General features: G+C 39.6%; 1 long non-coding RNA gene across 1 annotated transcript; it reads right to left on the reverse strand.

Annotated features, from left to right (window-relative positions):
- Positions 1-14,687: 14,687 nt before the first annotated feature.
- LOC140482831 (uncharacterized) lies at positions 14,688-59,135 on the reverse strand. The gene is made up of 3 exons (XR_011961798.1): positions 59,078-59,135; positions 19,208-19,239; positions 14,688-14,788 (listed from the first exon to the last, which is right to left on the reverse strand). It is a non-coding gene; the product is annotated as an uncharacterized lncRNA (long non-coding RNA).
- Between the last annotated feature and the right edge of the window lie 12,954 nt (positions 59,136-72,089).

Raw genomic sequence — 72,089 nt, forward strand, 5'->3', positions numbered from 1 at the left:
ATTTGCTAGCAAATGAAAACAAAGAACAGCAGATGCTGGAACTCTGAAACAAAAATGGAAATTGCAGGAGAATCTCAGCAGGTCTGGCAGCATCTGTGGAGAGATTTTATTCCTGATGAAGGGCTTTTGCCCGAAATGTTGATTTCGCTGCTCTTTGGATGCTGTCTGAATTGCTGTGCTCTTCCAGCACCACTAATCCAGACTCTGTGGAGAGAAAGCAGAGTCACCATTTCAGGTCCAGTGAACCTTCTATCAGTTTACTATCAGTTTTCAATGGGTATAAATTTCCCCATTCCACTGAGTCGTAATGTCCAAAGATAACTTCTTTTGTCTGCGTGTGTGTCTCTCCTAATTCTGTCCAAACAATTCTTAGACTGGAAGACTATCCAGAGTCAGTGCAGTTGCTTCTGCCTTTGATTTCACCTCACTCGCAGTAATCTTAACTTAGAATCCCAGTCTTCTAGGTAACCAACCAGCAAAGACCTGCTGTCAATCAGAACTATAACAGATTAAATGGCCATTTTCATTCTTCCATTTTGCTTTGAAATAGAGACAATCCAAAACATATTATTCTTATAAAGCCTTGCATTTTTAATAAATGTATATGTGTCTTGGGGATGGAATGCAACTTTTACAATGTATTTGTTTTATTTGCTCATGGTTGCTCATCCCTGAATTCTCAGTTGTACAGAAAAGAGGAGAAAACAAAAGTTTATTTTTGTCTACACTTGTAAGATGTGAGGTAATTATTTAAATGCAATATTGGGATAAAAGGTACACTCTGCTCTGTTGAAATAGTTTCTTTTTGGTTTGATATTCAAGCTCTTGTGATGGCTTAGAACATGGAGATACGTGCAGGGAACACTGCAATGTGGTGTTGGAATGTGCAATAATGAAGGTTAAAGGCCAGCGATAGGAGCCATTCATCATCCAATAATAAATAGGAGAGGAACAAAAGTTTCATTCTGCAAAAGCAAGTATATTCCAGCTGATTGGATTTGCTTCCTGCATCAACACAAACAGGGAACATAAATGCAGTTTGATATACAAACATCCAACTTCTGAATGATCGTACTTATGAATGCGATCCTACACAGGGGCTTAACCCAATATACGGATTTCCTGCACTTACAGGATTATATTGTCTGCATTATATTGTCCTGTATTATATTCCAATTTATGTACAAATCGACTTGCGAATAGATTGAGGAACAGAATCTATTCGCAATGTGGGACCCCCTGAACACAAACTGCATTGAAACAAGAAAAATTGTTTCAAGATGAGGTACTCTCTACAGGATTCCTACCTCTGACTTGCACTTGGAGCCACAGAATTTATAGATTTGTTTTTCACATCAACCTCTTCAGATATGTTAGGACACACCTCAGGAACAAGTGGGACTTGAACCCAAGTCTTTACCGCAGAGAATGAGATTCATATCTCAGACCAACATACCAATGGTATTGCAGCATTTATATAGCTAGTCCAATTCAGTTTCTGGTCAACGATTAACACTCGCTCTGCCAATAACACCCTGCCCCCTTCCCAAAAAGATATTAAGAGTGGTGTTTCAAGATTTAATGCAATCTTAGGAGTTGCATGCATACTGGGAGTTCCCAGTATTTTCAGACCAAAAGCGATCATAGCTAATTAAAAGATTACTTTCTTGTAAATAAGGAAATTGGGAACCCTCTGGTCACCTTAGTTTCAAGCTGGCCTGATAGCTAGTTATTTATTATTTGCAATTTCCTCAGTCAGTCATCTTTTACAGGTTGGATATGCAACTTGGTTCATTGACAAGTCCCAGAACAGTTAATTGTCATTTGAGTCAAGAATTTTTTTTTTGCCTTTTTGTTTGTATTCGCCTGATGAGTGTAGCTAACAATATCAACATTTATTGCTCATCCAAGGTTATTTCTGTGAAGCCAGTGCGCACTCCTGTGACTCAACGTGGCCTGAGTGAAGAAAATGCCACAGCTCTTTTGCAACAGTAATATGTCTGATTTTTCACTTCCGCTACATTTTTCTGCCTTTGCCCATGTCATTTAATTCCCTTCATGTCCAAAAAAGGACTGTGCATCCACTGCTACGGAGTCATAAAATCATACAGTATAAAACAGGCCTTTTGGCCTATCAATTTTGTGTTAAATCTACATTAGTCCCATATTCCAGCACTTGACCCATGACCTTGAATATTATAACATGTCAGGTGCTCATCCAAGTTCTTTGAGTTTTCCTGCTTCAAATATCCTCCCAAGTAATTCCAGACATTCCAGACCCTCACTATCCTTAGTAAGAGAAAGCTTTTCCTCACTCCCTACTAAATGACCTGCATTTCATCTTTAAGTTATGCTCTACTGTTAATGACCCTATAACTAAGGAGAATAGCTGTTTTCTATCCACCCTGTCCGTGCCTCTCATAGTCTTATACACCTTGATCAGGTGTACTTGCAACCTTCGTTACTCCAAACAAAACACTCAGCCCAAGATTATCTAGTCTCTCTCCATAGCTAAGCTGCTCCATCCGAAATAACATTCTAGTGAATCGCCAGTGCAGTCATATCTGTATCAAAATGCAGTGACCAGACTTGCACACAGTACTCCAGGTGTAGCCTAACCAAAGATTTGTACAGCTTGCTGCTCTTATAATTTATGCCATGACTGATGAAGGTGTATGCTGCCTTAACTGCTACTGCCCTGTTGCCTTCTAGGACTTGTGGGCAAGCACCCTGAAATCCCGTTGTTCCTCTGGGCTTTCTAGTATCCTGCCATTTATTGGATATTCTCTTGTCTTGTTCCTTCTTCCAAAGTGCCTCATCTCACCTTTTTCACAATTAAGTTCTATCTGCCATCGGTATGCCCATTTGACCAAGCTGCTTATAGCTTTCAGTAACCTAAGGGCTTCCTCCTCACTGTCAACCATTGGGTCAATCCTGTGTCTTATCATTCACAAACATTTCACTCTCTCTCTTTCCTTCTCTCTCTCTCTCCCCTTTCCGTGTCCCCCACAACCCTCACATTCTTTCCTGCATTGTTTATATTATATATGACAAACAAATAAGGGACCCAACACTGACCCCTGTGGTAAGCCACTGGACACTGGCCTCCAGTCACACATGCATTGCCCAGAAGGCATTGTTGTGGATCTGGAGTCATATGTAGACCAAACCAGGATGGCAGTTTCCTTCCCTAAAGGACATTAGTGAACCAGATAAGTTTGTCCTGACATGGGCTAATGGTAAGATTCTTGGCAGTGTAGATGAGCAGAGAGATCTCAGTGTCAATGTGCATCAATCCCTGAAAGTTGCCACCTAGGTTGATAGGGTTGTTAAGAAAGCATATGGTGTGTTAGCTTTTATTGGTAGAGGGATTGAGTTTCAGAGCCATGACATCATGTTACAGCTGAATAAAACTCTGGTGCAGCTGCACTTGGAGTAGTGTGTACACTTCTGGTCACCGCATTATAGGAAGGATGTGGAAAGGGTGCAAAGGAGATTTACCAGGATATTAACTGGTATGGAGGGATGGTCTTATGAGGAAAGGCTGAGGGACTTGAGGCTGTTGTCGTTAGAAGAAGGTTAAGAGGTGACTTAATAGAGGCATACAAGATGATCAGAGGATTAGATAGGATGAACAATAAGAACCTTTTTCCTTGGATGAAGGACCATAACTTTAAATAGAGGGGTAATAGATATAGAACAGATGTCAGAGGTAGGTTCTTTACTCACAGAGTTGTAAGGGTGTGGAATGCCCTGCCTGCAACTGATGTGAACTCGTCAACATTAAGGGCATTTAAATGGTCATTGGATAATAATAGAATGGTTAGATGGGCTTTAGATTGGTTTCACAGGTCGGCGCAACATCGAGAGCCAAAGGGCCTGTACTGTGCTGTAATGTTCTATGTTCTATGTTCTACGGTGCTCAGTGGTTAGCACTGCCGCATCATAGGACCAGGGACCCATTCTTAATTTCAGCCTCAGGCAGCTGCTTACCTGAAGTTTGCACGTGCTCTCCATGTCTGTGTGAGTATCCTTTGGGTGCTCCGGTTTCCTCCCTCTGTCCAAAGATGTGCAGGTTAGGTGGATTGGCCATACCAATTGCTCTGTGGTGTGCAGGGTTACAGGGATAGAGTAGGGAGTCTGGGCGGGCTGCTCTTCGGAAGGACGGTGTGGACCCAATATGCCAAATGCCCTGCTTCCACACTGTAGGAATTTTACTTATGACAGTGCTTGCTTTTATTGGTCAGTGCATAGAGTATAGGAGTTGGGATGTCTTTTTGCAGCTTTACAGCACATTGGTTAGACCACTTTTGCAATATTGCATGCAATTATGGTTTCCCTACTATAGGAAAGATGTTGTGAAACTTGAAAGGATTCAGAAAAGATTTACAAGGATGTTGCCAGGGTTGGAGAGTTTGAGTTATCAGGGGAGGCTGAATGGGCTGGGGCTGTCTCCCCTGGAATTTGGAGGCTGAGGGGTGATCTTATGGAAGTTTACAAATTAATGAGGAGCATGGATAGATTGAATACCAAGGTCTTTTCCCCAGGGTAATGGAGTCCAAAACTAGAGGGCATAGGTTTAAGGTGAGAGGGGAAAGATTTAAAAGGGACCTAAAGGGCAACCTTTTCATGCAGAGAGTGGTGCATTGTATGCAATGAGCTGTCAGAGGAAGTGGTGGAGGCTGGTATAATTACAACATTTAAAATGGATGGGTATATGAATAGGAAGGGTTCAAGGGAAATGGGCCAAATGCTGGCAAATTGGACTAGATTAATTTAGGATGCCTGGTCAGCATGGAGCAGTTGGTCTCAAGGGTCTGTTTCCATGTTATACATCTCTATGACTCTGTTAGGCTTCACAAAAGTTAAGGTAAGGGTGCAACATGTTGGCATAAACTTCCTTGACTGCAAATGTTGTATTAGGTATTTGGTAATGTAAGGGTTAATATTGAGGAATTTCACACAATCTGATGATGTCATATGGGCCTGGGGAGGGAGAGCACAGATGTGGATCTAGGTCTTCTCATGTCTTAGTAACAATTTCGATCATATTGTTTTGAAGATGTGGGTATACCTTGAAGACATTTGGCAGAAGTCTTAGAATATTTTAAAGATAAGAAAATGAGACTATTTCATTGGAGTCTTATGTTACAGACTTTTAATTTAAAAATCATACATGTTGCGGGTCGGAAGAATGTAATCGCAGATGCATTATCGCGGATTTAATTGATAGAATTTAGATGAGATTTGTCTTCATTTAATGTTTTATGTATATATACACAGGAAGAGATTAAGGTGAACTTATATTAAAGTTATCTGTATGTTAGGATAATGTGTTTAAAACGTAGAGAAAGAAAATGAAGCCACCTTTTCACATTATGGTTCATTTTTTCTTTGCGGGGGAGGTGTTATGAAGATGTGGATATACCTTGAAGAGAGTTAAAAGCAGCAGAACTACCAGACCCAGCACCAATTGTACTAAAAAATGGTAACAATGTAATACTGAGTCGAACCACTCGATTAGTTTGTTGTTTGGAGACACAAATAAATTCAAATTAACCTCTCAGTTTAAATTATACCTGAAACATATCAAACTCCAATCAAGATTGACTTGAGTATATTGACAATCTTAAAAGCCAATGACACAATCCGGTGCTCTGGGGTATAAGACTGGGGAAAATTGAACAGTTGAGAGGAGAACTGCCACAGCCCAACATGTAAACAGTCTGCTTGAAAACAGCTCTCCCTTAAAAGCACCTTTTCAATCAGTATCCTGTGATGCAGAAATTCCTAACAAGGAGAAAAGAAGACATAGGAAACAAAAACAAGAACCTAGAGCTGCCAGGTTTTGAGATAAGAAGAGTTGTTTTGTAAATCTTAATCGATAGTTTTATCAGACTAGTATTAGGGAAGGGAAGATAACAGATAGGTTGGAGAAAGAAATTGTAAATAGCGGTTAGTTGATTATTATCTATTTTAAGAAGTAAAGTTGTTAATTTTACTTTACATAGTTCTTGGCCTCTTGATTTTTTAGAGATTACTGCACAGGAGAAATCTTTTCTATGTTGCTGGTTTTAAATTAAGCAGGAGAGTTTACCCCATGTTATAACAAGATTAATGTAACTTGTATCTAATAGTTAATATGCAATAAGCTACTTATTGTTTCAGACAAAAACTCCTCTCATTCGATTGCTTAGTGGTTTTCCTCGATTTCTGATGACAATCCAGGCTGAGGTGATCTCAATCTAAAATGAGAATGGTAGCAGCAAATTTATCTTCTGATGATCAAGAGTCCAACTAACTCATACAACAGGATGAGCAGTGGTGAAAATCCATGCTACAATAGCTATTTTTAATCCCATGGGTTACTTTTACATTAAAATTGTGATAAAAGTAATTGCACAGAAACATTTTCAATGCTCAAGTGCTAATTCACATATGACATCGTTTCAATGGTGTTACTGAAACAAAGCATAATCTGAAACAAATTCTGAAACTGAGTGACTGAAGTGCAGAAACTAAATGTTATTAAGTACATAAACATTATGTGACTGATGGTGACTGCTGTAGATACATAGTTCATGTGCTGTTAATAACAAATTCTGTAATTACGTAGCCCATGCATTATTGATGTTATGTGCTGTAAATATATTAGCCTTGAATTATCAATACAAGATGCAATAAGTACATAATGTAAATGTTGCTAATACTGAGTTCTGTAAGTACACAACTCAGATGTTATTGTCAATGAGTTGAGTAAACATATATGAAAGACAAAACCAACCTGCTTTTAATCACATTTCTAGCATAGAACACATCTCTGTCTCGAGGGATCTAAGATGGCGGTGATCTGAGAGGTCTGCATCTCAGTTCAGGCAAAGTAGGACTCTCACCTCCACAATTAAATTAATTCTATAAAAATTCGGTATTTAAAGAGCTTTTGGACTCTTAAAATGTATACAAGTTCTGTGATAAAGTCTGCTTGATTAAAGAAACATGACAAAAGGTAAAGGCTCCGACAAGTTCCAACATACAGGACCCTCACCTGAGCAATTGGACACTTCTGCGACGATAACTGCCATTCCTAGATGTCACAGTAGAGCGAACAGCCAATAGGGAACTTCAAATCAGCGTCTACAGGAAAACAACACATATGGACTGAATATTGAACTACAGAAGCAATCACCCCAATATCCACAAATGAAGCTGCATCAGAACATTACTCCAATGAGCCACACACACTGCAGCACAGAGGAACTATGCAGAGCAGAGGAAAATCACCTATGCAGTATATTCAAAATGAACAAGTACCCAATGAACACGGTCCACAGATTTCTCAGCAACAAATCCAAACAAGCAAACAAAACATGTCCTGAAACCCTAGACACTCTCCCCTACATCAAAGACATTTCAGAAATGACTGCCAGACGACTCAGACCTCTTGGCATCATGGTAGCCCATAAACCCACCAACACACTAAAACAGCAGCTAATGAACTTGAAAGACCCTATACAGACAACAAGCAAAACTAATGTTATTTACAAAATACAACGCAAGGACTGTAACAAACATTACATTGGATAAACAGGCAGAAAACTAGTCACCAGGATACATGTCACCAACTAGCCACAAAAAGACATGACCCACTCTCACTAGTATCCTTACATACAGATGAGGAAGGACACCACTTCGACTGGGACAACACATCCATCCTCGGACATACCAAACAGAGACACACGCGAGAATTTCTAGAAGCACAGCATTCCAACTGGAACTCTATTAACAAACACATCGAGTTAGACCCCATCTGCCACCCCCTGAGAAAAGGAGCAGGAAATGACGTCACCACAAGAAATGATGTCACCACAGGAAATGACAGCGCCAACCCAAAGAAACCCAAACATATAAATAAGAAGCAGGAATTATCAACAAAGCTTCGCCTGGAGGTCCACTCAAGATGTTACCTAGTAGGGTGACGAAAAGTCTGGAAATGAACATTCCAGCTCAGCGAGCAAACCTACATCCAGAAAGGACAACTCCAGAAGAATGTGACTCCTGTAGGCCCATCTCATTTTTGAACTCTGGTTTTAAACTGTTGTCTAAGGGTTTTGCATTAAAATTGGAAACTGTACTGCCTTTTATTGTTAAGGATTAGATACCATACAGTGTGGAAACAGGCCTTTCGGCTCAACAAGTTCACACCGATCCTCCAAAGAGCAACCCACCTAGACCCATTCCCCTACATTTACCCCTAATTAATGCACCTAACACTATGGACAATTCACCTAACCTGCACATTTTTGGACTATGGGAGGAAACCGGAGCACCTGGAGGAAACCCACGCAGACACGGGGAGAATGTGCAAACTCCACACAGACAGTCACCCGAGGCGAGAATTGAACCCGGGTCCCTGGTGCTGTAAGGCAGCAGTGCTAACTACTGAGCCACCGTGCCAGACTAGACTGATTTCATAAAAGGCCGTAGATCCTCTAATAATGTCAGGAGGTTGCTGATTATGATTCAAGCTTGTCAAAGCAGTCGGTTCAGGGATTAGTGTCTCCTTAGATCCAGATTGGGTCGAGTGGCCATATCCTATTTATACCTTTGAGCGATTTGGGCTGGGAAGGTTTTTATTAGATGGGTGAGGGCACTTTATGCTGATCCTCTGGCGGCGGTTCTCACCAATGGTGTGAGGTCTAGTAATTTTAATACCTGTAGAGGGAGTAGGCAAGGTTGCCATTACTGTTTACATTGGTGATTAAGCCACTGGCAGAAGCGATCCATAGAGATCTTAAAATAGATAGCCTGAAAGTAGGATCTATATCACATAAAATCTCATTATATGCAGATGATGCTCTTGCTTTTCTATCAAATCCAGTGGTTTCTGTACACCATCTGATACAATGTATCAATTCATTTGGCTCCTTTTCAGGTTATAAGATTAATTTCTCAAAAATGGAAGCTCTGCCATTGGGCGGGGTGGGGTGGGGGTCTTGGGAGAGTATTTGAGTTGGACGGTGAATCACGGTTCCCCTTTAAATGGTCACAGGAGAGTTTTCTTTATTTAGGCATCTTTGTTACTCCTGTCTTTGATCGGTTGTTTAAGGCCAATTTTGCCCATTTGCTCGACAGGATTAAGCAAGGTCTTCAGCGATGGGAAGCTCTTCCAATATCCTGGCTAGGCCGGGTAGCTCTTATCAAAATTAATGTTCTCCCCCATTTGTTACATCCTATATGAATGCTCCCCTTAATTCTTCTGAGGCAAACATTCCAGAAACATAATGGATGGTTTAGTTCCTTTATTTGGCGCCGCAGGCGACCTCTTAACAACCTATGTAAATTACAGTTGCCTTATGGTGGAAGATTTCCTGGATATTAAAGATCTCAGTTAAGACCCAGCATCAATGTGGCTGGATATTGAGGCCTCCCAAGCAAAATGTCCCCTCATTAGCCTGCTGTTTTTAGATAAATTGAAGACGGTCACGGAATATTGCCATAATCCGATAATTATTAATATTGTTAAGGCATGGACGGAAATGCAACAGCAGGAGAGTAATACACCCAAAACGTCCTTTCTTACCCCTATAGCAGATATGCCGGGTTTTCAGCTGAGGATAATGGAATCTGGATTTAAGCTCTAGGCAGCTAGGGGGAATCTCTTGTTTGGGCGATTTATTTGAAGGTGAAATAATGATGTCCTTTGACCAAAAAAAAATCTGTAAATATGATTTAGCTAGCAGAGACCTTTTGCACTTTTTTCAGGTCAGGGATTTTTTTCAAAAAGGGACCATGCTTTTGACCGACTCCTGGAAATCTGTTATGGAGAAGAGGGTGCTTCATGCGAAAAGTACTCTCTCTATTTGTACTTTTTATCATATGTTGGGGGGTGATCTTTCAGAAGACATTGAGCTGCTCTGTGGGATCTGGGAGAGAGAATTAGGGGTTGAGATCTCTACGGAGACATGGAGGGACATTTGCAAGAATATGAGGAAGATTTCGATCTGTATTAGGACTCATGCCATGCAGCTAAAGATTTTGCATACATCCATCTGGCCCCAGACCATCTCTCAAAATTTAAGGTGGGAGTTTCTTCATTATGTCCTAAGTGTAAAACAAGCATTGGCATTCTCACTCATTAATTATGGTCTTCCCATGGGCCCCATACATACTGAAGTGCTGTGGCAGGAGTCATAGAGAGGGTCATGGGGGCCAATGTTAAAATGGACCCTATCATTCTTCTCCAGGGTCTACCCAATTGTCTTGTCTGGATGGTCGTGGGAAAAAAACTTTTAATATTCTTAGTTTCTGTGCAAGAAAAAACATACTAATGTGTTGGATCTCTGAATCCACTCCCCCCGCCCTGGGTGTGTTGGGTTGGCATATGCTTATCATCGAACATATTCCTCTGGACTTTTTTTATGAATATGGTACACCGGAAAACTGAACATTTTTTTAGGATATGATAGCCCTCTCTGGACTATTTGAATGTAGATTTATCTGCCATTTTAATGAGGGCTTTTGTGTTGCCATGACAGTCTGATCCAGTGTACTTGATGTTCTTGAAGGAAGAATTTCAAATAAATTTGTCTGTAATACTTTGGGCTCTTGGAGGTTGGGAGCTAACATTTTGTTGTGTTGAGCTGTTTTATTTATTTATTAATTAACTTTATTGATCTGTCTATTTTGTTTTGTTGTGTTGCTGTTTTATTTTTCTCCTTTGCTGCTATGTACATATGGAGTTTTTTTTCTCTTGTTGGTTTGTTGGTGTTGTAAATTTTCTTGTAATTTTATAAAAAATATTTCTTTCAATGAAATATCCATAAAAAAACTGTCTGCATGGCAGGGGAGTAATCAAGGAAATGGGTGCTGAGCTAAAGGTGATATTCATAAGAGATTGCTTCTGAAAGGGATAATTCTGAAGACTGTATTAAGCTCAGTCAATATGAAAGATGTCATAAAGATGGGGAAAGGCAGTCTATAGTAGGAACTCAAAGGGGGAAATCTGTTATGATAGGTCTCTCAATAATCTTACTACCAATGTCTATCTTACGAAGAAAGTTGTACCCAATTTTATCTGTAGAACCGTCAGAAAAGGATAGTAGCAGCTATTTACACAACTACATGCACACAACAGTCAGCACTACATGCTCATAGGACATGAGGCAGAGGTATGGATTGGAATTCAATTTAGCTGTGCAGAGTAAATTCCAGCAAACCAAGAAGAAATTTCCAGTTACAATTTTAAGAGTGACTTGGCAGATAGTCAACAACCCAAGCAGTTGGATACTCAAGCAGCCTGCAGCAACAAACTTGCGGCAAGCCTCTACAAGGCAAATGATACGATCAAACATAAGTATAGTTCAGACCTGTTCAGAAACACTGAAGCAAGTGTGAGCTTGAAGCTACATGGAATTGGCACACTAGTCACACTTGAAAGTTACAGATTGCATAAGGGTCCTGATGGACTAGAGGAGATGTCCTGAACAGAAGGGAGTAGAAGTAGTTTAAACCAATTTCAATGCCTCAATGACAAAATTACAGCAATAAAGGGTCCATCTTGAAGGCTAAACCAACAGAATCTAACTGGAAGAAAGTAAGGAGACAATTGAGACCACAATCGGAGTTGGAGATCCATAATTGAGGTTACAGTTAAGGCATGAAGAATTTATTAAGGTTGCAAAAATCAGAATTAATTTGGGGAAACTGTAAGGTTGAACTGGAATCTTTACTAAAATTGAAAGGCACTAAGTAATATTAGAATCATGATGGACACCATGAATTGACTGTTTCAAAACTGCCTAGAGAATGCGATTCATCATTAAGGCCAAAAGCAGCAGGATAAATTTGTTAAAGTCGGGGAAGAAGATCAAAATTATTTATTAGGCTAAGAAAGTTGGGAAATGATCTATTTTGGGCACACAAATGTAGGAACACTCTACTTTAGCTGCAGTACACAATAAATCTCCATTGTAGCCACAAGAGCCAGGAAACAACCTTTCTAGCTGCAGAAGGTATACTTTGACTTCAAAAGCATGAGAAAATTCTGCAGTAAGGAGTGCATGGAAGTAGCTTTGTTATATTGTTCAGCGAAAAGCAAGTAAGACAAGAAAAAAACATAAAACTCTTCTACCAAAAGAGAATAAATCTGATATACTGCCAAATTAAAAGCCTTTACAGTAACATGAGCAAAGCAGCATTAAGTCACTACATAATTGAAAAGCTTTAAAATAAGGAGAATAAATAATCATATTTGGAAACGTTGACAGGAGAAGTTAAATTGCCAGAAAGATTTAATTTCAAAATGGACTATCTTGGAGAAAACAGTTTTTAAGATACATAATTGACTCCAGACTAGGTACTAAATCAGACATACGTTTATATTTGACCCAGTGAAGAAACATTGCTGAGAACCTGCAAAGGTGATGATTTGGATTCCACACAACAATCACCCAGTTGGAGAACACTTCAGCAGTCCAGGACATTTGACCTTGGACCTTCAAGTGATCATCCTCCAAGGTGGACTTCGGGACAGGCAACAACACAAAGTGGCTGAGAGTCAAGTTCAGTATTCATGGGGACGGCCTCAACCGGAACATTGGGTTAATATCACACTACAGGTAAACCCACTGCACACCAAACACACACACACCCTCTCACAGACTTATACGCCTTTACACTCACACTCACACTCCTACACATACACACACTCTCTCACAGACACTCAAATCACTCCCCCCCCGCCACACACACACACACACACATATAAGTTTTTGGGATGAATTTGTACTTGTAGTAATGTATTTTATTTTGCTCAAAAACTGCATGAATCTGTAAGATTCTGGAAATCCCCTTTTTTAGATTAGAATCAGTCTGAACATTGGGACACATACAGCCTCACACAGGGCACCTCACACTTTCAATGCATTATCTGGCCCAACATGGCACCTATTGTTAAAGTTCACCTGAGAATGTAACTTTAAGAAAGTTCTGGGATATACAAATGAAAGAACTGAAACCAATGTGCCAATTGTAAAAGATGAGAGACTTAACAAACAATCCAGGTCTTTTTCAACGCATAATTTCAGTTACATCACACTGTAAACGTTTGCTATAAATTCTGTGTCCTACAATCGTATACTCCACAACCACCTGATGAAGGAGCAGCGCTCCGAAAGCTAGTGCTTCCAAATAAACCTGTTGGACTATAACATGGTGTTGCGTGATTTTTAACCTGCAACTCCATGATCCAGCAGACTTACCACTTAAGACATCAATTGGTGCTGGAAAAGAACCCATGCTATTGGAATCACCAGATTGCCATGAAGGTCTCTCTTTCTCGAGTTCATCCCCTTGCCTGAAGCATAGTGGCCCTTAGATTAAACTCACCACCAGATGTCTCTGTCTAATAAGACAGCAACATTATAGTCCTTAGGGACTATGGCAATTTTGCCTCTACCATTTAAGATTAGAGATTACTCTAAGCAACTCTGCAAAAGAAGTAGTATAAGAGACTAGACAATGTATATGTACTTCACAATCAATAATTCTCATTCCTGACTATGATCACAACTCAACTTAAATGACAGAAGGAATTCAACTAGTTATTACAGACATTGAATTTGAGGAAAGACATTCTGGCTATTGAGGGAGTGCAGCGTAGGTTCACGAGGTCAATTCCCGGAATGGCAAGACTATTATATGTTGAAAGATTGGAGCGACTGAGATTGCCTTGAGTTTAGAAGGATGAGTGGGGATCTGTTTGAGACGTATAAAATTATTAATGGATTGGACACTCTGGAGGCAAGAAGCATGTTTACGCTGATGGGTGAGTCCAGAAGCAGAGGACACAGTTTAAAATAAGGGTTACGTCATTTAGAACAGAGTTGAGAAGAAACTTCTTCACCCAGAGAGTGATGGATATATGGAATGTTCTGCACCAGAGGGCAGGGGAGGCCAAGTCTCTGGATACTTTCAAGAAAGAAATGGATAGAGCTCTTAGAGATAGTGGAATCAAGGGCTATGGGGATAAGGCAGGAACAGGATACTGATTATGGATGATCAGCCTTGATCATAATGAATAGTACTGCTGGCTCGAAGGGCTGAATGGCCTACTCCTGCACCTATTGTCTATTGTCTATTGAACAGAACAAAAGACAGCCAGTAATCTCAGACCAATTTAAAGTGATTTCAATTCGGCAACAACAGTCAAGAAATACCCAGTTATGGAAACACAGATCCAGGAAATGTTAGTTATTGAACAATGGTTACTGAAAAATCAATCAAAGGGCAAGCAGTAGAAGATTTGATTAGCCTTCCAAGACCCAGGAAGAAGACAGAATACATAGGATTACCTATATTTGCATAGAAGAACATTTTCACATAATCAACAGGATGAAAATCTGCAATTGCACGAGGTTCTCAGAAGTTATATCCACTCCTATCATCACTGTAGAAAATTAAAATGACATAAATGAGCAATGATTATGAGAAGATTTGATGATGAGATAGATAATGAGCAACAGGATGCATTTCAGTTTGTTGATTAATCTTTAACTGAGTTTATTCAAACAATAACACATTACAAGGTAGGATGTAAACATCCAACCTAATCAACAAGTTAAAGTACAGAGTCTACATGCTTCAGCGCTGTTGGCTGCCAAATTGAGAATAAAGATTTACTTACACATGTTGAAGATGGGCTGCAGAAGACTCTGTAGAAGCCACCACTGAAGTGGGATGGCCAATATCCACGGATTCAGGATAGTTCAAGAAATAAAACTACTGGACACTGAAATTCCAAGAAAAAATTGTTTGCTCAGAAATACACAATATTGCAAAAACAAAGCAGCCATCTTCCATGAAGAAAACTCATGAGATTAAAGGTTCCTCAGATGGTGTCATGGGGCAACTGACTGTTGCAAATGAAATTCAGATATTAAGGATCTTCCAATGATGGCATGGACCAATTGTCTGGTTCAGCAAAAGTAGCATCCACCATAAATGACATATGTGACAGAAAATGCCCTCTAGTAGAGGAACACTTTACAGACCTCCAGACTCCAGGACAGAATCAAGATTAACAGACCTCAACCCAAAGATCTATAAATCTTCTAAGTTCAAAAAAAGGTGTTCAGCAAGAATAGTCAAATTGTTATGATCCCAGCTTATGTTGGGAAGCCAGAACAAGCCAGAAAACAGACTTAAATCTGTTTTGATAGGTTGTTTTTGCTTTTAACAATGTTATTGATCACTGAAACACAACTATGCAGGGGGAAGCAATGGCCTGGTGGTACTATCACTAGACAATTAATACAGAAACTCAGCTAATGCTCCAGGGGATCTGAGTTCAAATCATGCCAAGGCAGACGATGGAGTTTGAATTCAATAAAGATTCTGGAATTAAAGGTCTAATGTTGACCATAAAACCATTGGCAATTGTCAGGGAAAAACCCATCTGATTCACTAATGTGCGTTAGGGAAGAAAATTTGTCATCCTTACCTGGTTTGGCCTACATGTGACTCCAGACCCACATGTGCGTTTATGCATTGTATTTTACTCTTAGCTACCCTCTGGGCAATTAGGGATCAGCAATAAATGCTGGCCTAGACAGTGATGCCCACATTCTGCAATGAATAAATAAAATGCTGCAGAATGGGTGTTAACAATTGACAGAGGTTATTGTGAAATAGAAGTGAGGATAAAATAGAATAAACCAAATCATTTAGAAATAATACATGTTTAACAACTTTGAAACATACAGTAAACTATAATCCCATTAACTCCAACTACAATTCTTTCCAGTACTCAAACACCAGAGAATTTCGGTCACTATCATATAGTGGGGTTTGATTTAGCCATGGATTCAATTCCCCAGTCTTGATAATTTGATTGTTTCTTCCTTGAGTCTCATTCAACAGAGTTTAGACATTTTCAGCTAGCTTTACAAGTTTCCCCAGTCAAAAAAAAAATCAATCTCAGACCTTCTAAACTATAAATATAATGCGCAACTGTTTATTTGCTCATAAAAAAATTTCCCAATGAAAACAAAATCTATTACAAACCAGGAACCCGATCACTTGTTTAAAAAATAAATCACAATGGCTAGAGAAATACCTACAAGTGAATCATTAAGCACTTCTGACACAGACCAAAATCTAATTGCCACTAGTTCAAATCCTAAAACTAAAATAAATCAGACTAAAATACTGCAGATGTTGAAAATCTGAAATAAAGTCAGAAAATACTGGAGAAACTCAGTAAATCTCACAGCATCTGCTAAGAGAGTAACCAGATTAACATTTTGAGTCCAATATGACTTCTTCGAACAAGAGTCATATCAAACTCAAAATGTTAACTCTTTCTCTCTCCACAGATGCATTCAGACCTACTGAGTTTGCCATCAATTTCCGTTTATATTTCTAAAATAAATGATATTCATATTTATATATAGGTCACACACCTTACATCATAAAACCTCCAGAGAACCTGAATTTGTGAAACTAGAGACTTGGGGGAAGGTTTGGTAGTGATGAATGTTGTTATATACACGAAACAGTAAAAACGCAAGGGGGCATATATTATAATGCTTCCAAAAAGGTTAAAAGACTGCACTAACTCCTGCTATCTGATTATGTCTTTAGGACTGGGATGAGTAAGCAGAGCATCTTAGGATTTTGAAGGAGACAAACCTGTTATCCTAGGTCTTTCAAAAGTCTTAGTAACAATGTCTATGCTTGTACTCAATTGCTACATTTTGTTTAACACAAGAGCTCTTCACTTAGATTACCATGTGGTTTCATTCTCTAACTTCAAACCAAGTATCTGTAGACCCAGAGACAAGGAGGATGGTGGCAGTTATTTACCAACCACATGCTGGCAGTGGTTGACAATGCATGCTCAAAAGATAATATCAAAAGCTTTGAATAAAAGCTTGAACAAAAATACACAAGGTACAAGGATTGATCTAAAAGAGGAGAGGGGAATAACAAGGAAGCAGGGCTTAATTAATTTACTTGCCCTGTGGTTGATGGAGGTGCCAACGGTAAATGAGAAGGAATGGTGCAAAAGAGACCACACTCAGAGGAATAGAGTTTCCAACAGGTTGTTGTAGAAATGGAGAATTGTAAAGAGATGGGGAGGGGCAATACAAAATAAAATGAAATATGAAATTATGGCAAATCCAAATTAGAAACAGAGTTTATCAGTCAGCTGGATGATGTGGAATGGAATCTAGGCATGAGATCTGCTTATTTGACAATGTCCATCCAGTGCTGCTGCAAAAGACAAAACTTCTAACCAGTAAAATCTGCTCCAGACTGTGGTGAGAAGCAATTTGACAGGAGATTCTTTCATTTATATGAATAAAACTAAAACTGAAGAAATCAAATCAATTCTGTCCACTTAACATTCCTCTAAAATGTTTTATCATCCTATAGTCTCGTACTGAGTCGAGCAATGAGGTATAAAGAAATGCAGAAATTATATCCTTGACCTGACCTTGAAAAGATTAGTCTACGCAATAGATTTGCAAAAATCTGTGTCTAGAATACATTTGCCTCACTGTAGTTATTCATCATGATTGGAATACAAAGTTGATTTTCAAAACAGTCACAAAATAGGCAGCATTGCACATATTTTTGGATCTACCTGTACATATAGTCTCAATGAATTACCTTCATATGAACAGTCTGTCTTCACAATATCTAAAGCACAGGGCAGAAATAGGAAACCACAACATCCCCCCAGGACATGTGGACAACTGTAAAGGTGTCAGAATAGGTGATGAGCTCCTGGTTATAACCATGCTGCACACTCCCAAGACTTGTATAATTCAAAGCACACTGAGCTGACTGCCTCTGGGAAGCAGTGAAGTTATAAGCCAATTGACTTTATTGTTTAATTTTATTTGATTTTGTCTGCCTTTCTCCACAATGAGATGATGGATAGCAGAGAGCTGGAAGATGTGCCCTCGACACTGATTCATTTGTCAATGAATTCTTAAATTTGGTTTTATATCAAAATTTGCCTTACTTTAGCAAAGAGAAAGAGAAATTGGATGGCAGATTAGATGGGCTAGTGGCGATAAATGTTGTCGAGAAAGAAATGTTGGAAATAAAAATAGAAAATGTTGAAAAGCAATAGAAGGCATTTCTATTTAAATGATCTTCACTGCCTATTTGCACAGTATAATTTTATTTTAAAATTAGGTTTGGTGAGAAATTTTGTTCCTGACTGAATTGCTATCAGTTGCACAGCCCATTCCTGGAGCAGTAGACATTTTTTTTGCAGTCACAAAATCTAAAGATACTCCAATTACTGGGCATGAATCCAGTCTATTTTAGGCTGAATACTACTGGCAGGAAGTAAAGGTGGAATCTCAGGGTATCTCATTTTCTAGTAGGATGAAGAAAGGAAAGCCAACCATTTTACAATGGGTCAATTCCACTGGGGCGATGATGGCCTGAAGATGTTAACACTAGACTATTAATCCAAGGACTCAGCTAATGTTGCAGGGATTGAGATTCAAATCCTGCCATGGAAAATAGTGGAATTTAATTTTTTTTTAATCTGGAATTAGGAATCTACTGCTAACCATGAAACCAATGCCAATTGGCTTGAGTGCTCCAGGGGAAGTGACCATACTCCTATCATACATTAGTATCATTTAAATACCTTAGATATTCAAAGAAAATGTTGCAGCACACAATAACCCACTATCAGAAACAATATTCTTTAGCCTGCATTGATCTAGACATTTTCAGACACCTCAATTGTTGTTCAGGATCTGCTCAATGAAATCTCATGGATTTGATTTCAACACAGTTTGCAGCCAAGGCTAAGCTGCTATGAGAAGTCATGAACCAGTTGGACACTTCAACAGGCCCTATTTGCAAGCTTGGAACTTGCTGTACTATGATAGTTGGAGCAGGGCAAGGATGAAAGGCAAAGGTATGTGGTCAATGCAAACAACATTATTCTACTTGCCTTTATGAACACAAGTAGGGAGGCAAAAAGATGAAACTCACTGACAACATTACTCCATCATAGTTTATGTTACTAGCAAAAATGAAAAATGCTGGAAGCATACAGCAGTTTGTTCACCTCAAAGGAGAAACAACAGATTAAGATTTTGAGGATGATCTTTTCTGAAAGAACTGGAAAATACCAGTTCCATGTCATGTTAACATTTTATGTGCAGAACATTACCTTGTCTGTTCTCTTTTTAGAAACTGAGAGATCTGAAAAACAGAAAAAATTAAAATAAATAGGATCTTCCATCATAACTTCCTGTTGCAACTTGTTCATGAGTTGGGTGATCGATATTGTTCCTAACCATAAGTTGGTCTGGGATAAAGAATCCTCCTCTCTTCGATTATAAGGCATTTCAGTTTATGTTTAAACTTTAGAAATCAAATTCTTTATTTAGAAAGCAATATATTTATTGCATACATAATGGCTTGTCTTTTCCCATGTGGTTTAATGCCACAATATTTGCCTGGGTTCTTTACAGGATGATTAAGGAAAAAGCAAAGTCTAGAACTGTCCTCAGGTTTAGACTTCAAAAGAGCCCTATTTATTATACATTAATACTAAATACTGCTGTATATGGTAATCACAGATCTATATGTGGTTATCACAGACATACAAGGTTCTGACTTACAGTTAGGCAGCATCCAAGGAGCAGGAGAATCGACGTTTCGGGTATGAGCCCTTCTTCAGGAAAGAAGGGCTCATGCCCGAAACGTCGATTCTCCTGCTCCTTGGATGCTGCCTGATCTGCTGCGCTTTTCCAGCAACACATTTTCAGCTCTGATCTCCAGCATCTGCAGTCTTCACTTTCTCCTCTGACTTATAGTTAATTAAGTTAAGGACTAATCTATATTCTTTGTATGTTCATATCCATGTATTCTCAAATCTCTATCATTCTAAAGTGTAGTGTTGCAATTTTGTATTCTTCTTCCTGAATGTTCTATCTCCATCCAGTCTCTTATTTATATTCAGTGATGAGTATATCCATTGCTTCATCGCAAAGTTGCTCGAGGGTCCTGATGCCCATACACTGCAGTTTGGGTTGTTGCCGATATTGTTTACAACATTCTAGCATAAACTTGACTTCAAAAGTCTAGATAAGGCATGATCTCATTTTCTTCAGTTGATAAACGACCCCTACATTATCTGGCAACTTTACCTGCAGAAGTTAAGAAATTGGGAGTAAGGCTTGCAGTCAAGTTTATGGTAACAGTTCAGGGAACTAGGATGAATAGATTTGAGATGTCTGAGTCCTCCATTTGCACTGTTCAATGTATGTGTAAAGGGAGTAGTTGATGCCTTTAAGCAGAGTGAATTGATCTACCTTTGTAGATTCGGCCTAATTTTCAAATCATTATCTTAATGATTACTGAGAAACCTACAACAGATATTCAGACTCTACTAAAGATCCTCTGAACATATTGACAAGCTTCAAAGGACCTCATTTAAATCACAATCCATTCCTGCTCATATCAGATATTGACATAATCCCAGATGCCTCAGAATAATTTGGCACATTCCCAGGGAATATAGCATATATAGTGACATATCCTAGGTACTTCTTGAGAACAGTGAGGTACTGTCAATAGTGCAAAATGTGACAGAGTCACAAGGATCTGTTATTGATTCCATGGATAGAAAATGTCAGAATTTTGTACTTCAAAGATTTTTCAGTGTTTCAGGTACATAAACACATAATTGGAGATTCTGTACATTCGACTCTTATTATCACGAATGCATAGGAGTCCTTAACTTGGGGTGATTGCAAATTCCTTACTAATTATATACAAGTCACCCTGGGATAAAGGAAATATTAGTTATAATTAGATGTTGTTATAAGCAGATGTTCATAATAATGAAAATCAAAACAGGACATCAGAGCAGCTGTTGATGAAAACATCCAGTCAGAAACATAGAGGTTTACAGCATAGCAACAGTTTTACGATCCATTGAGACCACACCAGTCAAAAATAAGCACCTAACTGGTCTGATTGCATTTTCTAGCACTTTGCGTCTTGTCTTATATGTCTTGGCATCACAAATACACATCTAAATGCTGCTTAAATGTTATGAGAGTTTCTATCTCAACCATAGTTACAGGCAGTGAGTTCCAGATTTCCACCACTCTAAGTGAATAAATGTTTTCTCACATACCCTCAAAACTATCTGCCCACCGTGGGCAGCACAGTGGCAGTGGGCGGCACGGTGGCACAGTGGTTAGCACTGCTGCCTCACAGCGCCAGAGACCCGGGTTCAATTCCCACCTCAGGCGACTGACTGTGTGGAGTTTGCACATTCTCCCCGTGTCTGCGTGGAATTTCTCCGGGTGCTCCGGTTTCCTCCCACAGTCCAAAAATGTGCAGGTCAGGTGGATTGGCCATGCTAAATTGCCCGTAGTGTTAGGTAAGTGTAGTGTAGGGGTATGGGTGGGTTGCGCTTCGGCGGGGCGGTGTGGACTTGTTGGGCCGAAGGGCCTGTTTCCACACTGTAAGTAATCTAATCTAATCTTATCTTCAATCTACGGTTATTTATTCCTCCAGCAAAGGGAAAAACTTCTTTCTGTCTAATGCATCTTTGTCTGTCATAATTTTATACATCTCAGTCATGGCTGCCTCAGTCTCCTCTGCTCCAAAGAAAACAATTCCAGTCTGTCCAATCTGTCATTGTAACAAAAACTCCCCAGCCTAGGCAACATGCTAGTAAATCTTTTCTGCTCCCTCTCCAATGTAATCACGTCCCTATTATAATGTGAGTTTTGGAACTGCACATAATACTCTAACAGTGGCTTAATCAACTTTTATACAGTTCCAGTATGACCTCCTGCTTTCAAACTCTATGCCTTGACCAATAAAGGCAAGAATCCCATATGCTTTCTTAACCAATTTATCTGCCTTTCCTGGTAGAATGTACACCAAGGTCCCTCTGATCCTCAGTGGTTCCCAGGGTCCTACTGTTCATCATGTATCCCCTTGCCTTGTTTGTCCTGCTAAATGCATCATCACATAGTTATCCTGGTTGAACTCCATTCACTACTGATTAGCCCATTGACCAATTCTTATATATCCTCTTGTCATCTAAGGCTATAAAATTTTACTTTGTAGAGGCATGCTATTTTGATAAAGCATCCTGTCAGGTTTGGCAGAGCTCACACAGTCAACTAGGTCACCACTTTAAGATCATGCCCAACATCAAATGTACTCTGTTTAGTGTTTGGGGCGGATATTAACTCAGGGCTACTCCCACTCTGCTGCAAAATTTTGCCATAGTTCCAGACAACTAGAGTACTGTTTTTGCATTAGAGAAAATCGATTGGTAGTAAGTTTAACTTAAGTGTCTCAGGCAAGCGGCAAGGTTGAGAAGGTGGGACATCCAATGGTAATCTCAGCCAGTGTGTGTATTGAACCTGCACTGCTGGAATCACTAACCAGATGTCCACCCAACTCAGTTAATCGACAACCTAAACTTTGCTTTAAATGCACTTTGGTGGAAAATTCAGTTTACAACTGATGGAAAATCTCCAGTGATGTTACTTGGTTTGGATACAGCTTCTGAAGGAAATTCAGATTTTTCAACATTTTTGTAATGACCAAGATAACAAAAGTGATGGTACCTCAATACCAATATGGTAGCTTGTCAGTGAGCTAATTGAAACGGCTAGGCTGTCCCAGGAGTGGAAACAACCTGAAAGTGTCTCCAGCAAACTTCTTTTCTTTAACCCTGCTTGTCTTTCCTCATCCTTAACAGGAAGGCATGAAGGAGCAGCATCTGTGGACTGCATCAATCTGCTGATTTACTCAGATCAAAGTCACTCACTGTATGAAATGCATTCTGTCATTTATGGAATTGCTGTGAATGACAAATTCCTTTTTTTCATATTTTTCCCCAGATTGAACACAACCCAAAGAGACAACAATTTGTCACCCCACCTGACAATAAAACATACTATGATAAATGTACTATATATCCAGAATGAGCAAATTGCATTTGCCATGGGGAACCTCCATCTGAATTTCCACTTTTACCTTTGATGGAAGGAAAATATCAGTTTACGTTTTTGTGTTTCAAGGAATTGATGTTTATACAACATTTTAGCTGTTTTCATCTTTGTTCAGCAGCTTCATTGGCCTGCATATACTATATTAGCTGCTTGGGCAGCATCTGAGGAGCAGGGAAATCGATGTTTTGGGCAAAAACCTTTCATCGGGCTTTTGCCTGAAACGTCAATTTTCCTGCTCCTCAGATGCTGCCTGACCTGTTGTGCTTTTCCAGCACCACTCTAATCTTGACTCTAATCTGCAGCATCTGCAGTACCCACTTCTGCCATATTAGCTGCTTGTTAGCAACGTACAGTGGGTGGACTGGCTGCCCAAGAAGTGCATTGACAATGTTATAACTTCTAAAGAAATCATGGAATCCCAGCACTTCAATAATAGACTTCCTTTTATAATCTAAGCTAAACAGAATTTGACCATATGTAGTTTTAGTAAAGCTTATTTTCTCTTCTGATATTCATCCAAAGTTTTCTCTTTAGTTTTTTTTGTTCTGAGGAATCCCCTAATTTTGAAATTTCTGTCTGTCTTTTCAATTCCATCCATGGCCATACCTCTTCAGACTTCTGTAATTTTTGCCAGATCTACAACCCTGCTCCAGCAAGTCACGCCTCTTGTAAGTGCCTGATTTCATTGCCACATTGACAGCCATGCCTCCAGATCCCCAAAATGGATTCCCTTTTTAAGCTCACCACCTTTCTTACTTCATTAAAGATATTTATTAAAACCTAACTCCAACATTCAGCTGTCCTGATATCTGTTCATTTGATTCAATGTCAGATCTTTTTTAAATAGCTTTAGTCTGACTGATAACATGCTTCTGAAACGTTTACAGTGCCATCTAAATGCAAGTTGTTATTGTTGAATGCATTAGTTCTTTCTCCAGTTCCTCTCCCAAATGGCTATGCTACAGCCTAGAAAATATGTGGCTCGCTGCGGCAAGAAACATTGTGGCCAGGCTCACTTATTCATGGAAGAGGGCCTTCAGTCTCCTGATTGTGAGAAACAAAGCTCACTCACTTCAATAATTTCAGTCCGAGACAAGATCTGAATCAGTAGTGTCATTTATTTCACTCTTGCAAGAGGGTGCGATGTCCACTGTCTACAAGGCAGGGACACACACACACACTGAATTCAACGAATACACGATATTTATGTAATTTGGTTCCATTTTTTTATCCCATTGCTCCTCCCCGTTTACATCTTTCACTTCTCTAAGACCGGCACCCATTACTCCTGTTTATCTCTTGCCTTATCCGGCCTTGTCTGTGACAAAATGCTTATTTCTGGCCTCACAAGGCCATTTGACCACATCCTGCTGTGGCCCATTGTTAGGTATATCCTTTCTTCATCATTATCTACTCCCTCCATCTGTGCTTGCCCTAACCATACTGATCCTTATGACCTTTTAATTGGGGTTTGTTCCTGTGTTTCTGTAAAAGTGGGAAACAGATGCTTATAACTACTGCTTGTGCAAGCATATGTGGCTTAACCCACATCCTCACAGCACTTTATCTATTTGTCTGTAACATCAACCATTGTTTTGCAATCACGTTTCATTCTTGCATATAATTTTAGCTAATACAAAAACAATTATGTATTTCCTCCACATAGTTTGCATTCTTGTTGACTCAGCTCTTAGTTGAAACAATTACACACTGGTGTGAGTTCATTTACCTTGCATAAGTAATTATAATTGCAGAAGTAACACTACTTTACCTATATCCCACATGATGAAAGGTGAAACACACACAAGTAAGTCCAAGGGCAGAAGAGGCTGACAAGACATTCATTAGTGAACCAATTGATATGCATTATCCTCAATCCCTTTAATTTATTGAAGGCTCTGGACTTAAATAGAGATTGCACAACTCTCACATGCCTCTGGAAGGTCATCCAATACAATTGGTCAAGTTTGTCAATAACTTCTGTGGATACCCTCACTATCAAGCATTCTGCAGCCGATATTGAGAGGGATGTGCATTCTTCTAAATTTTCATTCTGCCTTTACTCACCTGTGACCTGATAACCATCTTCAATCATGGGCAGGATGTGGAGCCACTGGTCTTTGATTGATTATGTTTGACGCCCGGTTCTCAGGACTTCAATTGCAGAGAAAGTCCAACTTCAGCCAATCACATGGAGTCATAGAGATGTACAGCACGGAAACAGACCCTTCAGTCCAACTCGTCCATGCCGACCAGATATCCTAACCCAATCTACTCCCATTTGCCAGCACTTGGCCCATATCCTTCTAAACCGTTCTTATACATATATCCATCCAGATGCCTTTTAAATGCTGCAATTGTACCAGCCTCCACCAATTCCTCTGGCAGCTCACTCCATACATACTCTGCATGAAAAGGTGGCCCCTTAGGTCCCTTTTATGTTTTTCCCTTCTCATCCTAAAACTATGTTCTTTAGTTCTGGACTCCCCCTCCCAGGGAAAAGATTTTATCTATTTATCCTATCCATGCCTCTCATGAATTTATAAACCTCTATAAGGTTACCCCTCAACCTCCGACGCTCCAGGGAAAACAGCCCGAGCCTATACAGCCTCTCGCTAAAGCTCAAGTCTACCAACCCTGGCAACAGCCTTGTAAATATTTTCTGAACCCTTTCAAGTTTCACGACAGCATTCCAATAGGAAGGATACCAGAATTGCACGCAATGTTCCAAAAGTGGCCGAACCAACATCCTGTACAGCCGCAACATTTACTGGGTGATGAAACATTACCTATTGTGTGTTATGTCTGTTATGGCTATGAACCAGTGTTTTTTGTGGCTATGTAATGTGTGATTGATAGTTTGAACTGGATACTTGAATCTGACCAAAAAGATGTGAATGTTGTTTTATCTCCAAGTTTGATCTATTTTCCATTACAGCACTTAGTCGCTGTTTCTCCCATGTCTTGTCAAAAAGGATCAAGTAATGATATTCCTGATGAAGAGCTTATGCTCAAAAGGTTGATTCTCCTGCTCCTTGAATGCTGCCTGACTGACTGTGCTTTTCCAGTACCACACTTTTTGACTGATCTCCAGCATCAGCAGTCCTCTCTTTTTCCCAGGGATCAAGTAATGTCAAGTATCTACTTTAAAGATAGCCTATCCATTTCTGTTGGGGAAATTGGCAGGTGCAGAGGCAAAGATAGATGGAAGTTCCATCTGCTCCCTCACTACTCAGGTATGTAGAAAGGACATTGGATCAGCAGGAAATACCATTGTATTTCCCATTAGATTAGATTAGATTAGATTACTTACAGTGTGGAAACAGGCCCTTCGGCCCAACAAGTCCACACCGCCCCGCCGAAGCGTAACCCACCCATACCCCTACATCTACATTTACCCCTTACCTAACACTATGGGCAATTTAGCATGGCCAATTCACCTGGCCTGCACATCTTTGGACTGTGGGAGGAAACCGGAGCACCCGGAGGAAACCCACGCAGACACGGGGAGAACGTGCAAACTCCACACAGTCACTCGCCTGAGGCGGGAATTGAACCCGGGTCTCAGGCGCTGTGAGGCAGCAGTGCTAACCATTGTTGCCACCTTTGAAGCATCTACTACAATGAACTTTGACAAATAAAGACACGCTTTATTGTGAATTGTGAAGTAGCAGATCCAGAAAGTTTTCCAGTCTGGATCTGGCCTGTTGCTTTGGGCCCTTTAATTTTGTCAGAAGGGTAAGGATTCCTTCAAACAATCCCTCCTATTTGTTCTCCATGCAGACAGAGTTTCCATAGCCCTTGTTCCTCCTACTGCTCTTCCCACAATAGAATGTCAAGGACTGCCAGCAAGTAATAAAAGTCAGAAGGTCTTTTACCAGCTCAGAAGTCTACAGTAGCAATTATAATAATTTGTAAGTTTAACATAATTTTAAAAAGTTACTTCAAGAAAAATTACTCCTTAAGTTCTATGTGGCTTTACCAGAAAGCAACTGAAATTCCCTTTCAACTCTAAAATTCATCTTTTATTTTTTCATGGGATGAGAGTATTGCCAACTAGTGTAACATTTGCTGCCCATCCCTAGGTACCCTTTGACGGTGGGGAACTGCCTTCTTGAACCATGGAGTCTATGTGGTTAAACAGCTTTAGGATTTGGGGCATTTGACCCAGCCACATCAAAGAAATGGCGATAAAGTTTCAAGTCAGGATGGTGTCCAGCTTGGAGCAGGATTTGCAGGTTACGGCATTCCCAAGCATCTGCTCTGCTTATCCATCTAAAGTGGTAGAAGTCGTGGATTTTGAAGGTACTACGGAAGGAAATTTGGTGAGTTGCTGAGGTGTACTGTGTGGACATACGTACCTCTGCTGCTGTGTATAAGGCCTAATGGGAATGAATGTTTAAAGTGATGGATAAGATGCAATCAAACAGGTTGTCCAATGGTGTTGAGCTTCTTGAGTGTTATTGGAGCTGTTTGTCATAGTCAAATGGAAAATACTTCATCACACATCTGATTTGAGCCTGGGGGGGCAATGGGGAATAAGGAGATAAGTTACTTACTGCAGAAATCTTAGCCTCTGACCTGCTCTTGTAGACGCACTATGAATGTGGTCCAAATATCTTCCAAATTACAGAGATCAGTGAAACCCTAGACCAATGGTAAAACCAGCTGCAAAAGTTGGTTTCCTGGGTCCTTGCTGATTTCTATCAAAGTTATGGTGGCAGACTGAGAGAAGCTCCCCTGAAAATTCCAGACAGGCAAGTTCTGCCGCAGAGATGTATGTATTCTTTCTTATAAATATTCCTGTATAATAAGTACACTGTCGTAGATATTGTCTTTTGGATAAGACATTAAACTAAGGCTCATGAAAGCTTCCATGCTCCATTACAAGGAAAAGCAGGGAATCTTGGTGTCCTGGCCAATATCTGCCACTTTTCAAATTATTGCAATATTAGCAACACTTAAACCATAACACATGAGTAGTAAACCCTTTGGGATGGCCTCAATTAATGAAGGCACAATATAAATACAAGTTCTTTCCGTTATGGACGAGACCAAACCTCCTCAAAATATATCAAGGAGATAGCCTAGACTCTAACTTTTATCTCACTTAAAGATGAGTGTAATGTGCTGTGTTCTACGTGTAATCGATTAGTCACACTACTCAACTTTAAGCAAACCACACTTTACTCTAACCTTACAGTTAAAATACAAACAAAAGAAAGAAGAATTCATATAAATTTAATTCTATTGGAAAATTTAATAGAATAATAGATTATTTAATTACTAAACTATTCAAATATAGTAACATCACATAAGCACACCCTTGGCAAAGACAAATTCAGTAAAATAGATTGTCCTACATGCAATTTGGGCAGAGAGAAAACAAATTCTGGTATAGAAGAGAGAGAGAAAGAGAGAGAGACAGCTTCCACAGCCAACCTCAAAATCCTAACAATTACTGAAAACTAAATTAAAACCCTAGTTCTGTGGGAGCCTGACCCCACCCATTTATGCTACTTCTATTGTTCTAACTTTTAAAGAAAACCCAAGGCCTCACAAACTGTTTATTTTATTGGCTTGAAGGATATAGCTCAGCACGTATGGCTTCTCTTCAGAAAGAAAACCAGGACAAACTACACAGCTTAAAAACCATAGTATCATCACATTCTTTCTTAAATGTTTCTTGGGCATAACTAAAGAAGCTCAGCACCGAAGCAAGTGTTCAATAAAAGTGAAGAATCACTCTTGATAAATTTTTTTCACTAATGCAAATATTATATATGAGGACAGTACATATATTCACTTAATAACGCAGAAAATGCAGCAAATGGAACTTATTTATATATTTCAATAAATGAATAAAACAATTATTTTTCTGTCTTGACAAGAAGCACATGCAAATTCTCTGAATCTCCAAAGTTTTCCCATCAGAACAACATAATCTCTAACTATGTGTGAATCCAATTGCAAGAATTTTACACTGTCTTTAAACTGAAAATTGTTGTCTAAGGTATTTAGTACCCGAAAGGGTTAGCAGGCTATCCATTTCAATAGCAAACTATACACTCAGTCTATACTCAGTCTTAAGTATAGACTGAGGACTTACAAAATACCTCCAATGTTATATAAGTAGCTATTAAGTACTATGTAATAAACAAATTCTGCTTATTAAAATTAAGATCTTCTCTTTCAAAGATGGCAGTGAACATCATTCCCATTGATAAACATTAAAAATAAGGACTGGTTGTAGTGAATCTACCCAAGGCATCTCAATGGCTTCAGTGGACCTGGCTGCAACATATAGCATTTCATCACATGAAAATGTCATCACATAAAGCAAAAAAAAAGAAAAAAGGGCTACCCATCCAGTCCCATTCTCCAGCCTTTTCTCTGTAGCCCTTTAAATTCATCGCTTTCATGTATACATCCAGCTCTCTTTTGAAACCTCATATTGAATCTGTCTCCACCACTCTCCCAGGCAACACATTCCAAATCCTAACAGCCTTCTGAGTAAAGACGTTCCTCCTCATCTCATTCTTAGCTCTCTTGCTGACAACCTTACAATCGTGACCCCTAGTTACCTCTAGTTCTACATAACAGCTAGTAGAAACAGAATGTCTTTTTTACTCTGTCAAAGGTGTTCATAATTTTGGACATCTTAATAAGGTCACTTTTTAATCGACTCTGCTCCAAGGAGAATATGTCCAATTTCTCCAATCTTTCCTTCTCTCTAAAATCCCTAATTCCTGGTATCATTCTAGTAAATGTCTTTGGCACTCTCTTGAGGGTTTTAATAGCCTTATTTAAATAAGGTGTCCAGAACTGAACACAATACTCCAAATGTGGTCTGAGCAATGATTTGAAGAGGTGCAGCATCATTTCCTTGCTTTTTTACACTATGCCACTATTTATAAATCCAAGGATCCCATAAACTTAACAACGGTCTCAAGTTGCCTGGCCATTTTAGAGAATTATGCATTTGAATCAAGGGGTTCAAAATGCATGACATCACACTTCACTGCATTGAAATTTGTCTGGCAAGTTTCTACCCATTTGGCCTACTTGTCAATGTCTCTCTGAAGTCATTCAGCATCATCTCATCCTCACAGATCACTAGCCTCTCTAGCTTAGTATCAACTGCAATTTAGAAATTTTATCCTCAATGTCCATTTCCAAATTGTTTATATTGATCAGAAAAAACAAAGGCCCCAGCACCAATCCCTGGTAACACCATTTTCAACTCATCTGCAGTCTGGCAAAATGCCCATTCATACCTATCTTTTGTTTCCTATCTCTGAGCCAATTTCTAATCCATGCTGCCAAGGACCCATCAGTCTAAACATTTCGAATTTGCTCTCCAATCTTCCATGTGACACTATATCAAATGCTTTCTGAAAATCCAACTATACAACATCCACAGCATACCCTCATCCATTCGTCACCTCATCAAGAAACTTAACAAAAATGATCAGACATGATATTCCTTTGACAAAGCCACGTTGACTGTCCAGTATTAACTTAGTTTTCTCTAAGTGCATGTTTATCTTATTCTGTCCTCAAACAGTTTTCCCACTATTAATATCAAGTTGACAGGGCTGTAGCTTCCTGCCTTTCTGTTTTCTCACATTTATCCATATCACACTTCGCCTGCCACACATTTTCCCACTCACTCAACTTGTCCAAACCACATTGAAGCATCTTTGCATCTTCCTCATAGTTCACCTCCCACCCAACTATTTTCCATCTGTAAACGTGGAGATATTACATTTAGTTCCCTCATCTAAATTATGAACACATAGATTTCCATGTGTTTCCCCACTGTTTATAATTGCTTAATGAAAGAAAGTAATTCAAATAGTTTTGGCTGTTTAGTTAAGGTCATATTTGACAGCAAATCAAAACAGATTATCTAAATCCTGTAAAAATCATGGTTATACTTGCATTTGAATGCAGCATGCAATTGGAAAATTAACGTTAAAAGTTTATTTGCAATGAAAACAGAGTTCAAAGATGTTTGACAAAGATGATTTCAAAAATCCAAATCCTAATTTAATAGGAAAGGCCGATGGGATTGAATTTGGGTGCTGCTAATATCAAATTAAAAATTGGATGTGATATCTATTGAAAATGATAAATGGCATGGATAATATAGAAAGAACCAGTTTGCTTCATATGAACTCTGATTGTAAAATTACAGGATATGTATGTCCAGCACCTTTCATACCAGTGTAATGTGCCTGCAATATATCTGCAGGATATATTAAGCAACTCAAAGTTTTTTTTGATGATGCCTGTTTCAACTTGATTATAGAATCTGTACAATGTGGAAGCAGGCCATTCAGCCAATCAAGTCTACAATGCCCCTCCAAATATCATATCACCTTACCCCATTGCTGTAATCATGCACTTCCCATGGTGAATCCACCTAACCTTCACATCTTTGGAAGGTGCAAAGAAACTAGAGCGCTCAGAGGAAACACAAGCAGACACTGAGAGGATGTGCAAAACAGTAGCCCGAGGTTGGAATCAAACCCAGGTCCCTGGCACTGTGAGGCAGCAGTGCTAACACAAAGCCACAGTGCCATCCTTCTTAGATCATAGAATCCCTTCAGTACAGCAACAGGCCACTCAGCCCATCGAGTCCACACGGACCCTTTGAAGAGCATCTAACCCAGACTCCCACCCCACCCCACCCTATCTCTTTAATGTTGCATTTCTCATGGCTAACCTACCTAACCTGCACATCCCACCATGATGCACCATGAAGAGCAAAAATTATGATTTTGCCTCTACAATAGAGTCTGCAAGTTCCCTCCCAAGTCACATGATATTCTGACTTGGACAAATATCACGGTTCCTTTGCAGTCATTACCATGCTAATCCCAAATGGGAGTATCATCATTATAATCACTGCAGCAGTTAAAGAAAGAAGCGCACTATTACCCCTTTCTGTGGGAAATTAAGGATGGACAATAAAAGTTGCCTTACCAATATTACATACATCCTCAGAAACAACATACAAAAAAGAATTTGTCAGGATTTCAAATTTCAGAATTGCTGAAAAAAGACTCACTTTGTCAAAGCCTCATTTCTCAGAGCAAAGCTTTGACCAATCAGTCACCCCACCTTGTTTAAAATTTAAACAAAGCGTGGCAGGTAACCAGCCCTCATCTATTGATGCATGCTCCATTGCAATGCCTCTACTTAATACAGTCCACTTCCCAGTCAATCTGTAATATCCTCTTTTATAATGTAAATGTTGTTTTCCCTTCACTTTGGTATTTCTTATGAATTATTCCAATGAGTGCCATATGAAAAGTTTGACAAAATGTGCTTTTCTTTTTGTACAATACTTGAGTTCTGTATTTTTAAATTACTTTCAAATTTTATTAACAAGTGCACTTTATATAACAGGGAAAATTTAATATTAAAGCAATTGACCAAATAAATATTACCTGCAGATTCCAGTTAGGCTGATCTGGTTATTTCATTGAGCATATCTATAAATGTGTTCTTTTTGAATGTATCTGCAATGTTAATTGACAATGGAGCTGTTGCAATTCCTCTATTCTTTTAGGTCATTCCCTTTTGGTTTTTGGAAGACAATTCTAAGTTGTTTTCTTATTTGGAGTTATAGATTTATGTCAATATTGCACAAAGAATCCATTCTGTCCATCAAGCATGTGCCAACTGTTTAAATATTCATCCCACTCCCTAGCTCTTTCCATAGAGCACTGCAATATTCTTTCCTTTTCAAATCAACATGCAATTACATTCAAAAATTACTATTGCATCTGCTTCCAGAAATCTGTCAGGCAGTACAATCCTATTTGCAACAACTTGATGCATAAAATAGATTCCACTCATTTGGTTCTTCTCCCAATTACCTAAAATCTGATAGTTGTGCTTAACTGCTTCCCTCAAGTGATTAATTAAATTAGAACAAACTCATGAAAGTATTCATTTTTATGGTCTCTTTCTATGTTACTATTAGTAAGATATACAGTGGCTGAATGCTGAAGACTTGAGGATGGCCCTGATGTGTGATAAAATCCATTCACAATCCATGGTGGTCAGTAGACTGACAATGTCAGGGTGATTATATATGGTCCAAAAATAGAATCAGAACTTTGGAAGTGCTAATCCACTGAGTTTTTTTTCCATCTGTAATTTGCATTGCCTAAAGCAATACATTTGTTATTCCATAGAAATTTGAAGGTTGATGTATTAAGGTTATTAAAAATAATTTAGACAGATATATAGGCAACATCTGGAATATATACTACAATTGTAGAAGCATGCTTAGATTCAGAGCCATTAGCATCCCAAACAAATGTGCCCTAACTTTTTTTGCTGCTGATTGGGAGAGATCCCCAGTAAATAGAACAAGAAATGGGAAGAGTTATCCTCCTCTGTTCTAGTTTTATAATTCCTTTTGGCAACCATTTAAAAGGATAAATTATGTTCTACTTTTACAAATGAGCAGTCCTAAAGCATCCTCCAGAATTTCTGCAGCTAATCTCATAACCAGCAAACACATGATATTCAGATGTAAAGTTTGACAACTAAGTGGCAAAAGTCTCTTTTTTTATGTATACACTGTGTAATATCATCATGAAGCATCCTTTCATTGAAATCAAGCCATTGTTGATATTTGAACTTTCTAATGTCTGGACTACAGGTTGGCCATTGCAACATTAACAAGTAGGAAGATGATGATGAGACACCTTTTTCTGGTTACTATGTATTTGTAACATTATGAAGAAAGCCAAATGATTCCTCATTTTCAGTGTATAGTTTAGTCTCTCACCCAATCCTCTTTACAAAAAATGGAGCAAGTTCTGACCAAATTCCATCATCCAATAAGATCTTGTCTGATCTTATAACACAAGTTCACTTTTCCACTCTACCTCTATTGTATCCAAAATCTATTGATCTCAGTCTTGAACATCAGGGTAGAAAATCCAAATTTTCAGAAACTTCTAACTGCAGACATTTCTCCATATCTCAGCCCGTAAATGACACAACCTTTATCCTGATCCTCGTTTTGGGATCTCTTGCCAGATTGGCTGCACAAATGAGAACTGTTTTAATGAGCATGTTTTAATCTATCTTTTTGCCAATAGATTACACACCAGGAGTTATATAGATTTCTCAAGGCATTCTTCTAATATTTGCTGCTATTGAATCAGAGCATTCATAGAGCAGCAAATAGATTTGTAAATTAACACAGAAATGGGCAGATTAGCAAACAAATAAATAAATGAATTAAGTGGCAACAATGTCTTAACACATTGACATTGAGCAGTTGGCACCAGTGTTTTAATGATTTAATAGCAAAATGAACAATGTACGGGATCACTAATGTAAAGGGGCAATGGGCACAATTGTACTAATGAACTGATAAATGATCAGCTATCAACTATTCAATACATTGTCATGCATCAGGGAATTAATAAAATCAAAACACAGTAAACAGTGAATTAATAAATCAATATTTTTCCCCTAAATATTGGGAATGTCAAAATCTTGCCGTACGTTTGCCACAAATCCTCTAGCTCCCTGGAAAGTGGCTGCTTTAGGCTGATCCAGATGATTTACAACAACAGCATTTCCAGCTTCTGACCCCATGTTCTTTCCATCATCAAAATTGCCTGCTTTCACTTTCCTAACAGTACTCCTAGCACTTCCACAACTTTCTCAAATCATCTAGTGCTAAAACTATGTTTTTATTCATTATAAATTATGTAATCGAACATTTACTAGCCTCCCAACATCCACCTTCCATAAATTTCAACTCATCAAAAACCCTGTTACACCTGTCGTAGCCTACATCAAGTCTTTTTTACCCATTATCCCTGTCCACTTTGGCTCCCAGCTTAGAATGTTCATTCATATCTTTTAAATCCCTTCATTGCTCCAAATTCTCCCAATCCTCCCTCCCACATTCACCAACCACTGCAATCCATGCCTTCAGCTGTTTAAGCCTCTCGTCCTCCCTATCTCCTCAATCCACTTAGAATACTGTCGCTTTTAGGCTTTTTTGTTTCCCTATTGAAGTCCCCTTCTTTGGCTTCTTTTTGTCCTTATCTTCCTGCAAAGATCTTTGGAATCTTTTTTCATATCAAAAATGCAACAAGTGATTGTTAATGGAACAGAGAACACAGGTTAAGTTAAAAACTTTGTAAAGCATTAGCAGATCTGTTCTTTATTCAAATTATTTTGTTTACTGTTATGTGGTGAGATTAATCGACCTGTGGAAAGATTATCATGGTGGTATTACCGGAAGACTTAGAAAAATGGTTGCAGGTATAGATGAAGTCCGATTACACATTGATAAATTAGAGACATAGTAACAAATTAATGGCAACAATCAAATATTAATAACTGAGGTGATTAATTGTAAGTTATCAAATGAGGACCAAAGATTAAACATTAAGAATAAGGCGCTGTTAATGAAGCCTTAAGAATTTGCTTTATGATTTGCTTTAGTGCATCTTGTGGAAGGTACTCAAAGTTGACATTATGTTTGGGTGATGTAGGGATGAATGCTTCAAGGGAAAATGGTGTGTCAACCATCACCTGAATGGTATTGAACTTTGTGAGCATAGCTGGAGCTGTATTCATCCAGACAAGAGGAGAGTATTCCATTCTACTCGTGGCTTGTGCCTTGTGGATAGTTGACAGGTATTGAGGTAGTCGAGTTGTGAATTACATATTACAGAATTTCCAGCCTCTGGCCTGCTGTTATATTTATATTAGCTTACCCAGTTAATTTTCTGGCATCATTGGTAACCCCTCCAGAATGTTGATGTTGGAGGATCAGTGATGGTAACCTGATGAACTTCATAAAGATGAGGAAGGACACCACTTCTGACTGGAACAATGCATCCATCCTAGGACAAGCCAAACAGAGACGCACAAGAATTCCTCGAAGCATGGCATTCCAACTGGAAATCTGTCAATAAACACATTGACTTGGATGCCATTTACCACCCCTGAGAAAAAGAGCAGGAAATGACACCACCACAGGAAATGACATCACCAAACCAAGGAAACTTAAACCTATAAATAGAAAGCAGGCAATACCGCTGGTGCTTCCTTGGGAGGCTCACTGATGATGTTACCTAATATGGCGACGAAATGCCTGAAAAAGAACCTTCCAGCTCAGTGAGCAAACCTATATCCAGTTACATTCACATGTTAGAGATGGCCATTGGCTTCAATTTTCCTAAGGCTTTTTGATGCCACACATGGCAATATATAGCCTTCATATTAAGGGTTATCATTCTCACCTCACCTCTGAATTCAGCTCTTGAGTGTGAGATGTTTTAGATATTTTCATTGGCTCAAAAGTTCATCTTCATGACCATATGACTTTTCAGATTCAGTGCAGATTCAGAGCCAGTGACACCTATAGAACCTCAAGTCTCAATAGTGTTTTGCATAAAATCAATTCATTGAACATCACTTAGCTTGGTGTGGTCTAAATTACTCAGGACTTTCATTTCTGAAATCTTTTTCTTTCTCACACATTCCCATGAGAAACGGAGTCACTCCAGCAACTGGAGGCTCCTCATCACATGATCTTACCATTGCCTCTCTATAGGTTTGAGAAATCATCACATTGTGTTATGATGATGGATTTGAACCCCAGAGTACAGTGGACATGATGAACTTTTGAAAATCAAATTTTGCTGTTCAAAGAAAACTAGCTATAACCAAGAAAAAAATGACAGCAGGTTTACGTGCAGTTACTGTCTTGCAAAGTCCTGTAGGACCCAAGGAATGTCACACCTAGAATGTGAAAGAAACTTCAGAGACAGAAATGCAACAGGATTAGATAAGAGGAGGCTGACTATCTCCCTGCGCTCAGCACAAAACACTCTTGGAGAATCTTTGTGTTTTGGCCTTCCAGGAATATATTTTTAAAAATTAAGTAAAGGACTGCAATGGTATTGTATGTGAACTATGCTGTGAATATCACAGCATCAAGATCAGCCATTTACAAACCCCTGCTTTGTGGTTAAGAGAATGAGGCAAGATCATTTCCTAGTCTGAGTGCTTCCCTTCAGCCACTTCTGAAAGGAATCAGAGCAAAGAATTTCAATTGATCTGCAAAATAAAGAATCTCAGAATTGCCTATTCAAATGTGAATATCAACCCCATTGGTGACATTCACTGAATTGACCATAACTTTCAACTATCCACACTTTATAAACAATTCAGACCGATCTATACATATTTTTCAAACTTGTCTTTTTAGAATCTCCTCTTGCTTCTAATCTGTATGCATATGTGTTATGTTACTCTTTCTTCCTGTGCTTATTGATTAATACATTCACTCAAACAGTAAGTGTATGAGGTGTGATGCTAGGGTGCTGGGAAGGCAGGCTAACAGCTAAGTGGGGAGAGCTAAGTGTTACAAGTAAGCAGGGTGCCAGCTGGCGAAAGCTAGGAGTCGGGGGAGGCTCCCGGATGGATAGGGATAAGGTGATAGGCATGTAGGGTGCTAACTAAGTAGGTTGCCAGGTGGATAGGATACCAGGGTGCCAGGTGTTATGGACCAGGCCAGACCCCCTCAAAACATTTCAAGAAGGTAGCCCAGACCCTAACTTTTCTAATTGTTTTAAACAGACGTAAGGTGGACATTCCAGGAGTAATGCAACCGGTCAAACCACTAAGTTTTAAACAAAACAGAATTTATTTACAGACTACTGAATGAAACACAAACAAAAGAAAACAGAATTTAGAATAACAGCTATTTGAAAGCCTGACCAACACAATATTCCCCGCAACTTAAAAAAAATTGTTCCAATTTCCTGCAACACTCCTTAACACACACCTTGGCAAAAGGGTAAATTCAAGCACAGTTTCTTACAGGAGAGAAAGGTTGCAAAGAGGATCAGCCAGAGACCATTGGCTGAAACACTGAACCTCTTTTTTTTCCCAGCAGCTTCTCAGGGTCCCCAGCTAAAACTAAACCAAACTAGAAAAATCCCTGAACTGGGAGAACTGGCCACTCCCCTTTCATTGTGCAAATGTTTAAAAAAAACTAGGCAATATTTGTTAGCCATAATAAAAGTAGCCTAACCCCAGACAAATCAGAACCTTTTTTTTGCAACCCATTTTGAAAAAAACCAAGGACAACATAACCTTGTTAAAAGAGTAGCATCATCACACAGGAAAGTAGGAAACCAAGTGGGTAAGACGTCAGCTGTGGAGGAGTTAGGCTGCCAGGGTACAGGTTGTCAAGGATGCAATATTTCCTGTCAGTTGGGGTGGGAGAAATTTGGTCTGGTGAGGGGATAGGGAGGGTAAATATCAGGTCTGGGAAGTTCAGCAGTGCTGGGAGGGGATGGGATTGAGTTTAGTCCATAAGCAGAGGCGGGTCAGATTTGGTGGCAAGAAGAAACTGGGGTGAGTCAGGCAGTAGATGTGGAGGTCAGTCCTGGAGATGAGGGAAAGGTCCCAGGAGTGTGCTGGGTCAGGTCTACAGTGGGGTGCAGTTGGGGACTGAGATAAGTCTGTTTAATAGTTTCCCAGGTATTCAAACAGGTACTGCACTAACAGGCCCAACTTATCCTGTGTAACTTGTTTACTGAGTTTCATTAGAATCCTCTGAAGAGACTTTCTGAGGATCCAGATGGAGGAATTGCCTGGAAAAATCTTCAATTTTGTCTGCTACAATAGGATCCTTATGCATAATTCCAATGAATGCTGGAATAATGATTGCTTGGCCTTCTGAAAATCCAGGCCAAAATCATCAAAACATGCAGTACAGAGGAGGTCCTTCAGTTATCAAGTCTGTACCATTAAAAATATACTACTACCTATTTTAGTCCCACTTTCCCACAATAGACCCATGGCTTTGAATGCTATGACAAAAAGAGAGAGAATATTTTCAGAGTTATGAGAAAGGCCATGAAATGAGACTAAATGAACCACTCTTGAAGAGAGCTGGCATTTAAATAATGGGCTAACTTATTTTTTTCTGTGCTGGAATCATTCTCTGTTTAATCATTCAAATCATTGTCTAATAAAACTTCAGGTAGCATGAATATTACTTCACCTGAATCCCAGCAGCTGGTGTTATTAAGCAATGTAGCATTAAGTAAAACAGCAAGATCAGGAATGACAATGCCATTGTTCCCTTCATTGTATTGTTATCATTGCTTCTATTCATACATTTAGGTTTTCCCAATTAAATTGTTTGTTTCTTAAAATGCCTCGTGGACTCAGTGCCCTTACGTTTTTTTTATCAAACAGGTCACTTTAATTTTAGATGCTGCTTTTAGAATTAGAATTCAGGTTTTAAAAATAGAAGCATTTATATTGCTACAGACCCCTCATGTGTCAATATATGATTGGACCCATCATTTGGAAATTTATATTTGAATCCCTCATTTGTCGAGTTGGAAAATTAAGATGTGAGAAGGACCCAAGATGCTGCAAAGAGATATAGATGTTGAGTGAGTGAGTAACACAATGGCAGATGGGATTTTAATTTTGGAAAATGTGAGGTTATTCATTTTGGTTTTAAGAATAGAAGACAAAATATTTTTAAAAGGTGTGAAATATATAAACGTTGATATTCAGCAAGGCTTTGCTGTGCTCGTACATGTCAATACAGCAAGAAATTAGAAAGGAAAATGGCATGTTGATCCTTATTGAAAAGAGATTCGAGTACAAGAACAAAGAAGTCTTTCCACAGTTGTACAGGGCTTGGTAAGACCACACCTGGAATACACATGCTCAGTCTCCATATTTAAATATCTATTTGCATTGGAGGCAGTACAATGAAGAATTATGAGATTGTCTTCAAGGAATAGGAGTGTTCCCCTATAAAGACCAGCGAGTACATCTCTCTCTGGAATTTATAAGACTGAGAAGCAATGCCATTAAAATATCCAAGGATCTGAAGAGAACTGTGGGACACAGTGATCTGGTGCAAAAGTGGAGTTAAGCTCAGGAGCAAACATGATTTTATTGAATGGCAGAGCAGGCTCAATTTGCTACTGTGGTCTCCTCCTGCTGCTATCTCTTAGGTTGTTGTGTTCCTATTTGATTGTTCTTTGTTTGTCAATTTATAATTTATCCCCTCATCTCCCAAAATATGATTGAATACCTGCCATGCTGGATATATACCATTATTTTAATATTTAAAACATGCTGTTTTATACATTTAAACACTATAGCTGAAGGTGACCAGTTAGACTGCCTATTTGAAAAATAATGCTTTATGATTTATTTTGGTCATAATATTTCATATTAAACAGCTGCAAGTTATTTCTCTATAAACTTGCATGAATGATTATGCAATCATTATTGTTGCAGTGTGAATACACCAATGACACAAAGTACACTGCCAGCTGCTGTTGGCACAAACAATACCCAAACTGAATAAAACCATCCTATTAAGTTAAATTAATGTCTGCCACAAAACTGACAGATACCATGGGAGTGATTTCAGTGCTGTGATCTTATCTTGTGTCGTCAATGTTTAAAACATTAACTGAACGCTCCATTATTTCATTGCCTTGTTATCACTCTCATATATCTGTAATGCTCCAGTATTGTGAATAATGTTCATGAAATAGTTTTTCGAAGTCCTTTGGCAGTAATGAAATAACATCCTTAAAATAACAATCCAACTGGAATTAGATTTTCATTTCGTTGTTCAATTAATTTCATTTGCTTCAGGAAGTAACATTTTCCTAATATTACTACCAAGTGACAGAAAACTCTCTGCATGCCTGGATGAGTGCAGGTCCAAAAACATTCAAGAAGCTTGACACCATCCACAACAAAAAAGCTCACTTAGTCAGCACCCCCTTAATCACCACCTTAACCATTCACTCCCTCTACCACCAGTACACCATGGCAGCAATGTGTTCCATGTAAAAACAAAAGGTTAGTTCTTTTCAACAGCCACTTCCAAACCTGTGACCTTTAAAATGTCAAAGAACGAGAACACCACAACTTACGAATTATCTTCTGAGACAGACAACATTCTGTCTTGTATTGTCATCCTTTTAGTGTTGTCAGATCAAAATCTTGGAATCCCCCTCCTAACAGTACTGTGAAGTATCTATATCACATAGACTGTAACAGTTCAAGATGTTGATTGACCAGTACATTCTCAAGGGTATTTAGCAACAAATGCTGGTCTTGCTAGTGATGTTTCTTTGTATTGAAAGAGATACAGAAAAATATGGTTCATTCATTTTTCTAACCAAGACTGGTAACACTGTATGATCACAGGCAATCTTTAAAGATATCACTTTTGAGAATTTTCACTGAACTCTTACGAGGAGAGAGGCCCAATGTTTGAGGAAGAAGGCTACAAATTCTGGGTTTTAATAGAAGGGGTCAGATCCTGTGGGCCTACTAAATCAAAAGGGCCTAAACCATTTGAGATTTCTCATGGGGGCACAATCTCAGCCAGAAATGTCTGCCAGCCAAATAATATGAGCACTGGTCCCACCATAGTTTCTGAGTCAGTATTATCTGCATAATTTATAGAAACTCCTGGCATGGGAAATGCTGCTGTTTATTAGCTAGACCATTTGAGGATAGAACATAATGGTCCAAAATTAAATGGAGCGTAAACCACCGGATCCCAGTTTTCCCTTGCCCTTCAATTTGAAATTTTTTGCATTGCAAATTTCTAGAACTGTAAGCTAGGAATGGCATGGCATAAACAAAGGAGCATCTTGGGTCCTGGTGAATGATAACATCAGCAGTTTAACTCCATACTGAAGGAGATTTAATGACAGAGAAAGAAACAAAAGAACTCTTGAAAAAGAAATGTGGTGATGCAAAATGAAATCAAGTACAGAAGGAAAACTAAAGGGTTGAAGTATCCAAGCTCTGTGATAATAAGCTTGTAAATGGAGTTGGGGAGCTGGGCGGAAAGTAGTGGGGAGCTGTATTGAAGTGAATCCTTGACACAGTCCTATTGAAAGGGACATTTCTAAAGGAAAGCTGTCCTTGAAATGTAATCAAAATGCTGTGGATGCTGAAAATTTGAAAAGAAACCGTTTACATGTTGAGTCCATTAAGACTCCATTTATAAAGAAGATTAATACTACAATTGAAATGTTAACTCTGTTTCCTTTTCCATAGATGTTGCCAGACCTGCAGACCTTCTTCAGCACTTTGTTTTTACAGCACTAAGATGGGCAGACAGTTGAATTGATTATGGTCTGTATTTATAAGCACAAAGGCAGTTTGCTGCTGAGGATGGAGACCCTGTGATGAGCAGAGCTCACCATCATTATGGAAGTGGACTCCCTGCAATAGAGAGAGGTCACCCAGCGATCCAAGAGCTTCATATCCTCAGTAGATGATGTTGGTAGGAATGACGACATGAACATCCCAAACATTCATTTTGTAGGGTTCCCTAATCTTCAGCCGGTGCTAATGTTTTTGCCCCTCAGAACTTGCAATTTAAATGTACTTCTCAACAGGTGCCTTCACATTCAGGTGCCATCTCAATTTCCAACTTTCCTCAGCAGCTTCACCAATGGAATTAAAGCAGTGGGAGACTGTCTGTCATTCTAATAATCCCCAATCAGGTGGCTGTCTCCATGATGATTAATTGACAGCACTGCTGATATGTGAGGCATTGGACTCATATTTCGGCCTACAATTTAAGCCTGCACAACTAAGAATTCACAATTTCAATTGTTCTCCTTCTGTTCTGGTTGGGGATTGGCAACACATAGGTAGGATGTTATTAAATTGAATGGGGTTCAGAAAAGATTCACCAAATGTTGCCGGGTCTGGATGGTTTGAGTTAGAAGAATAGGCTGGATTGGCTGGGACCTTTTTCAATGAAGCAAAGGAGATTTAAGAGTGACCTTTTAGAGGTTGATGAATTCATGAGGTGCACAAATAAAGTGAACAGCAAAGGTCGTTCCCCTAGGGTGGGGCAGTTCAAAACTTGGGAACATATTTTTAAAGTAAGAGGAGAAAGATTTAAAAGGAACCTGAGGGGCAACCTTTGCACACAGAGGGTGGTTTGTGTGTGGAATGGACTGCCAGAGGAAGTGGTCGATGCAGGAACAGTTATAACATTTAAAAGACATTTGGACAGACACATAAATAGGAAAGGTTGAGAGGGATATAGGCTAAAAGTAGACAAGTGGAACTTGTTTAGCTTGGGAAACTTAGGTCTGTTTCCATGCTGTATGACTCTATGACTGTACATATTGGTAGCCAGTGACACCAACATTTTGTAACACCAACATTCTGTGACAAAAAAAAATTATCATTAAAAGTGTACTTACACTGTTCTCAATGCCAACACTAATATTATAGTGAGTTCAATTGGTAATTGTGCATAAATAGAGCAGTTTCTGGAAATTTAAGGAGACTTCCCATTTTCATAACCCCGACAGCAGAATAACACAAATTGTCTATGAATTTGTGATGACTCACAATTAAAGGTATATCACTTCTTCTCTACAAATTGCTGGATAAAATACTCAATAATAGCTGCCTGATTATTAACACTGCTGTTATTTTGCAGCAAACATTAGTGGTCCTCGTGCTCATTTTAAAAAGCTGCTAATGAATCTAGGAACTGTTGCACAGAGTGTCTCAGTCTGGTGTAAGCTGTAGAGATTTTTAAAGCTCCAGGTTTTCTCAAGTAAATGTAGAAATATTCCTTCAGGAAACTGAGCAATAATGAAGAAGGACCTATTTGGAATGGAGGGTGAGAAATGAGCTTGGAGTCAGTCACACAAGATATCCATGGCTGCAAATGCAAATTCAATATTTCGCACAAACTACTTTGCAAGCAAGATGAATTCTAAAGAGCTTACCAGGTCAAGAAAGGTAAGAAGAATCAGCCAAGTTCATAAACATCCACTGCATTAATATGTTCCCATGTTCCTATGCATTAAATGTGCAAGACATTTACAATCATCTCCTTTTACAGTATTCTGCTTGAAATTACTGGGCACAATATTGAATGATAACAGTTAAAATAACCATGAAATAGAAAAGTACATTTTAGATTTTATAAACACAATCCCTCTTTGCAAAACAAAAACAGCACATCATTTGCTAAGATAGTCAAGTTTCATTCCTTGCTGAAAATCCTTATTGAAAAACAATGTTATGTTTGAAAGATCTGGATCCAGTGCAACAAAAGCTGCAGTGATTGATTCTTAGCATGAAGAATTGATAAGATACAGGCTGAGGATGTCACCCCGACAGCTGGCCATCAAGGTAGGTGCCAGTACAATGTTCTCTTACACATCATAGGCTCACTCAGTAGTGGGAGCCAACTGTCTGGCTGCAAGCTTGGTCAAAAGAAAATTAACAGAAACTGAGTGGGCCCTTTACATTGAAAGTACTCACTCTTCATTTAACGCTTTCCCTTCGAGCACTTTGGGACAATGTCCTGCTGATTTTCAGGCCATGTGGGTTGAAAAGTGTAAATACAAAGTTTCAAACACTGCTTTTTAGTAGTTCCATTTGCTTCCACAAAACACGTACTTAACCCAAGTATAACTCTGATCTTAGCATAGAATTCCAATGCAGCAAACCACTTTTCGTTCACTCCCATGCCATAGAACCCCTGATCCAAGCATAACAAGCTTCAAAAGTAATTCCCAATGCAAGCAAAAATACCATCCAATTACCTGTTTCTGAGTGTTCAGCATGCTAAATACAGGCAACTCCTTGTGCATGTCCATCCCTCCCACTCAGTTTCACTTCATGATGGTAACACATTTCAACAAACAGATCACATTTGGATCAAATTTTGTATTAATAAATGTCTTCAGTGGTCTGGGCATGGATTAAATTGCTGGCTAAATGATTGAATGGCTGCAGTACAAAGATTTGGAAATTGCCTGTTTCTGCTGCTCACAGAAATCACGCTCCAAACATAACACTTCTTGCCAAATCAGAACTTGACTGTAGTAAACCAACTTGTGACAGGTCAAATCCACAGAAAATTGCACAAAAAACATTTGTCTTAGGTTGTGTCAGTGGCAGCATGAACAACTTTATTTCATTAAGATCCTACTAGTGTACTGCTTATAAAACTCTTAACTGAAAAATGCTTGATCTGCTGCCATCTCTCTTTCATGAAGCTGATATTCCACTGCAAAACTGAAGGAGCACAGCACATTCAGAGGTTCCATCTTTCAGATAAGACATAAAACTAAGACCCCAATGTCTTGCAAATAGACATAAAGACCCCAGTTTTCACCAGTCAAAGAGGGTGTCCACCATGGCACAAGTCTCACCCCCAAACCCAGTATCACTCATATTGATGAAATGAGGGTTGGGGACAGTCTGCACAGATCCCAGAGGCAGCTAGCTATTTAAGTGATCAGCTCCCTCCAAGGGAATCAGACTTTGTGCCCCCAAATGGGGAATCCAAAGCGCGGATATTAAATCAGGTAAAAGCAGGTCTATTCTCAGTGCCTTTGTTTGTGTGACCAGGATACCCTGTTGAAGAGCTGAGGTATTCTGGTGGGTATGGTCTCAGGGCATCTTGAACGTTGGGGTCAAGGATTTTTGGAGGGGATGAGATGCCTGGTACCCTTTGTGGTGGGGTTCAGGATCAGCTAAGAAGTGTCCAGAGGTGTCAAACTGTGCATTTATGAATAGTGTTCTCGATTACAGTCTATAATTTAACTTGCAGAACTATATCTTTCTCACATGTGTATAGGTATTTGTGAATTATTTTTATTTGTACTTGGCTAGGCTAACACGTATTGTCCATCCTCACTTGCCCCAGAAAGATGGTGATGACCTACCTTCTTGAACCAATGAAATTCATGGGTTGTAGGGACACACACAGAGCTGGTAGGGAGGGAGCTTAAAAATGTGTTGCTGGAAAAGCGCAGCAGGTCAAGCAGCATCAAAGGAACAGGAGAGTCGACATTTCAAGGGAGTTCAAGTCAGGATGGTGAGTGGCTTGGATGGGATCTTGTAGGTGGTGATGTTCCTATGTACCTGCTACCCTTTTCCCTCTATGTGTGTATAAGTAATGGTTTTCTGCCAAAGGAGACTTGGTGTGCTGATGCAGTGCATGCTTTAAATGGTAATCACAGCTGTGACTATGCATCAGTGTTGGAGGGAGTCAATGTTGAGGTTGTCACATTGGGTGCCAATCAAAGAGGCTGTTTTGTCCAGGACAGTGTTGACGATAAGGACCACAAATTTGACTGGAATGGTACAACAATAATAGAACAAGCCAAACAGACGACAGCCAGAGAATTTCTAGAAGCATGGCACTCATCTACAGACTCCATCAATAAACAATCAATAGACCCAATATACCAACCACTGCAATGAACAACCAAAACCGACAACCGGAAGCAGCAGGAACGCAGTCAAATAAACCCCAACTGACACAGTACAGCAACGTTTCACAGGAGGCTCCACATCACTGAGGATGTCACCTAGAAAGGGGACAAAACATCTGCAAACCAATTTCTCAGCTTGGCAAACATACCCACACCAATGTTGAGCTTCTTGGCTCATGTTGGAGCAAGATATTCAATGAGTTGGCGTGGTAGATGAAAGGAGACAGGGACGTGGGTTGAAGTAGACCCTAAGTTGGTATAAGGATATGAGAGGCTGTGGGGATGTATTGGCATGGTGTAACATGGCAACTAAATGGGACAATGTTCCTATCTGATGAGTGCTTGCAGCTGAGATACCTCGTACACAATCCATCATACTCCACGTATGACCTCCACTCCAATTTAAAGATACCATGTGCAGAACTTGGAAATCCACCCAAATACATAGAACTAGAGAGAACTTTGATGTGAGTGTGAGATAAAGTGAGTAAGATTTGGGGAGTGAGGAATAGACAAACATTTTATATTCTGTCCTTTTGGAACGGTAAGGTACCCCTTTGAATCTAGTCCTGGGATGTCATTCGCAGAGATGATTCACCTTCTAGTTTATGAAAATGCTCAAGATACAAAGTGCACAACTCATGTGGTTTGGCAAAATTTTCAAGAAACTGTCCAAATAAATGTGGAGTTAAATAATAAGAAACAGTATTAGTTATTTCAGACTGCTTATACATATAAAACCATTAAAGGATATTTTGCATGACTAACTTCTGAAACAATCATTTTCAAAATGGAGTGTCTTTGGTAGACAGGTCTTACTGCTTATTCAATAGAAATATTTGTTTGTATAAGGTATTAAGGACTTAAGTGAAATAGTTGTTTACACAAGTTATTGAACACTTAAGCAAAATATTTGTTTTCTCAAAGGAGTCCTTGAGGCAATTTTAAAATATTAGATGCTTGTTTTGTATCAATGAGTGTTTTCAGTAGTGACAAAATCAATAGACTTGTCATGATACCATCTGATTAATGTCCATGGTAGATAATAGACGAGTTGGCATAAAGGGGAAAGATAAGGGATGATGAGTGGGAGATACCAATCAGCATTGAGTTGAAATAGGGACTGTAAAAGATCACAGGGATAATTGGGGGCAGTTGGGATATGAGGAGTCATGCGAGATAGACATTGCATGGTACAGAGAGTATGAGGGGTGATTGACATGGGTGCAGGGGCATATAGAAAATAGAACATTACAGCACAGGAACTGGCCCTTCAGCCCATGATGTTGTGCTGAACATGATGCCAAAATAAATTAATCCTTTCTGCCTGCCACGGTCCATATCCCTCCATTCCTTGTTATTTATGTGCCTATCTAAAAGCCCCTTAAAAGCCCCTATCATGTCTGCCTCCCCCACTACCCCTGGCAGCACATTCTAGCCACCTACTGCTCTCTGTGTAAAACACTTGTCCCTCATATCACTTTTCAACTTCGCCACTTTTACCAAAAATGCATGCCCCTAGTATTAGACATTTCAACTCTGGGAAAAAGATTCTGACTGTCTTATAATTTTATAAACTTTTATCAACTCTCCTCTCAGCCTCCACTGCTCCAGAGAAAACAACCCGAGTTTATCCCACCTCTCCTTACAGCTCATACCATCTAATCCGGGCAGCATCCTGGTAAATCTATTCTGCACCTTCTTCAAAGTCTCCATATCTTTCCTGTAATGTGGAGACCAGAATATGTTGGCATGAATGGAGCATAGAAAGTGAACGGGTGAGAAAGGAAGGGTATTTTCTGATTTTGAAATGGGTAAAGGTGGATAAATCCCGAGAACCTGATCCGGTGTACCCAAGAACTCTGTGGGAAGCTAGAGAAGTAATTGCTGGGTCTCTTGCTGAGATATTTGTATCATAGATCATCACAGGTGAGGTGGCAGAAGACTGGAGGTTGGCTAACGTGGTACCACTGTTTAAGAAGGGTGGTAAGGACAAGCCAGGAAACTATAGACCAGTGAACCTGACCTCGGTGGTGGGCAAGTTGTTGGAGGGAGCCCTGAGGGACAGGATGTACATGTATTTGGAAAGGCAAGGACTGATTAGGGATAGTCTACATGGCTTTGTGCGTAGGAAATCATGTCTCACGAACTTTATTGAGTTTTTTGAAGAAGTAACAAAGAGGATTGATGAGTGCAGAGCAGTAGATGTGATCGATATGGACTTCAGTAAGGCGTTCAACGAGGTCCCCCATGGGAGACTGATTAGCAAAGTTAGATCTCATGGAATACAGGGAGACTTAGCCATTTGGATATAGAACTGACTCAAAGGTAAAAGACAGAGGGTGGTGCTGGATGGTTTTAAAGTAGATGTGAAATGCATGTTCCAGATGTGATGTGACTCATCAAACTACTTGACATTAAGCAAATCACAATTTATTTAAATACTATAGTTAAAGTAGGAACAAAAGAAAGAGGAATTTAGAATAACTAAACTATTGGAAACCTTAACCGAATAATAGGTACAGTACCTCTTACTAATTAGTTGTGCTAATATGGTAACATTCTATAAATACACTCCTTAGCGAAAAGGTAAATTCAGACCATTAAAGGATATTTTGCATGACTGACTTCCGAAACAACCATTTTCAAAATGGAGTGTCTTTGGTAGACATGTCTTACTGCTCATTCAATAAAAATATTTGTTTGTATAAGGTATTAAGTACTTAAGTGAAATAGTTGTTTACGCAAGTTATTGAACGCTTCAACGAAATGGTTGTTTTCTCAAAGGAGTACTGGAGGCAATTTTAGAGTATTAGATGCTTGTTTTGCCATCAATGAGTTTTTTTCAGTAGTGACAAAATCAATAGACTTGTCATGATACCATCTGATTAATGTCCATGGTAGATAATAGACGAGTTGGCATAAAGGGGAAAGATAAGGGATGATGTGTGGGAGGTATGCAGGTCTCCAGTCCAGGAGGAATCAATATTCCGAGAGATTTCATAAAAAGTAACAACTAGGAATCCTCTACTGAAGCTCCAACCCTTCTGGGACCCAAGCAGCTTCAGACTGCTGCAGCTAAAAATATTAGAAAGCCTGATCTGAGAGAACTGGCCATTCCCCTTCCATTTGTATCTTGGGCCATCGCCAGTTGCCACTTTGGCATCTCTGCCTTTAAAACCTATCTTCAAAAAAACCCAGGACAAAATAACCTTTTTAAAGTCACAGCATTGTCTCACCTCCCCTCTTAAAAAAATATCAACATAAAAGATGACTTCAGTTTAAAACTCTTACTCTATTCGCGCACCACAATACATATACATTACATTTACTCTAACCATGCAGGTATTCACTTCTACAGTCAATTTGAGTTTATTCTTGGCACCGAAAGCCTCCATCCTTCTTCAATCAAAGTCGCAACGATGTGTTGGCAATTATGTTTTTGCGTCCTGCCATGTGTATAATTTTCAACTTGAACGGCTGCAATAATAAGCTCCACCAAAACAGGCAGGAACGTTTGCCCTTAAATTTCTCCAAAAACGGTAATGGATTATGATCAGTGTATACAATTGTCTTAAACACATTACTGGCAATATACATGTTGAAATTTTGTAACGCCAACACCAAGGTCAACTTGCTTCTCAAACATGGAATATTTTTGAAGATGAGTACTCCTTTTTTTAAAAAATATGCGCTAGGTCTTTATATATTTTTGTCATCTTCTTACAAGAGAACAGCACCGACAGCTACATCACTCATCAATAGCCACCTTGAATGGCTTTGCGTAATTAGTTGTGGCTAATACTGGGGGAGTGGTTAACACAGCTTTCAGACTGTCAAATGCTCCAGACATTTTTCCATCCACTGAAATTTTCTGCACTTATTCAATAAGTCAGTTAGTAGAGCAATGATACTGCTAAAATTTAGTACGAACTTTGGATAAAACCCTTTGTCTTCATTGAAAATCTTTGTTTTCACATTCCTTGGGGGCCATCTGTCCTTGTCTAATAACATGGCCCAAGTATATGACTTGAGCCACGTTGTCGATGTACACCACACAATTAGGCAATCCGGAAATGACTTTATTGGTTAGTCTTTGAAATGTGGCTGGCGCATTTTTCATATCAAATGGTATGATTTTAAATTGGTATAGTCCATTCGGTGTCAAGAAAGCCAAAAATGTCTTCGTTTTTTCAGATGAAGGTACCAGCCAGTACCCTCTGCGTAAGTCCAACTTAGAAATATAAGTTGCTTGTCCCATCTTCTCAATTCCACCTTCCAATTGTGGAATATGGTATAAATCAGGCTTTGTAACTGCATTGACTTTGCGTTAGTCCACACACAATTATTGGGTACCATCTGATTTTGGCACCATTACTATAGGTGAGTTTCAATCACTGTGACTCACTTTGATTATGTTGTCTTTGAGCATACATTCAATCTCTGTTTGAACCTGTGCCAACTTTAGAGGGTTAAATCTATGAGGATGTTGCTTAATTGGAACAGCATTTCCTATACCTGTATCATGCATAATTGAATCAGTATTTCCCAGCTTATTCCCACATGTCTCCCCAAGCGATAGTAATAACTCTTTCAGGTCATTTCAATTTTCCTCTGGAAGGTAACTCAATAATTTATCCCAGTTTTTGACAACTTCCTCATTGTCCAATTTAATTTGAAGAACGTCCAATTCAGAATCCTCAGAACTTGGTTCTTCACTCTGTGATGTAACCATTAATACATTCTCCTTTTGTTCTCCTTCTCTTTTGAGCCAATTCTCATAATACTCTGAGATTTATTTCTATCTGGAATTCTTATCAAATAATTCACCTCCCTCAATTTCTTTCAATTTGGTAAAGTCTATTAAACCTTGTTTTTAAAAGTTTACTTATCACTGGAAGTAACATTATCTCCATTAGTAAAATTACGAATTTTTGATTTGTTGTCTGCTTCCTGTTTTTCATCTTTCTGTTGTATCTCAGTTAATTTTTCTAAGCTAAACATATCCACTTTTTCTTCCACCTGTTCTTGTTTTTTTTCTCTCAACAATTCAATTAAATAGTCTCTGATAATTGTACTTCAACTTCCTTATCTTTATTCTTTGATTTCTCTTCCTGGTTCAACCTGTGACTTTTGTTATCTCACAGTCAGGAAAAACCCCCGAATATACTTCCTGTAATACCTCAGTTGCCTGACTTTCCAATGGCTTTTCAACCACAGTAGGCAGCACTCCTACCTATGATCCAGCTTTAACATTACCAAGGACAAATTGTATTCCTGAAGCCGAGAATTCTTCCAGTACTCCTCTACTTTTCACCGGACGTCCAACCTCACTTTATATAATAGAGCACTTCTCGTCTCACCATGAATTCCATATACTAACACTCTTTCTGGCACTAGTCCTACTGATGATGTATCACCTCATCTCTCAATATCAAAGATTGACATACTCCTATATGTCTTAAAATTGTAATTTCTTTACCTGCTCCCCCGGTATATGCGAGTAAACTTTACCCTCACAAGTAAATGGGGAGTCCAGAACTAGAGGGCATAGATTTAGGGTGAGAGGAGAAAGGTAGACCTAAGGGGCAACTTTTTCACACAGAGGGTGGTATGGGTACGGAATGAGCTGCCAGAGGAAGTGGTGGAGGCTGGTACAATTGCAACATTTAAGAGGCATTTAGATGGGTATATGAATAGGAAAGGTTTGGAGGGACATGGGCCGGGTGCTGGCAGGTGGGACTAGATTGGGTTGGGATATCTAGTCGGTATGGATGGGTTGGACCAAAGGGTCTGTTTCCATGCTGTTCATCTCTATGACTCGATTTAAGAAGATCTGAAACATCTTTGTCAAGTAATCTCCAACCAGGTTGTACATTCTGATGCAGCTTTTTAGCCTCCACTATGCTTTCTTTTGCCACTTCAACAAAATTCACTGGCTTATCCTATTTTCCTACATCTGACTTCCCAGTGCTTTTCCTAAACTACCAATACTGACTTCATGTGGCCTACTTTATTGCAGTGAAAACACCTGAGATTTTTTACTTCTCTTTCCCCTTCATGGGTTTCTTTTTTACCCTGTGGTAAACTACCTTCAATGAGATCTACTTTTCCCTTACCACTTGGGGATTTCTCTTTTCTCCAATTTCTATCCTACACAGATTTAAATTGATGTCAAAAACTAAACTTTGATTTATGAACTAACTCACAATCATCAGCCATTTCAACTGCTAATCTTGCAGTTTTAACTCTCTGCTCTTCCACATACTTCAGGCAATGAATGTTTGAACTCCTCAAAAATAATCGTCTCTCTAAGATCTATTCTTAATGCCCTTATCCACCGATCAAAATTACTTTGTTTGATCTTTTTTCAAACTCAATGTACGTTTGACCAGAGTCCCTTTTTAGGTTCCTGAAATGTTGCCTTTGGGCTTCTGATGCTAGCTCTTTTGTATTTCAGATGGCTTTCTTCACCTCCTCATACTCCTCAGATTCTTCCTCTGATAGTGATGCAAATACCTCACTAGCTCTACCTACAAGTTTTGTCTGGATCAACAAAACACACCTGGTCATTGGCAACTTCTTTTGTTTAGCCACTTTCTCAAATGAAATGAATAGGGATTCTACATCATTCTTATCAAATTTAGGCAATGCTTGGACATACTTCAACAGATGTCCCCTCCCCTGCAGGTCTTTGACGATGACTAGATTGCTCGCCATTACTATCTTGCTCACTAAGTCTACCTTCTACTTGCAACTCCGCCCCTTTTAAGTTGACTTTCCTATCTAATTGCCATTTTCTGAAATTCAAATTCTCCTTCTTTCTATTTTTCTTCTCTCTTTCTCACTTTCTTCTGCAATGACTATCCATTCCTTTTCTCTTTCCTCTGCGTTTAATCGTAATTCAAGCTGTACAGTTCTTTTTCATGTTCAAGCTGCTTCATCTGCAATTGAATTTTAACTATTTCCAAAGATTCTGATGGCATTTCCAGCAAATTCAAATGTCGAGCTATTGCTGTAATTACCTACCCTTTACTCACAAACAAAGGAAACCCCAACTCAAGCTTGTCTGCCAATTCCAACAGCTTTGCCTTGCTCACTTTTTGTATAACTCCCAAAGTCACTTCTTCCACCCCCAGGAAACTCTTTGTGACTGATACAGCCATTACTAAACAAGGCACACCTTGTTTAAACCAACCAAATTCAACATCCGAAACAAAAGATACTAACACCTACCACTCGCTACCTTTGAGTCCAACAATTCCAAATCCAAATTGGAATTATTGAATTTTACCCTGACAAGAGCCCCCAATTTGTTATGGACCAGACCAGACCCCCAGAAAATATTTTAAAAAGGTAGCCTGGACCCCACTTTTTTTTATTTTAAGGGTAGATGTTAAATGCATTTTCCAAATGTGATGTGACTGGTCAAACTACTCGACGTGAAGCAAAACACAATTTATTTAAACACTGTAGTTAAAATACAAACAAAAGAAAGTGAAATTTAGATTAACTTAACCAAATAATTATTAATTATCTGTTCCAATATAGTAACATCCCATAAACACACCCCTTGGCAAAAAGGTAACTTAGACATAAATTCTTATATGCACTTCTTCAATCCAGGAGGAAACAACATTAAGAGAGATTTCAGAGAAAATAGCAGCTAGGAATCCTTTACTGAAGTTCCGACCTTTCTGGGAACCAAACAGCTTCTGACTGCAACATTTTAAAAAAAAACCTAGAAAGTCTGATCTGAGAGAACTGGCCACCTACCTTCCATTGTTATAACTGCTTTTAAAAAAACCTAAAGGCCTCCTAAATTGGTGTCTTGGACCGTTTCCACCAGCTACTTAGGCACCTCTGCCTTTATCACCCCTCTTCAAACAAAAACCCAGGACAAAATAACATGTTTAAAGTGGCAGCATCATCACATATACCATAAAAGTTTTTGCTAAAAATATCTTTAGATGCCCTAAGATGAAAGGTGCCATTAAATTCCAAATACTTTCTTTTCTTTCATAGGCTGAAGAGAAGTGAAAACCAAAATGAGCAAAAACAGAGTAAATATGGAAATGTTTTGATCATCCTTCTCTAACAATTAAAGAAAGAGTGGAATTATTCAGAAAATAAGCATTACGGAGGGCAATTAATCAGGGGCCAAGCAAGTGCCTGTGACGTCCATCTTAGATTTGTTAAATCTGTGGAGACTTTTGCTATTAAATGAAGAAAATGTAGTAAAAAATGTACATAACAGTTCATCAGCTGAAAATGAAGCACTTGACAACAAAAAAATGATTCGCAGTCCTAATACTGCAGGTGATGTCATGTGGTAAATGAAGCAGATAGGAAATTCAATGCTCACTGAACCAGAAATGCATCTGATAGCAGCTTCAAATGCTGAGATAGTGCTGATAAATTTATGACAGGTCGGAACCTACCCAATCTCACAGGTCAGAGAGCAGCTTGCAAAGAAATAGATAAGCACTTCAGTGCAATCTTCCAAAATAAGAAAAAGTTGTGGAAGAGATGGATTCTAACAGCATCAACAAATGTGATAAAGGGAGATTATTATAACTATTGAACAATGTCACAATAAATAATAATATTGACTATATCGGATGAATGTTTTGAAACTTTTTAACGCTTGCAAGCTTCAATATGGAGCAATCACATAGCAGCAAATTATTAATATGTAATTATCAATTAACTGAGATGCCCTGCACTGCTAATAGTATGAGACTAATTTCACCCTATTAAGCTATATGCTCTCAAGCACCAAATATTTCTTCCTTGAAAATTCCCTTCTGCCATGTTGTATCTGTTTTCTGTTGGGTTGTGTGGATAATTAGGCGTCACCAGTCATGGCGAAACCTTTATCTCTGAGAAACCAAAGTATTCCCAATTGATCTTGTTCCCTCCTCGTCACCTTTTCCTGCAAGTGGCTTGAGTAGTCTTGATTAAGTAAACAGAGTTACCCAGTGAACTTAACAAATGACTTCATTTCCTTGTTTTATTGCAAATTTATTGTTAATGTAAAGTGGTTAAGTGTTGCTGCAACTATACAAAGTTTTGAGAGAAAGCATCTGGAGTATTCCGTACAGTTTTGGTCCCCTTACTTGAGTAGTGATGTAATTGCATTGGAGGCAGTTAAGAGGGGTTCACTAAATTGATTCCAGAGATGAGGGGTTTGTCTTATGAAGAAAGATTGAGCAGTTTCAGCGTATACTCTCCTGAGTTTAGAAGAATAAGAGGAAATCTACCTGAAGTATATAAGGTGTTATGGACCAGGCCAGACCCCCTCAAAACATTTCAAGAAAGTAGCCTGAACCCTCACTTTGGTAGTTGTTTTAAGCAGATGGAAAGTGAATATTCCAGGATTGATGCAGCTGGTGCAACCACTTAGTTTAAAACAAAAGAGAATTTATTTGCAAGATGACTGAATGAAATACAAACAAAAAAAGAACAGAATATAGAATTATTTAACCTATCCGAAAACCCTACAGATAATCCCAACTTAATGACGCTGCTCCAAATTCCTGCAACATAAACACCTCTTGGCAAAAAATGTAAAATCAAACACAGGGTCTTACAGGAGAGCTGTCAGGGAGAGATTCAGCATGGAACACTTTCTTCCATGTAGCTGTTCCTTTGACCAGCAAACTCAAAAATGACTGCTTGCTCTGAACAGACAGCCTGCTGAAACCCAAACCAAACCAAATCAGAGAAAAGCTGAGCTCTGAGAATTGGCCACTCCCCTTTTATTGTACAAGTGTTCATTTTGAAACTTAAAAGTGTCTTCATGTAGATAAACGCAAACAAAATGGAGCCTCTGTCTTTACGACCTCTCTGAAATAAAAACAAGGACAACATAACCTTGTTAAAGGAGCAGCATCATCACATGGGAGATTGACAAAGTAGACATAGAAAGAATGTTTCCTCTTGTGGGTCAATCTAGAACAAGATTTAGGTTAAGGGGTAGCAAATTTAAAACAAAGATAAGGACAAATTACTTCTCTTAAAGGGTCATAAATCAGTAGAATTCACTACCCTAGAGTGTGGTGGATGGTGGGACATTGAGTAACTTTAAGGAGGAAATAGACTGATATGAATTAGTAACGGGTTGAAGGTTTTGGACAGTGGGCAGAAAAGTGGAGATGAGGCTGAGTTGTATTGAATGGCAGAGCTGGCTCGAGAGGCTGACATGCCTACTTCTGCTCCCAGCTCCTCCGTTCTTATATAATTGAGTTTCGCAAAGCTTAGTTTTAACAACTGATGCCCATCATAGCATACTGTTTATTGAATAATACACACCACATCCACTTAATCCCCTGCTGACCCAATTGTTTCAAATAGACTAAGATTCATCCTAAATGTATTGTAAAATGGCACATAGTGGGTGGAGTCCTATAACAGCCTGAATGACATAGTCTGCAGTGATATTTGTGTGGAATCACATGAGAAATCTGATGAGGTCTACCTCAACATTGACAGCAACTGATCACATCTTTTATGGATCTGCCGAGTGCTGTAGTGATTCTTCAAGTTACCAGTTCAGGGGGATTACACCTTGTTAAATATCTTATTGTCACAACTAGCTTCATTAATATTCAACTTCCTATCTTACCAAATGCACTAAACAAGCTACATGTGAGCATTGAAGTCGGAATGGTACCTAATGACTTCAGTTCACTGCTTGTGTGAAAGTATGTCCATGTTGGGCAACATCTCAAGGCATTATACATGGGCACCCCTATACCAATCCACATCCATGAATATTGGCATCAACATGAGCTAGCCTTCATGCCACACCTTTGATCCATTTTAAGATTTTCCTTTTACACTTGAGGCTTCACTGGCAACTATCGTTGGCACTGTGCAGTGAGTGGCCACAATGCATGTTTGCTTGCTGTTATAGTTTTCACCTCACTCCAGGCCTACCTGGATACTAATAGCTTCCCAACCTTTCATTGTCTTCCCTTGTCTTTTTATGCATTAACCCTTCAGCCAGAGATACTAAGTTCACAGTGCTGCTGCAGGCCCTTGCCGCTTAGCACCGACACCAAACCAGGAAGTTTGTCATGTGGGTCAGCAGTCATCAGTCAAGTCAATGGAAATAGTCTTTAGTCAGGGGTCCTGGTGCAGTCAAAGGCAACTTCTGCCATCGGTCCAGGGGCTTGAGCATGGCCAACCAGCTGCTTTGGGCAATCAGAGACAAGATAAATGGTGAGAAGGTGAACGCTTGACAGCACACCACCATCTTGCCTCTTTCTGTCCTACTCTTTTCCTCCCAGAATGACAGAGAAGCAGGTATTAAGGGAGAGGAAGGTGGGTAGCACAACTGCTACTGATGGTACAGATGGAGAGGTGACCAGTGGGCACCACTAAGGGCATGTAGTGGTGTAAGGCATTGGATGGGTGAGATTCAGTGAGATAAAATGTTACAGTAGGAAGAGATAGAGCAAGTGTGAGAAATTGGAGAGAAGATGGTCGCACTTAATTTTAGCAGAGTGGAGAATGTCATTGCCCTCCTTCCTATATTGCTGTGCATACCTCCAAATGGTGAGACTTCAATGATCTGGATGGCAACCTTGGATGAGGCTGGCATGGTCTGGTTTCATGTCCTCCTCTGATGGTTCTCCTCTGATCTCTGCCACAAAGCAGGGTGCCAAATTTCCCTTGTCTGCTACATCTGCTATGAATGTCAAGAACCATACAGACCAGTTCAAGACAGTGCTTTTCCACGGGCACATAGGTAGCACCTGGCACCAAGAATGCCAGTCTATCATGGGATCTTCAGGTAGTGGTAAGTTGTTGCATGGTACATGGTTAGATGGGCTTGCTTCAGATGAGAGGGATGCTGTCCAGAAGGAGTAGGTGGTTACTGAGGTGAGGTAAAAACAATGACTGCAGATGCTGGAAACCAGATTCTGGATTAGTGATGCTGGAAGAGCATAGCAGTTCGGGCAACATCCAAGGAGCTTCGAAAGCGACGTTTCGGGCAAAAGCCCTTCATCAGGAAGGAGCTTGTTAAGACAAGGCGAGAAAACATAGTAGGCCACATACCAAACAAACTCAACAAAATTAATTGCTATTGGCATTTAGCAAAAATACATAAGATTTAGTGCAGTAAAATAAGCCAATGAATTGCTGTCATCCATTTTATATGTCCACCAATACAAATTGACCTTACAAAACATTTCATGATTAGATCACTTAATACAGACAAATTAGCTGATTCAAGAACAGATGAATTGAGTGGGGAATGAGACACAATACTTATATGAAATACTGGAACTAGTCCACAAAGCAGTACTCACTTTTTTACTAAAGATTTCATGATTTTCTGGAACACAATAAATTCAATATCTTGCAGGTGAACCTTGCTACTCCTTAGTACACAGCTCACACTTCATAGTATCAAATTTTGTCTTTCAGCAAGAGATATTGTTATTGGAACACACGAGCTTCCATTAAACAAGGACCCCGGTGAGCCCTTGCCAGATGTAAGTTTAACAACTGGAACTGGGAGATTTTGGTGTAAAGATGTGTCATATGAAGCAATGAAGCAATATATAAACACAATGAGAAAGTAGCCTGCAATAGTATATTTTCCTATATGGACAGAAGTAAAAATAAAAAATCTGTCAAAGTTACATCCATTAAAATTTTAAATATACTGCACTACCATTAAAGCAATTTTTGTCTTACCTGATCCTTGATCAAAAGAAATGTTCCTTTCTTGCAACCTGGCTTCTGTCAATGTCCATTCTGTGAAGAGTGGAGAGCAATTCTTCACTTAAAATCCTAATTACTTGAAATTTGTCACACAGTCTCTATCTCCTCCCTCTTCTTCAAAGAACTGAGCAACATTTTTTATAAATGAAGTATCATGCATACCTCATGAAAAGCACACATAATTTTCTGACAGACTTCAAATCTTTGATGAAATAATGTATAGTCTATACAGTCTAGCAGCCTGAGAAAGCCACCAATTTCAAAATGTCTTGAACTAATACTGTTGTAGGTAGTGTATCAAGTGGCTGGGATCATGAGACAGAGTTTCAATTTCCTTCTTAATGAAGACGGGTGAAGAAAAGTCCCTAAATACTCCGATGTACCCTGTGAAAGGGCATTGTGGTATAAAGGTTGCACATGGGTTCCGTACCAAGCCTAGCATGAATGCCATTTTAAAGGATTGATTATCCCTGGGGAAAAGGCAGGCAAAATTCCTTGGAGTTCCAAACTATCCCTTCCCTCGAGGTGGGTAATCCAAGATGGAAGGCAGGAAATATTTCTGGATGTAATAGCTGCTCCTTTTTTGAGGTATTTCAGGTGTTGGAGGTGATTTCCTCGAATTCCAGGAGCAGCAATTAATGTTTTGTATACTGCTGCATTGTTTTGGAAATTCAGAGAAAAAAAAAGTTAAACAACAGCACTTTTAAAAGGGAGAGGTACAGACAAAGGAAGCACATGGTGAGGTCAATGCAGGAGAGAGAGAGAGAAAGAAACCCACACTGTTAACTGACACAGCAATGAACCTGCACAGTTACTGCCTTTGCTGTTTTAATTCATGTATTTCTGAATATTGAAGAGAGTCTGGGAAATTAACAAACAATGAAATTCACAACTGATCTTGGAGGAACCTGTTTGGTGGAGGTCACAGCACAGAAACAGATCAGTGGATATTTTAAGCGTGGCCTTCCAGTAAGTCTGCAGTAATGAGTGGAATGGGTTTGTTCTTGATTATACATTTTATTGAGATATGTCTCCTGATTAAACTTAAAATAGAAGCCATAAGTATTCATTTAACCTGGAGCAGTGTTTTATAGAGGAATAAGACAGTACTATTTTCTGGGTCTGGAGATTGAAAGAAGCAAAAAATGGCCTTTGGTAGCATGATATGCTCTTCTTGTTGGTTGTGGGAGTTCAGGGACAGTTTATGGGTTACTGAGGATTATATCTGCAATAAATGCTGTTGTAAATACCATCAAATCGAATGGATTGAGAGACAGTTAGAGGCAATGAGGAACTTACAAGAGCAAGGGGGTGTTGCAGATACAGTCACATAGATGGGTTAACTCCAGAGATAGGCAGAGAGATAGGCAGTCTTCTGTGGCTATCCCCATTTCAAACAAGCATGCTGTTTTGGACAATGTAGGGGGTGATTGATTCACGGGGGAACGTAGCACGAACAGCCAAGTTTCTGGTATTGAGACTGGCTCTAATGCAATGAGAGGTACGTCGGGTTCCAAGAGATGGATTGTGTTAGGGGACTCTCTAGTCTGAGGCACAGACAGATATTTCTATGGCCAGCAGTGAAACATCAGAATGGTGTGTTGCATCTCTGGTGCCAGGAACAAAGATGTTTCAGAGAGGGTGCAGAATGTTCTCAAGGGGGAAAGGGGCAAACAGGAAGTCATTGTATAAATTGGAACCAATGACATAGGAAGGGAAAAGGTTGAGATTCTGACGGGAGATTATAGAGAATTAGGCAGGTATTTAAAAAGGAGGCCCTCGAGAGTAGTAATATCTGGATTACTCCTGGTGCTACAACCTAGCGAGGGCAGGAATAGGAGGACAGAGGTAAAAACAATGACTGCAGATGCTGGAAACCAGATTCTGGATTAGTGGTGCTGGAAGAGCACAGCAGTTCAGGCAGCATCCAAGTAGCTTCGAAATCGACATTTCGGGCAAAAGCCCTTCATCAGGAATAAAGGCAGTGAGCCTGAAGCATGGAGAGATAAGCTAGAGGAGGGTGGGGGTGGGGAGAAAGAAGCATAGAGTACAATGGGTGAATGGAGGAGGGGATGAAGGTGATAGGTCAGGGAGGAGAGGGTGGAGTGGATAGGTGGAAAAGGAGATAGGCAGGTAGGACAAGTCCGGACAAGTCATGGGGACAGTGCTGAGCTGGAAGTTTAGAACTAGGGTAAGGTGGGAGAAGGGGAAATGAGGAAACTGTTGAAGTCCACATTGATGGCCTGGGGTTGAAGTGTTCCGAGGCGGAAGATGAGGCGTTCTTCCTCCAGGCATCTGGTGGTGAGGGAACGGCGGTGAAGGAGGCCCAGGACCTCCATGTCCTCGGCAGAGTGGGAGGGGGAGTTGAAATGTTGGGCCATGGGGCGGTGTGGTTGATTGGTGCGGGTGGCCCGGAGATGTTCCCTAAAGCGCTCTGCTAGGAGGCGCCCAGTCTCCCCAATGTAGAGGAGACCGCATCGGGAGCAACGGATACAATAAATTATATTGGTGGATGTGCAAGTAAAACTTTGATGGATGTGGAAGGCTCCTTTGGGGCCTTGGATAGAGGTGAGGGAGGAGATGTGGGCGCAGGTTTTACAGTTCCTGTGGTGGCAGGGGAAAGTGCCAGGTAGGGAGGGTGGGTTGTAGGGGGGCGTGGGCCTGACCAGGTAGTCACGGAGGGAACGGTCTTTGCGGAAGGCGGAAAGGGGTGGGGAGGGAAATATATCCCTGGTGGTGGGGTCTGTTTGGAGGTGGCGGAAATGTCGGCAGATGATTTGGTTTATGGTTTAGGAGGACAGAGCAGATGAATGCATGCTTGAGGAGCTGGTGTATGGGAGAAGGATTCACACTTTTGTATCATTGGAAACTGTTTTGGGGTAAAAGTGACTTGTACAAGGAGGACGGATTGGAAAGGGACTAATATACTGGCAGATTTGCTAGAGGTGCTCGGGTGGATTTAAACTAGTAAGGTGGGAGTGTGGGACCCAGGGAGATAATGAGGAAAGAGATCAGTCTGAGACTGGTACAGTTGAGAACAAAGGCAAGTCAAACAGTCAGGGCAGGCGGGGACAAGGTAGGACTGATTATTAAACTGCATTTATTTCAATGCAAGATGCCTAACAGAGAAGGCAGATGAACTGAGGGCATGGGTAGGAACATGGGACTGGGATATTATAGCAATTACAGAAACATGGCTCAGGGAAGGACAGGACTGGTAGCTGAATGTTCCAGGATGCAAATGCTACGGGAAGGACAGAAAGGCAAGAGAGGAGGGGGAGTGGCATTTTTGATTAGGGATAGCATTACAGCTGAACTGAGGGAGGATATTCCTGGAAATACATCCAATGAAGTTATTTGGGTGGAACTGAGAAATAAGAAAGGGATGATCACCTTATTTGGGATTGTACTATAGACCCCCTAATAGTCAGAGGGAAATTGAGAAACAAATTTGTAAGAAGATCTCAATTATCTGTAAGAATAATAGGGTGGTTATGGTAGGGGATTTTAACTTTCCAAACATAGAATGGGACTGCCGTAGTGTTAAGGGTTTAGATGGAAAGGAATTTGTTAAGTGTGTACAATAAAATGTTCTGATTCAGTATGTGGATGTACCTACGAGAGAAAGTGCAAAACCTGACCTACTCTTGGGGAAATAAGTCAGAGCAGGTGACTGAGGCATCAGTGAGAGAGCACTTTGGGGCCAGCGACCAAAATTCTATTAGTTTTAAAATAGTGATGGAAAAGGATAGACCAGATCTAAACGTTGAAGTTCTAAATTGGAGAAAGGCCAATTTTGATGGTATTAGGAAAAACCTTTCGAAAGCTGATTGGGGGCAAATGTTTGCAGGTAAAGGGACGGCTGGAAAATGGGAAGCTTTCAGAAATGAGATAACAAGAGTCCCAACAATATTCCTGTTAGGGTGAAAGGAAAGGCTGGTAGGTGTAGGGAATGCTGGATGACTAAAGAAATTGAGGGTTTGGTTAAGAAAAAGAAGGAAGCATATGCCAGGTATAGACAGAATACTTCGAGAGAATCCTTAGAAATGTATAAAGGCAGTTGGAGTATACTTAAGAGAGAAATCAGGAGGGCAAAAAGGGGACATGAGATAGCTTTGGCAAATAGAATTAAGGAGAATCCAAAGGGTTTTTACAAATACATTAAGGTCAAAAGGATAACTAGGGAGAGAATAGGGCCCCTCAAAGATCAGCAAGGCGGCCTTTGTGTAAAGCTGCCGGAGATGGGGGAAATAATAAATGAGTATTTTGCATCAGTATTTACTGTGAAAAAGGATATGGAAGATATAGAATGTATAGAATGTAGGGAAATAGATGATGACATCTTGAAAAATGTCCATATCACAGAGGAAGTGCTGGATGTCTTGAAACGCATAAAAGTGGATAAATCCCCAGGACCTGATCAGGTGTATCCGAGAATTCTGTGGGAAGCTAGGAAAGTGATTGTTGGGCATCTTGCTGAGATATTTGTATCATCAATAGTCACAGGTAAGGTGCCGGAAGACTGGAGGTTGGCAAACGTGGTGCCACTGTTTAACAAGGGCAGTAAGGACAAGCCAGGGAACTATAGACCAGCAAGCCTAACATCAGTGGTAGGCAAGTTGTTGGAGGGAATCCTGAGGGACAGGATGTACATGTATTTGGAAAGACAATGACTGATTAGGGATTGTCAACATGGCTTTGTGCGTGGGAAATCATGTCTCACAAACTTGACTGAGATTTTGGAAGAAGTAACTAGGAGGATTGATGAGGGCAGAGTGGTGGATGTGATCTATATGGACTTCAGTAAGGCATTCGACAAGGTTCCCCATGGGAGACTGGCTAGCAAGGTTAGATCTCATGGAATACAGGGAGAACTAGCCATTTGAAACACAACTAGCTCAAAGGTAGAAGACAGGATGGTGGTGGAGAGTTGTTTTTCAGACTGGGTGCCTGTGACCAGTGGAATGCCACAAGGATTGGTGTTGGGTCCACTACTTTTCATTATTTGGATAAATGATTTGGATGTGAGCATAAGAGGTATAGTTAGTAAGTTTGCTGATGCCACCAAAATTGGAGGTGTAGGGGACAGTGAAGAAGGTTACCTCAGGTAACAATGGGATCTTGATCAGATGGGCCAATGGGCTGAGAAATGGCAGATGGAGTTTAATTTAGATAAATGTAAGGTGCTGCATTTTGGGAAAGCAAATATTAGCAGGACTTATACATCTAATAGTAAGGTCCTAGGGCGCGTTGCTGAACAAAGAGACCTTGGAGTGTAGGCTCATAGCTCCTTGAAAGTTGAGACAGAGGTAGATAGGATAGTCAAGAAGGCGTTTGGTATGCTTTCCTTTATTGGTCAGAATATTAAGTACTGGAGTTAGGAGGTCATGTTGCGGCTTTACAGAACATTGGTTAGGCCAATTTTGGAATATTGCGTGCAATTCTGGTCTCTTTCCTATCGGAAAGATGTTGTGAAACTTGAAAGGGTTCAGAAAAGATTTACAAGAATGTTGCCATTCTTGGAGGATTTGAGCTCTAGGGAGAGGTTGAATAGGCTGGGGCTGTTTTCCCTGGAGTATCAGAGACTGAGGGGTGACCTTATGGAGGTTTATAAAATCAGGAGGGGCATGGATAGGATAAATAGACAAAGTCTTTTCCCTGGAATGGGTGAGTTCAGAACTAGAGGGCACAGGTTTAGGATGAGAGAAGAAAGATATAAAAAAGACCTACGGGACAACCTTTTTACGTGGTACGTGTATGGAATGTGCTGCCAGAGGAAGTGATGGAGGCTAGCACACTTGCAACATTTAAAAGGCATCTGGATGGGTATATGAATAGGAAGGGTTTGGAGAGATATGGGCCAGGTACTGGCGAGTGGGACTAGATTGGGTTATGATATCTGGTCGGTATGGACGGGTTGGACAGAAGGGTCTGTTTCCGTACTGTACATCTCTATGGCTCTGTGACTCTATGGACCTTAGATATGTCATGTCAGAGATGGGTGTACTTTCACCCAGCATACTTGCTGCCCACAGTATCCCTGGTGAAGAGCATGGAATTTTCTCGAGTGGAAGATCACTTCTTTCTGTGGTGAGAAATGTATTTGGGGTGTTACACACCAAATACATCAGAACTTGGTCTTAAGGTGATGTGGTCAAGTTTCTGTTCTTTCTGTTATATACCTAATGGAGTCTGCTGGGAAAGACAATTACAGAGCGAGCATGCTATGTTGACCTAACTGCCATTACAAAAATGGATCTTCTTCCTTGGCATTGCCATCATGCATGTTGGGAAACTCAATAGATCTGAAGCTGCATAAAAGAGCATATAAATACTAAGATGCATGAACCTACAGCTGCCAACATTGTGCCTGCTGAGGTTTAAGGGATCGGGAGGACCATGAAAAGCATGCACTTGGTTGGACAATCTTGGCAGTACTCACCAAGAGATTTTGTATAATACAATATGTGGTCGACATGGCAATAGGTGTATGATACCCCCTCCAAAAAGAAGGTCTTTTATAAGGGGCTGCTCTTACCTATGGAGACCCATTCCCTATGAGGATACCCCACTCTCTTATCATCAATGACCAGGCTCAATTCTCTTGTCTCTTAGTACCACCAAATTCCAATCATGGAAATTCCTACCATTAACTTAAATGGATGTGTAAGTAATAGATGGACTTCCAGGAGCTCAAATGATGGCAATGTGGTGTAATTTCCACCATTTTATTCATTAAAGATATGAGTCAGTATAGAAGACTGACATAATCTCGAAGGAATTTTGGCCTTGAAAATAAAAATTACTCAAAATATAAACCGGAATAACAATGGAGGTACTGTTGTATAGTCTGGAGCAGTATGCATTCTATCATTAATAAGTTTAATGATATTGACTTTGGATTATAGTATATTTCAGATGTGTTATAATTGAAGTTTCAACAATCCTAACAATTATTCTAAACTTGTTAACTTCCTAGAAAAGCATGTTGGGTTTTCTGATTTTTTCTGATATTTTCTGACATTCTTATGGAACATCTTAAGATGCTTATTATGCAATAAAAAAGGTCTATACAGTAGGAACAGGATTAGTGATTACAAGTGTCTTCATTTACTCTGCTGTTGTGAGACCTCTCCTCACCCTCAATATCCAATCATGATATAATGCTTACAACAAACCCAATACTGTGTACACTACAATAGTCCTCAATTCAAGAGTCAAATCCTGTTTACACTGTCAAGTCCTTTTATTGTCAGTATAATTAAAATTCCAGCACTTGAACTGATCTTGTGGGTAAATACATAAATTTATGAAAAAAGAATAAAGATTATTCCAGGACTTTGAGAAGTAGTAATTTGCTGAATGAGTTCTTTTGCTTTTCTTTTGGAGGCAATGACAGGTTGGTCAAAAGAAAATTACAGCAGTTTTTTTTATCAAAGACCATCAAATTGAATGTTTGCTTTATCTCGTTCTCTCTGCCAATGTTGCTTTGCTTGCTGAGTGTTTCCTCAGCGTTTTCTGTTTTTAGTTTACATTGTTCGTCTTGGGACCAAGAATGGCATGACACTGTAGACCTTGGCATAAAGTTAGGATTAGGCATAACAGGCTCTGATCTTTTGACAGAGCAACCTGACAGGGGACCTGGTAGTTTGGTTTCTAGTCCCTTAGAACTTCAGAAATCGTGGATCTGTATTGAAGAAACAAAACATTTTCAACATTCTTAAGTTATTTTGCCCGTTTACGGATGTAAATGTTTTCAATCGGTCAGAAGAATTTCAATTTAACTCAATAATGTTGTTTCTATCATAGAGCACAGCATCAACTCTTTTGCGTCCAACAATTTCATTTATTTTTGATGTGCATTTGTGAAATTGCCTTTTATCATTCATTCACAATCTGTTTGCTCTGGAATTTCATGGATCAGTTGTTTATCTTGTGGAATGAAAATGCTATAAGACTTTTGCACATGAAGCTGCCTTCATTTTGTTAATTTCTTGACATAAGATTATTTTCTGATTAAAAACTTTAAAGTTAGCCACAGTTCTATGTTACCTTCTTACTAGCATTACCGCGCACCCCCCCCCCATTTGATTTGCATTTTGGATAAGATCTGTTGTCTGATGCATTAAATCTTCGAAAGGCAGCAGATAACCTTTGCTTTTATTCGCGTTGCTTGGGTTGACTCATTGCATCACGACATCTAAAAATAACAATTTAATAAACGTTTATGCACTGCCACTCCCACAAGGCTAGAGTTGATGACTGATTTTTGCTGTGAAGATATTAAATCACAGCTCCAGGTTGCTCTCTGCTGGTGGCCTTCTGGTGTCAATATGTGGCAGGAGAGCTCAAATGCACTCCCCACTCTCTTGCAAACAAAAATGAACTCCCAGGATTGGTATTTTGGCTCCATCTCCTGTAAGTCAAAAGAACTGTTGCAGCTTCATACTTATAAAGAAGTGATTATTTTTTCAAAAATGTTCCTTAACCTCTTGAAGGTATGACATTAGTTAGTAAGTTGTCTCATGAGACTGATTATCAGAAGATTGGTGATGCAGTGATAATGTCAGATATTTCCTACTCTCTTTATGATTTACATAAAGATTTTAAACTAAGCTAATGGAAGCCCTTTGCAAAAGGTCATCATTGCAGCAGATGCAGTGTCCAATAAGCTGCCTGACAGTTCCATAACTGCAATGACAAATCTCCTCAAAATGCTTGGTTAATTTGCCCATCTGCTTACAACAAAGGGAATGTTAATGCCATTATAACAGTTGTGAGTTTTAAATAGTGCTTCATATGGAAAATAACTTGTAACCAAAAAATAGAACAGCAAAACAGGGAAAATATTTTCAGAATGATTTTCTCTTTTTCCTAAAATAAACTTTGTACTTAGATTCTACCTGGAAAGGCAGCCAGAGTTTAAAGGCCATTTTAAAAAGGGCTTGGCTATAATTTATTTTGCCTTATAAGAAGATTCCTAATTTTTGAATTAAAAATGGCAATCTGTAAGAAACCACGCATCTAAAGTGTCTTGAATGTTACTGGGTTTTTCCATTATATTGGTGCTGGAATGCTGTGGCTGGCAGTGTGGCAGATGCCTATGCAATAGGAATGATGGATCCTTGCATCATCAGGCTGCCCATATGTCACTCCATTTTATCTAAATGGTATTAGGGTTAGGGTGAATCTGGCCAGTATGAAGGTGGCCTTTGATTAAAGACTGAAAAATTTACTAGCAGATATTTTGGACTATTTTACATCCCAAATCAATTTTGTCTCAACAGCTGAACAGGACATTAGTTAGGCCACTGTTGGAATATTGTGTGCAATTCTGGTCTCCATCCTATCAGAAAGATGTTGTCAAACGTGAAAGGGTTCAGAAACGATTTACAAGGATTTTGCCAGGGTTGGAGCGTTTGAGCTGTAGGGAGAGGCTGAATAGGCTGGGGCTGTTTTCACTAGCATTGGAGGATGAGGTTTATAAAATCATGAGTGGTATGGATAGGCTAAATAAATGAGGAGTTTTCCCTGGGGTGGGGGAATGCAGAACTAGAGAGCATAGGTTTAGGGTGAGAGGGGAAAAATTTAAAAGGGGCCTAAGGGGCAATGTTTTTCATGCCAGAGGAAGTGGTGGAGGCTGGTAAAATTACAACACTTTTTACAAGGAGATACTTTAGACTAAGAGTATTGCCCTAAAGCAATCTCAAATAGTGACAGGCTTAATGCAGAAAAGGAGAACTTTCCTCAGTACCTTTTACATAAATTGCAGAATGCTCAGTGAAAGCTCTTGCAAGGAATTTCTGTTCCTCCAAATCCAGCTGTGGAACAATGGTAATCCTCTGAGCATTTCTTTCTGAAGTGCCTGGCTTTTAGTATCAATAAGATGCATAAGTTGTTAATTATTTTCTCCCTCAGACTCTAGCTGATTAGGAATGTAATTATTCTACATGTTACAAACCGGTGGGTGGGGGGGGGGGGGATGACTGAAAGAAATGAGAGCCCTTCACATGTAGGAGTTTTAGCATTGTAAAGAATGATACGTGTAGACATAGAATAATTATGCATAGCTCTTGGTCCATCATCATATAACTGCCAACCTTATCTTTCATCAAAAAAAATTAAAGCCTTGAAAAAACTTTGCTCAAAAGAATATATAAATGATTAATTCTGTTGCCTCATGAAAGATAGCTGATACTTTTTCTTTTTCTCATTGCATTCTATACACAACTTTGTGAGGGGCTTGAAAATCAACTTGTTTCATCATCCCTCTCAACAAAAGCATTTAACAAAAAGTATAAACGTGAAAGTAATTAATGAGATCGAATTGACTTTCAACGACACCCACTATCCTTTGGGGAGATATGACATCTCAGGGTTGCAGGTTTCTGTAATGAGTCTTCATATGATTGGAAGAGGTCAATTCATGACCTGCACGTTGTACATGGAGCAGCATGTCCCACAAGGTAACAAAGTCTAGAGTGCAGGATTTGCTTCCTTCTCTTTGCTGCAGCTCTGGTCCATCATTAAGATGTCGTGAGCCAAAGCATGTCGGAGTCTAATGGACAAAGTCGAAGCTATTTTGATTGATTGGTAACAAGCTCTTCCCATTAATTAATGTCAATTTTGCTGAACTTCAAGGAAAACTTCAGACTGTTGGAGCATTTTTCTTTTGTCCTTCCCTAGAACACTATCCTTTTGAGAACTGAGAAAACAGGACCTGGTGTGGAGACATGTTTGAACCATCCTTACACAAAATGGAATCTTTCTGGGCACTGAACAACATTAGTTCTTGTTGAGAAAGTTTCGAAAGTCAGTGCATTGAGTATGGGAGTTGGGATGTCAAGTTGTGTGTATACAGGGCATTGGTGAGGCCACTTTTGAAATACTGCATTCAATTCTGGTCTCCCTGCTATAGGAAAAATGTTGTTAAACTTGGAAAGGTACAGAAGGGATTTACAAGGATGTTGCCAAGGTTGTACTGTTTGAGCTATAGGGAGAGGTTAAATAGGCTGGGGCTATTTCCACTGGAGTGTCAGATGCTGAGGGGTGACCTTATAAAGATTTATAAAATAATGAGGGGCATAGATAGAGTGAATAGCCAAGATCTTCTCCCAGGGTAGGGGAGTCCAAAACTAGAGGTCATAGGTTTAAGGTGAGAGGTGAAAGATATGAAAGGGAGCTAAGGGGCAACATTTTCCCAGAGGATGATGCATTTATGGAATGAGCTACCAGACGAAGTGGTGGAGACTGGGACAGTCACAACATTTAAAAGGCATCCAGATGGGTGCATGAATAGGAAGGCTTTGGAGGAATATGGACCAATTGCTGGCAAATGGAACTAGATTAAATTAGGATATCTGGTCGGCATGGACGAGTTGGACAAACAGGTCTGTTTCTGTGCTGTAGAACTCTATGACCAGCTGTTGAATAGTGAGACGAGATTCTCACAAGTGACTGGTGAGAGATCCATTACTGTGCTGTAACGTCTCATTGTTACCTAATCTCAACCTCATTTTTCTGCAGTTTCCCATTCTCCCACCTATTAGATGACAACAATTCCCAACAGAAAAGTCAAAGAGCTTATCTGGTGATTCCAGTTCTGTGTGTTCCTCTGGCCTTCAGTCTTGGACCACAATATCCAGTGTCACAAAGCAATTCCAGGGTCAGTGATAGCTAACAACCCCATCTACGTATGTTGGTATTTGTCATGTACCAGCTTTATCATGTTATCAGGGCACATCTCCAATCCACTTACAGTATGATTCTGCAATTCAATGTTGCACTCTAGAGTATATCAGCACTTTTCATTGGAATGCTTCTGCCAAAACAATTTGCACACAGAGATAGACACTCATCTCATGGATTGGATCAGAGTGTTGCTTGCTTGCTTGCTGGCTTAGTGCTCACTCACTTTGTACCTGCTTGGATGCTCAAAACATCCCTACCTTGCCTTGCCTTGTCTCTTTCATTCTGCATCCTCAAACAGAGCGTAAAGCATCACAAGACGCCTTTCTTGCATCTCCATTTAACAAAGACACAAAGCCAGTCAACTTATCGGGATTGTCAGCAGTAATCAGTCAAGAGCTGGACATGTTACTGGACAGCACTGTGCTACGTCAATCTCTCATCTGCATCATATGCCAGCAGTATATGAGACAAACTCACTGCATGTGTTTCAACTAAATGGTCATGTCTCAACTTCTAAGGGGAGTCCTCAGTGAAGTCAAGGGACACAGCCTTCAATCAGGGAGTCCCAGTACAGTAAGTCAAAGGTATCATCTGATATCAATCCAGGTACTTGGACCAGTCAATTAGCCACTTGGGAGGTGGGGGTCAGGACTATGCAAGTGCAAATTGTCAGGAGAATCACAGTAATTCAGTTGGGAAGCTGCAAAGATATCAGTCTACAGTCTGATCAGTTATTGGTTAAATCTGTCCATCAAAGTCAATCAAGGGGATGGGCCACATGCAATTCTAGGGCCCAGCTCAATGAAAGTCAAGCCGAAGACTCACTTTGCCAAGTGCTACGTGTATAGTTTTCCACACTTAGGAAATTTGTCAATGCGTATTGGAAATGTAAAATGGCTGTGACCAAACCCAGAGTGCGCCAATTTCATTTGTCAGTGATGTGAGGCCCTTCAAGGTGAAAATTCAGTTTAGCGCAGTACTTTTCACATTACAAATGAGACAAAAATGATTGCAATTTAGGTTAAGTGAGTATATCTCGGACTTTCAGGACAGAACGGGAAAAGGGAAGTTAAGTAAGGTTTACTGCTGGAAGTAAACTCTCCTGAGCAAGAGGTGAATGGATGATGATGAAAGGCGTGGATCAACATGCCAACCTGCAGTGAGACCAGCAGTGTAGTGACACCACAAACCACAATGAAGCTGCTTGCTGAGTAGGTAGGTATTTCTAGTCTTATGTAAAAGTTCCATAGAATCCCCACAGTATGAAAACATGCTCTTTGGCCCAACAAGTCCA

The sequence above is a fragment of the Chiloscyllium punctatum genome, chromosome 11 (genome assembly GCF_047496795.1).
Source record: "Chiloscyllium punctatum isolate Juve2018m chromosome 11, sChiPun1.3, whole genome shotgun sequence".
Lineage (NCBI taxonomy): Eukaryota > Metazoa > Chordata > Chondrichthyes > Orectolobiformes > Hemiscylliidae > Chiloscyllium > Chiloscyllium punctatum.